We start from the raw sequence: 72,089 nt of genomic DNA, 5'->3' as shown, positions 1-72,089 counted from the left end.
ATTTAATAAAATGCAACAATGTATCTAGTGTCATCCAACAACAGAAGCAGACATGAGGTCAAGTGACAAGGTGCTAATGTTGTGTTATTAGCTCTGGATCATAAATACCCTTCCAACACATCCCAGAGCTGGATTTAAGCAGAAAATGCAGTTTGACTGCTCCACAAACCTTTGGTTTGGTTTTAGGGGGCTAAATCCCTCTAACGAGTACATGCCATTTATCAAGTCGCTTGACATTGGTTATTTTATTTTATTTTATTTTGTTTTATAAACATCTTTTGTACAGCATTTTGTTTCAGCTGTTGGTGTTTTTTAAAGTGCTCTATAAATAAAGTTGAGTTGAGTTGAGTTGACATGCTAGTCTTTGCTGTATGCTGTCCGAATATATCAAATATCAAAGCTTGCAACTCGTCAAATTGTGTCCAGTAATTACAAACATGGTTCTTGTTACAGATACTAAAATTCTGTTGTTGCAATAAAGCATTAGTAAAATAACTGAAAATATTGCACCCCAAAACCCTACAAACAATCAATGTACCTGTGCAATACACTGCATTGCAGACAACTGAAGTAAGAAATTCATAGACGTAATAGTTTCCTGCGCAGGCTTTGACATGGACTGATATGGAACTGTAGTAACAGCAGTTACTTCCTGATTGCCCACAGATCCCAAGAGTGACTATTCCATCACCAATCAGAGGGTGATGACCATTTAGCCACAGAGGAATATCAGTACTACAACTGAGGTCAAGAACACAGCTCTCTGTAATACGGATGTCCATCCCATAATTAAGGAACCGGAACCAGCCATTTCCATTCAGGTTGCTGTCACAGATGTGCGCTCCAGGGGCATTATTGGCTCTCCACGGTTGGTCTAGGGGAGTGTAGTTGTTGCAGGGATCTGCACTAGAAGCCACTTTCAAAAAACAAACAGCCAAAACAATAAAGTCAATAAAACATATATTGCCTGATTTGTTGATTTGTTTGTTAAACTGTGAATTAAACTGGTTTCTTTATTACAGTTTTTCCCAAATTTTTAAACACATTTCAAGAAAAAAGGCTCTATTTATAAAAACTCTAAACACAAACTCAAAAGAGTTTATTACTTTATCAAAAAGCCACAGATCTCAGGCAAACTGACTGACACAGCGCTCAAAATTATGCACTCTCTCTTCAAAACTGATACCTTTCACTAAAACACAACACACAGCTATTAAATGTTTCTCTCTTACAGAGCATCAAATATACCTTCAAATATATATTCCTTACAGTGTTTTAAAAAGACTAATAAAACTTCAGTTGTAATTGGAATTCTGAGAACTTCATACCAAAAGTTATTGAAACTCCTCTGCAATTTTCTGATAGCTACCATTGTATGTAAAATTTTAGGTAGTTTACATGTTAGAAATTACAAATGAAAAAAGTCTCTAGAGAAACTTGGAAATGCAGTTTTTCTTGGGCACCAACAAATTTGCATGCAAATGTAAATGTTTTTTGCTCATAGTCTGATGCTGAAAAAGTAATACAATTTGCAGAATGGCTTTTTGTGGATGGAAAAGAAATAAACACACTTCTGCACAGTACTAAATGATTTAATATGTAAATATATTTTACATTATAAAACAAAAAGTCTGCAGAGTAACAAAGGTTTTGTGTTTTTTTTTATTCTTTCATGTATTAAATGTACATGGGGAATTAAATAATTGTGGTTTCATTTGTTTGGAGCCATTTTCTATACTGTGAATTTACAGCACCAGTCAAAGATTTGGACATAATCTCATTCAGTGTTTTTCTTTTTTTTTTTTTCTCTACACCGTAAAAAAGTGGAAGACATTAAAATTATGAAGGGACACATATGGAATTATGCAGTAAACAGAGAAGCATTAAACAAACTATAATACGTTTTATATTTTAGATTCTTCAAATAGCCCCCTTTTGCTTTGATGACAGCTTTGCACACTCTCTGTGTTCTCTCAGTCAGCATGAGGTAATCACCTGCAATGTTTTTCAGTGTGGCCTTGTCGATAGTAAATTTGAAGAACTGCACCCTTCTTAATGTGTTTGAGACCATAACTTGGGTTGTGCAGAGGTAGGGGCTGGTAAAGTGAACAGCCCTATTTCACCAGTGACTCATGAGAAGATGTAGAAGAACATCTAGAAGTCTCATTTAATTTATTTAGCTCGTTTAGTTATGTAAAATGCTCATGATATAATGAATCAGCTCGTTTAACTATCTGAAAATGTTTTATTAATTTTACCTGTGTTTGAAGAACTGCTGCTTAGCAGGACTCCAATGACCCCTGCAAGAAAGATAAAGGAATTACTCCATGGTCAGACATGTACCTAATGTTTGGCATTTTGTTGTCAAATGTTTTGTTATATTTTTATTTATTTTTTTTTTCTATTGGAAGGTGTTTTTGATATATCAAATTCTCCACAAAATCAAGTTTTTGCTAAACATGACTGAATATAGGTTAGATTCAGCCTCCCATATCAAAAATAAAATCATGAATAAAAATAAAAGCTTTGCACTAAGTAAGCTGCTGGTTCAAACATAAGCTGAGAAATCTCAAAGTTTTCCAGCCCAACTTTGATGAAGTACTGTAAAAACATGACAATTTTATTAAGTGTTGTGTCCTAGGTGCACTTTCCTTTTTGAAAGTAATAAATACAATTACACATTCTTTTAAAAGTTGTGTATATTTGAAATTATTGTTAATTATTGCATATAGAGGCAGGCAAAAGAGCTGGATACCTCTGGCTAAAATTACATGTTTAACTAATATTCTAAGTGTAAATATGAAAAAAAACTACAGATTCCCTGAGGACAGAACAAAAACAATATATATATATTATATATAAAAACAATATATATATATATATATATATATATATATAATGGATGTTAATATATAAGGAAAAAAATACTCACATGTGAAAAGTTCTATTATGTTTCCATTCATATTCAGTATATACCTGTGAGGTTCTTAGGTGCAGACAACAGATCAAAAATATAAACTGTTCCTTTGTCTCTTATGTGCCAATCATTTACATTTTGTTCCATAAGCAAATAATGTGGTTGTTGAATGCCCATGCCATGAGTCATTCTTACCACAGTCATTCTTTCACAAACACAAATACTCTTGAAGAATTGTGTGAAATGAAGAAGAACGATTTCAACTGATCTTATAGGAAGAGAGAATAGTGCAGCTGAGAGTCTTGGAGCATAAACATGAAGTGTTCCTGTGAGATTTATAGGAGGAAGAACATGAAGGGCTTTGAAAGGTGTCCGTGTCTAAATATAATCTGCGTAGCAATGAAAATAAGTTTTCATTCATTAATTCATTTTCTGTAAACGGTTATCCCATTTAGAGTCACGGTGGGTCCAGAGCCCACCCAGAATCACTGGGTGCAAGGAACACACCTGGAGAGGGTGCCAGTCCTTCACAGGGTTACACACATTCACACACACACCAAGGGACACTTTATTTAAGTCGCAAATCCACCTACAACTGTGTGTTTTTGGAACGTCAGAGGAAACTGCAGCACCCAGACAAAACCCTCGCGGACATGGGGAGAACACACCAAACTCCTCACAGACAGTCACCCAGTGCAGGAATTGAACCCACAACTCCAGGATCCTGGAGCTGTGTGACTGCGACACTACCTAGTGCGCCACCATGCTGCTGCAAAGCCATATTTTGAATGATCAAATAAAGGGGTGAGATTTACAAAATAAAAAGAATGGGTCAAAGAAGAGAAAGAGAGAGTTTGTTTCAAACTACACATAAATACTGAGTGCAAGCTAGAAATACTAAATCCTCAAGACCTCAATGACCATGTAATAACTGTTTTGTTTTCAGTATTAATATTGTACCTTGTAAACATTGAGTACATTATATGGAGTACATTTTCAGCATTATGTGATTTACAGACTTGTTTGTGGTTGGCTTAATATGTGAAATTCTTGCAATAAATAAAGAGAATAACCATTTAACTGAGACCACATGTGCTGAGAATGATAATGTTTGCTTACATATAGGCTACTACTCACTTCCTGACAAGAGACATGACAGTAAATATGGGTTCATCAGCACAGCCCAGTGCTGGGGTGCTATATATTCTTCGCCTGGCATTAGGTTCATATTTCTCTACTCCAGAGAATCCAGTTCTATTGTCAGTATTTCTCTACAGGGATCAGAGAGGCAGTGTGTGCACATCTGTGTTAGTAACGGTTGCAACTTAATGTAGAATATATTCATTACAAATCTGTCCTCAAATATTTGTACATATGGTGTATTTCTGAAATAAATTAAACTGAATAAATGAACTATATTAAAACAAATTGATAGCCCTTCGGGCGGCACGGTGGTGCGGCAGGTAGTGTTGCAGTCACACAGCTCCAGGTTGTGGGTTTGAGCCACACTCCATGTTACGGTCTGTGAGGAGTTGAATTAGATAAGCAGTTTCAGACAATGAATGAATGAATGATAGTCCTTCTACAAATTCACATGCACAATCCAGGTAAGAAGAAAGGGAGGCTTTCTGACAGTCTAAGCCAGTGTTATCCAATTCTGATCCTATTCTACCTGTTCAAACAAACTTGATTCAACTAATTTTGTGAGTAGGGTGTTCCAGGACCTGGTTCTGATGCCAAATCAAAGCATATGTGATCATCTGAACGTAAAGAGTGATATATAATACTCTACAAGGACATACTTCTATAAAGAATCATTTAATATATATGGAATTCTGTGAAGCTGCTTTGTGACAACATCAGTTGTGAAAAGCACTATATAAATAAATTTGATTTGATTTGATTTGATTTAAAACCATGCAAAGGAACTAAATGAAGTACAGTGAACTTCTCTGAATGTCTGTTTATATTCTTAATTGAGCCAAATTTCCTGAAAGGTTGCACCACTATCTTGGAATTCATTAAACAATAACTACATTACAGTGAATTTCCATCTTATTAGGTTCACCTAACTTGTAGCTACATGCACTGACTCTATTGTCATATACACCCTCCATGACTGAGTGCTCATGGTAGGTTTGCTGAATATTATGGTTATTTGCAAATTATTAGCACCATTTCTCTCATGTTCATTAATGGAAAGGAGCCGCTTTAAATATTTATTTGAACAGTGGGCCATACGTGTTACTTAAGGGTTTACACATTTAAACTGATTGTAGTCCAATACTGTGCTGAGTACAAAACAAATAATACAGTCCTATAGTTCTTTAATCAAATTAAAATAATGATTGTAGACATGAGAGACCTAATGGATTTCATAAGTTTGCAGATCACCCCATAATCAGATTACCACAAATATATAACTAAAATATCAGGAGTGCTATGTATTTCGTTTTCACTGAAACCTAATATTTTAAACTATAACTAGTAGAGGGTATCTAGTTCTGTTGGAGATAAACTATGCCCTTTCTTCAAATCACAAAGGCTGCTTTTCCTACATTCGCCTTCCCACAAAACATCTAGATCCCCCACTTTCTGGTTTCCGCCCCCTTGCAGGCCTCCGGCCTGCAGAGATATGTACTTGGGAGAGGAGACTTCACTCAAATGTTCATGTAACGTGGTTCCAGAACAGCTTCGGAAGACATCGTTTTCAACAAACCTATATGGACGTGTATACTTTACATACTTTAGTGTGACCAGACGTCCTCTTTTACCCGGACATGTCTTAATTTTTAGACTTAAAAAAACGTCCGGGCGGAATTTCCCAAACGTCCGGGATTTTGTTTTTCTAGAGCTTACATAGAATTTCGAGAAGCGTTTCATTCACAAACTAGTCCCGCCCTCCCCTACTCCGATTGGTTCGCTTGAGTGAGAAGGGGGCGTGGTGAAGTAGCCTAAAATCTTCTGATTGGACGGTCTGACTGTAGAGCTACCGTTATTGGTCGATAAACTTCTCTGTAAACATTTAATTAGTCAGTCTGCACGTCAGCAGTCCTTGTTTAGCCCTCATATGGAGCAGCTATGCCGAAACGTAAATATAAATTCTCGGATGAATTAAAAAAGAAATTCCCATGTTTTCCCATGTGTAGCAAATAAAGGTGTAAAGGACCTAAAAGCACACATAGGTCCAGCTAAGCAGACAACGGCAGCGAGGGGCGAGAGCACATCATCCCCCGAGACGTGTTCTCTTTTTCACCATCTCAGATCTGGTCACCCTAATATAGTTTCATATAAATGTCACCAGAGCCTCAGTTATTTCTTGGCACAGAGAGAACTTGAAGGTAAATGAAATATGCTCATTTTAAAACTCAGTCTCTGGCTATGCGAATCCATATAGGATCATTCAAATGAAAAAAATGGAAAAAAAAAAAAAAAATATATATATATATATATATATATATATAAATGCACCCCTAGTACTGTCCTAATGTTTTCTGATTTGGGGTTGTAATTTTTCACATGCCTCTATATTATACAGTTCTTATATTAACAGGAACAGGAAAAATGTGTCTGTTTGCCTTACCAGGTCCAGGTGCATCACCAACGGACATACAGGAAATACAGACCACACAAATTGCTGAATTGAAACAAGAAATAAACGACGTGAACAACTCCATTGTAAGTTGTCATGGAGGCTAATTACTGTATATGAACATTTTGACTTATGAACCACTCATATGCCTCAGCACTGAAATAAGAAAGTTGTTACATCATTACCAAATTCAAATAATAATAAAAAAAACATATTTAACAGCACGCCCTGTGAAGGACTGGCGTCCCCTCCAGGGTGTATTCCCGCCTTGCGCCCAATGATTCCAAGTAGGATCTGGACCCACCGCTGCCCTGAACTGGATAAGCGCTTATAGATAATGGATGGATGGATGGATGGATTTAACAGCACAGTTATTGCCATCCATTACCTATGACAAAATTATGTTAATGTAAAATATTGCATTCATGTATAAACTGTATCTGTTAAAGTATATTCATCACTGTTATGGCAGAAAAATCACTTGCTTATGTGCTCAAAATTACAAAAAAACTCAGTACAATTATTTATTTGATAAACTCTGTGGCCCCCTCCTGGGTGTATTCCCACCTTGCGCCCAATGATTCCAGGTAGGCTCTGGACCCACCGCGACCCTGAACTGGATAAGCGGTTACAGATAATGAATGAATGAATAAACTCTGTGTCATGGTCACCATTAGGGCTGCAACTATTGATTATTTTGATAATCGATTATCTGTCGATTATTTTTTTGATTAATTGATTATTAATCGGATAAAAAGGAAGAAAAGACAAATTTGGTTTCCTGTCTGTTACTAGCATATTCAGGATACCATCAGTGAGAACAGCTGCTTGCTGTGGTGTGCAGATCATCTTAAAAACATAGTCAGCAATGCTGGGCTGTTTTTATCTAAGGTGAGAGAGAAAGTGTAGATATGAACATACATCTTTTTTAAGTTAAAAATTACTTATCTAAAATGTAGACAAAAATGCAGGCAAATTAAAATTACATAAATGGATATTGGGTGATGCTGCCATGTGCTGAGAATAAAAGGGAAATTCATCTAACACATATGATCAGATATTGTTAAGATATTTAAGATTTTAGAGAATTAATGTTGTAATTGTATAAGGAACACACAACAAAATTAGCATTTACATGAAGAATTAACCCAACTGTTACATTAATTTTATATTTATCAATATTTAACACAGTGTATGTAATGTGATATAATTATAATGTAATATACACTTGGCTGTGATACTCAAACACTAATACGCAATGCCATTTAGAAAAGACCTTGAAAAAGGATTTATATATATAATATTTAAAAAAATGTTTGGATTTATTATTATTTTTTTTTTAACTCTGAATGTAACTGTCGCCACATTTAAGGTGGAACGGAAAACTTGCTAAATACAAGAGGGATATAAATTTACTAAAAATGAGACATCTTGTTTAACTACTCTAGCAGGCTCTAGTGACATTGAGTGAGAGAAAAACTAACGTCGCTAACGTTATCTTGACTAAAACTACGGCCTGTTTTGGAACTGCTGGTCGAGCTGACACATTTAAGGTGGAAGAGAAAGCTCGGGGGGGAATGCTGAGGCTTGTTCGCTAAACGCGAGGGTAATATCAATGTACTAAGAAAAACAAATGTTGTTTAACTACTCTAGCAGGCTCTAGTAACATTGAGTGAGAGAAAAAGTAGAATTAACTTACTATACTTAATCTCTTTCACACATAGCTCCAACAGGCTTCATTTTCAGATGCTCATGCAGTGATGTTGTGCTGCTGTGCCATGCGAGATCAGCTGTGCACATTTTGCACCTAACGCTGTTCCTTGCAGGCGTTAATGTAAAGTGCTCCCATACTTTTGATGACTTGGGTCGTCCTTGGTGCATTTATCAAAGCACTTACATCCCGACTATGCAACTGGTTCTTCCACCAGCAAATCAGACTCCTCAACAATTAGAGATTGGACTAAAGCTAGACACGTCCTGTTAAATACTCAATTTTCCTTTCCTAATTTCCTCTTTTTACATTTCTGTTCCGTCCAACATCATTAACATACTGCAGCTTAATTTATATTACCACCACTGTGGTAATATAAATTAACTGTGACTAATGAAACCTACATTATTTGACTTTCTCTCTCTCTTTCCTAGTATTTATTGTTACTGTACTTGTATTTGTTGCAGGTTTGCACTTGTGCACTTTATGTAGCCTTGTGTCAGTCATCATATGTAGCACCTTTTCCCTGGAAGAATGTTGTTGTACTGTACACACTGTAAATAGCTGAAATGACAATATCCGCTTGGACTAGATCTATGAACATACAAATAGCCCTCCTCCTCTGTTTCCACCACCCATCACTGTTCCCTTCAGCTCAAAAGCTCTTTCTCTAATTTGACAGGATTGGCTCCTTATGAGTGAGGTATGAATCCCTAGCTGTCTAAATCCATGTTTCTGGAATGTGGATTTTTTTTTAAAGCAAAAATGGAACAGACCACTGAATTCTCCTTCTCGCAAAAACCCCACAATGTGTACATTCTAATAAGGATTAACCCTGGACAGAGATTTTAAAGTCATTTTGTTTACTCATTAAAGTACAACAAACAAAACATAAAACTATCGTGTTTGTGTGTTTTATTACTGCAGGGTTGCTTTGTTTTCTACTTTGTTTAGCAGAGGTTCTTTCCGGGCACTATGCGGAAGAGATTGGGGGGTGTGGCTGAAGGGAAGTGCGTGGTGAAATCAAAGCATCTGTTCAGTTCTGGATGCTGGTTCTATTTCGACATCTAGTGGCAGAATATCAGATATATCACCCTGGAAAATGTTTAGACGGAAGCCAGATAGACAGTGTGCTAACTAATTGAATGACCAAGTGTAACTTTATTTACTGGTTTACTTAATTCTAAGCCCATTTATCTCTTTTTTTTAATTGTTATTAAATACTCTGAATATCTCTGGTTTGTGAAGTCCATGATTCGCTGAACATTGGGTTGTCCACAGGAAAATTAATAAATGGAGCACAAATCACAAATATATGTATGATTCTTAATGCTGAATCTAATAGACATCTAGCTTTCTGTATCAGGATTTAGCAATGTTTAATAGAAACTCTCATCTACCCCACCTACGTGGATTGTGCCACTGTTTTCCTGGTACCACTCCACCTAAAATCAAAGCTTACTCCCTTTCCATTCGTGAAACTGAGATACTAACAAAGTCAACACAGAGTTATGCCTGCTCATACACATCACCTGCTGCTGCAGTTGTTTCTCTTGCTTTTTATTTGTGTAGAAAAAGAATGGTGCATTAACCAAGCATACATTATTACAAGAGCTTAACTCAGTCATCATTAAACATCAATAAGCCCTGCCTTTAGTACCCTTACCCACAGGATATTTCCACCAAATTAGACCAATGCAGCAAATACAAATTTGTCAGAATAAAAAAAGGTGATAAATGGAAGAAAACTTTTATTACTAGCACTGAAATACAACCCAGAAAATGTGGCTCTCATCCTATGACTTATGTCTCTGCTTTCACTTTAATATTCCTTTTATGAAAAAAAACATTCTCTGACTTTCAATGTAAATTAAATTCAATGTAAATCTGTCCTGTGCAGTATATTTAAATTATCACTAATTTTGCACTTATTGAACAGTTGCATAAACGTTTGCATTCATACAAATTCTGTAACTGCTTCATCATGATCAGTGTCTCAGTGGATATTAAGCCTACCTGGAATGATTGAATACAGGGAGGGAACATATCATGGACAGGTTATTAGTTCATCACAGGGCATCACTCAATCTATGGACAAATTTGCTCAGCCAACTTACTAATCCACATATTGTTGGACTGTGTCAGAAAGTTGGAGCACCTGGAAGAAACCCATGCAGACATAGGGAGAACATTACAAACACCTCAGACAGTGATCTTAGTGAGGGATTGTTACAGAGTAGGATCGCAGATTGCGGAGGCACACAGTGCGCAAATGTCACCCACGCTTTGCTGACTCAGTAGCTACAGAGATTTAAACCTCCTCCACCATTAACAGCAGGACAAATACTGTGTGGTTTCCTGCATGAAGTTTATATGGTTTAAGTTTAAGTAGCTGCATGCAAGCCTTTCATTACCAAACAAACATTGGATGTAGTAGTGTATAGCACACCACCTGGGGCTATGGGAAAAAAAAACTGTAGGGTGATAAATCCTGTTTCTCTGATAGTCTGAAAAAATGGGTTTGGTGATTGACAGGATAATGTTACCAAATTCAAATTCATTCAATTTGGTGGCAGAGTGATAATGATATGGGGTTGTTTTTTGGGGGCTGACCTAAGCCTTTCAGTTCTTGTGGGGAAGGGAATCAATGCTTCTGCACACCTAGATAATTTGGACAAATATATGCTTCCAGTTTTGAGGAATGTCCTTTTCTTTTCCAGCTTGACTAATGACCTATGCTCCAGTGCACAAAGCAAGATCCATAAAGGCATGGTTGGATTAGTTTGGTTTGTACAACCAGACTGCCCACACACCACCTTGACCTCAACCACAGCCTTGATTTCAAACCCTTTTATGATAAACTAGAACAAAGATTGCAAATCAAAATCAGTGTGTGGCCTCAAAAATGCTCTTCTAGATGATTGGGCAAGAATTCCCAAAGTCATACAAAAATATTGTAGAGGTTCTCACAGAAGCTGAAATCTTTATAGCTGAAAGGTGGACCCTCTCCATATAAATGCCCCTGGGTTTAAAAAGAGAAGTCATAAAAGCTCCTGTAGGTGTGTTTATAGGTATCCAAATACTTTTTTCCATACAGAGTATCTTCACTGACAGTGACAATATATCATTTCAGATATCTTCAATATTGTGAAAGTATGCAAAGTAATTCTGGAGTTTTAGGGGCAGGTGGATCAGTGCTTGATATTTATTATATATAGAAAACTTATAAAAAGGCCAAGCAAGAATAAAATTACAGATCAGTTATATAAAAATATTAAAAAAAACACATGAAAAAAACTGAAAAGAAACATACTCAGATGGATGCCTTTAAATTTCACAAGTGACACATTCATTCATTAATTCATTCATTATCTGTAACCGCTTTTCCAGTTCAGGGTCATGGTTGGTCCAGAGCCTACCTGGAATCATTGGGCACAAGGCAGGACCACACCCTGGACGGGGCGCCAGTCCTTCACAGGGCAACACACACTCACACACTCATACCTACGGACAAGCGACACACTGTACGAAAAATTAGACACATTACATAACAAAAGACAACATAATATTTTTCTGTTATTTCCATCAAAATATATCTAAAGAGCTAAACTATGTGCTTCTTTAACTATGCCACTCTAGATTCCAGTATTTAATTTTCACACAACTGGAGAAAATTTCCCACTGCCAACCCACATACCAACATATGTTTTTGGACTATGTAAGGAAACCACAACACCCACAGAACACACCACACATACAATAACTTAAACCCAAGACCCTGGAGCTGTTTCGAGATGACATTACCAGCAACACAAACACGCCCAAGTTCTGCTCAAATCAATTTTATTCAAAGTAGATCTCAGGTATTTCAGTCATCTCTAGAGTTTTTAAATTCTTTTTCAAGATTTAGTTTACTACACAAGTGTAATAAACATGAACTGTAAACAATGTTGATTACATATTCAAATTAAAAGGACTATATTTTAAACTAATAATAATAATAATAAACACCAAAAATAAAAACTATAGAAATACATATTTCTGTCCTCAGTCTTAGTTGCTGTGTAGTAAAATTACTGAAAAGATCATCGTGGCCTGTTTTCCATTTTCTTTCTGGGCATCTCTGGGGCATTTTTGCCAGAACAGCAAAGATCACAAAGAAAGGTCTTGTAATGCTCCCTTATCTGAAAGCACAAGAGAATTTCAAGATAAACTAACAAAATTACAGTACATTTTTTTTGACATCAACACTTAAAAGTGATTGTTAAAACATTTTTCTATAAAATAGAAAATAGAAGAGTGTAAGCTTGTAACTTCAAATGAAGACTGCTTGTATTATGAGTAAATATAAGTTCCACTGAAAAACACTGGACAAGTGTAGTCTTCCATACTGGCAAATGATCAAGACAAGGCTGTTCACTTTCCCTATATTATTAGAAAGTGCGCTATCTTATATTTTAAATATACATATAGCAGCAAATTACTAATTTCAACATAAAGGTTTAGTGGAGTTAAGGCATAAACAGAGAAAGAAGCCATACACTGCTCTGTTTTGCAGTTCTCAAGCCTTGTCTTCACACTTGGGAAGGCCTGTAGTTCCACCCTTGGGAAACTTGGATCCTCCCCACTTTTGTTTTGCCCTCCACAACAAGACTTACATCACCCAAAGGTTTTCTCTATGGCAGATTCAATAAAAAAAACCACACAACCCTGCCCATATTCTTCTACTGAGAAATAAAGACACACTTCAGCAAAACAGCCTCTAACAAAGACGAGAGAAGGATCAATGCTGGACTAACTTTTTCTGATATGGAGAACAGTAAGTTATGTTGAAAGGCTCCAAGGAGACTCTGAACCCATGGTTATTCTCCTAGAAGGGCTTTCCTGGGTTAGTGACTCCTCTCCCTGCTGATGTGAGGTGATGGGGCATTGGGAAAAACTGCTTTCTCTTCTTTAACTCACTTTATCAGGTAAACTCCTGCTTGACTTGGCACTTTATTTACTTTTCTCAGTGTTATTAATTAAAGCACAATGTACACTGGCACCCATTTATTTGAAATTCAAATGAGATGCAAACTACTGTAAAGAGGGAGAGGCTGAGTTCACTGCCACTCGGTTCACCAAGCCTCATTCTGTTGCAGGTTTTTCCGTGCTCCAGACCTGTAGGAGCCTCCTAGCTGTGGGAGAATGTATGTTTTTATTATCTGTATTATGAACTGTGCTCACATACCCTGTTGCCCTCACTCTACACAGAGAATGACTGTATCCAAACAGTGGGTCCCTTGAAAACATGAACATGAAAATATGATCCTATTCTCCCTGGACTTCTGTATACCATGCTGGGTTGTACATTTTGTGTTGTAGTTTTGTGGACTTCTTTAAGCACTTTGGGTAATGGGAAAAACACCAGGTAAATTAGATTAGTTTATTATATCTGTTTCATGAGTGACTGGCATGATAACATTAACTGTCATTGATACAATAAATTTGTTGTGAATGTTCTAAGCTCGGTTGGCAAGGCAGAAGAAGGGGAGAGGCTGAAGGGAAGTTTACCATTTATGTTTGGCTCTATGAGGCTAGTGCGACCTCTGTTTGCAAGATCTTGTACAAACCGTATTCCAAAAAAGTTGGGACACTAAACAAATTGTGAATAAAAACTGAATGCAATGATGTGGAGATGGCAAATGTCAATATTTTATTCGTAATATAACATAGAAAACAGATCAAAAGTTTAATCTGAGTAAATGTAACATTTTAAAGGAAAAATATGTTGATTCAAAATTTCACAGTGTCAACAAATCCCAAAAAAGTTGGGACAAGTAGCAATAAGTGGCTGGAAAAAGGAAATTGAGCATATAACTTGGAATTTGGTAACATAAAAGCTGGAAGACCAATTAACACTAATTAGGTCAATTGACAACATGATTGGGTATAAAAAGTGCTTCTCAGAGTGTCAGTGTCTCTCTGAAGCCAAGATTGTAAGAGGATCACCAATTCCACCATTGTTGCACAGAAAGATAGTGCAGCAATACCAGAATGGTGTTACCCAGCGTAAAATAGCAAAGACTTTTAAGTTATCATCATCAGCCGTGCATGACATCATCAAAAGATTCAGAGAATCTGGAACAATTGCTGTACGTAAGGGTCAAGGCCGTAAAATTCAACTGGATGCTCGTGATCTCCAGGCCCTAAAATGTCACTGCACCTCAAAGAGGAATGCCACTGTCAAGGAAATAACAGAATGGGCTCAGGAATACTTCCAGAAAGCATTGTCAGTGAACACAATCCACCGTGCCATCCGCCGTTGCCAGCTGAAACTCTACAGTGCAAAGAGGAAGCCATTTCTAAGCAAGCTCCACAAGCTCAGACGTTTGCACTGGGCCAGGGGTCTTTTAAAATGGAGCGTGGCAAAATGGAAGACTGTTCTGTGGTCAGATGAGTCACTATTTGAAGTTCTTTATGGAAAAATGGGACGCCATGTCATCCGGACCAGAGAGGACAAGGATAACCCAAGTTGTTATCAACGCTCCGTTCAGAAGCCTGCATCACTGATGGCATGGGGTTGCATGAGTGCTTGTGGCATGGGCAGCTTTCATGTCTGGGAAGGCACCATTAATGCAGAGAACTATGTTCAGGTTCTAGAACAACATATGCTCCCATCTAGACGTCATCTCTTTCAGGGAAGATCCTGCATTTTTCAACAAGATAATGACCAGACCATATTCTGCAGCAATCACAACATCATGCCTACGTAGGAGAAGGATGCGGGTACTGAAATGGCCAGCCTGCAGTCCAGATCTTTCACCTATAGAGAACATTTGGCGCATCATAAAGAGGAAGGTGCGACAAAGAAGGCCCAAGACGATTGAACAGTTAGAGGCCTGTATTAGACATGAATGGGAGAGCATTCCTATTTCTAAACTTGAGAGACTGGTCTCCTTTGTCCACTGACGTCTGTTGAGTGTTGTATGAAGAAGGGGGGATGCCACACAGTGGTAAACAATGGCCTTGTCCCAACTTTTTGGGGATTTGTTGACGCCATGAAATTTTGAAACAACATATTTTTCCCTTAAAATGATACATTCTCTCAGTTTAAACTTTTGATCTGTGATTTGTGTTCTATTCTGAATATAATATTAGATGTTGGCATCTCCACATCATTGCATTCAGTATTTATTCACAATTTGTTTAATGTCCCAAGTATTTTGGAATCCGGTTTGTATACTGCACCTTTAACTTGCATGTTGAACATGGAGTAACAACAGAATTACATCAAGATATGTAGTTGGTTGTGTGTCATTTTACAATAGAAGTGAAATGTTTGAAAAACTCCCTTGGGAAGGGTTTCCTTTGTTTTGGGTCGTTTTCCATGTTGTGAATATACAGTACCAGTCAAAAGTTTGGACACATTTCATTCAATGGTTTTTCTTTGTTTTTTATTATTTTCTACATTGTAAATGAATGTAGAAAATATTCTACACATATGGAATTATGTAGTTAATAAAAGTGTTAAACAAACCAGAATGTTTTATTCTCGTAAGTAGCCACTTTTGCCATGATGACAGCTTTGCACACTGTCTGCATTCTCTCAGTCAGCTTCATGAGGTCGTCACCTGGAACGGTTTTCAGTGAACAGCTGTGGCCTCGTCAAGTTAATTCTTCATTTGTCTGAGACCAAAACGTGGGTTGTGCAGAGGTAGGGGCTGGTACACAGTTCTATACAGTGAAGAGCCCTATTCCACCAATGACTAATGAGAAGATGTGTCCAAACATTTGACTGGTACTATACATTCTCTGAATAACTGACAGAAAATCAATTGTGATGATGTGTTATCAGTCTTGGAACTGCTGAAGATTGTGGAGGGTACTTGGAAGGCATGAAAAAACAACAAAAAAATATCATTGACCAAACGTAACAAAATGAGTTTGGGACAGTTGAAGATAGGAGGAAGATTGCCTGTAAGAAATAACAAATAACATGTAACAAATAACAGCAAACATTAACCTGCCAATAAAAGACACATTAATACCCAGAACCTCTCCTGAACCAAGTAAGTGTATTCTAACCTTTTGATTGAGGACACAGTGGATAAAGAAGATGAAGGTGCCCTGCTGGGAGTTGAGAACCAAGAAGAGAATGTTCACAGCATCACTGCTCTCAGTGAAGAAGCCCAGGATCCAGGAGCAGCCGATTATAACAAACTGGAGCAGTGTTTTCAACATCACACTTTTAACCAGGCTATTATCTCCACTTTTCTGCTGAACCTGCAGATTACCACTGTTGAGTTTCTTCAGAGTGGCGTACATGAGGATGCAGGTGATAATGAAAAGGATAAAGTTTGACTGAGAAATGAGAGAAAATAGCAGTCACATCCAGTTATTATTATTATTTTACTGGCACCCACCAAATAATGAGTAGATGCTAGGGCTGCTTTTAGTTAGTATTACATTTCATGACAAGTAGTTACATTCTAACCCTACATTCACACTAGGGACAAATCTCTCATGGCACCCAAGGTAGGTCTTTGTTGGTATGTTCAGGGACACTCATGAAAATACAATGTTGATGTTTATAGGGTGGCAAATTCTTACACAACTTGCCTGGTTGTGTGCGGCTTGTCATCCAATCGTGACTACAAATTGCCTGTTCATAGAAAATAACTACACATGTGTTGTATTCTAGTGTGAACAGTTCCTATAGTCATCTGAAAAAACAAATGTCAGCCAGAGATTGGTCTATCTACACTTTTTTTTTAACAGTGACACAATATAAACATACATCTATATGCATAGCAGTGTTGTGGATTGTTTGCTGTTCAGCATTAAAACCACAAAGTGCAGCACTTACTCCAAGGATAAAACAAACAGGACCCAGAAAACTCCAGAAGAAGCCATCATCAGTCTTAAGCCAGCATCTGTGAATATATAAATAGGTACATACTGTACATGAAATTAAATAAAACACAATATAAATACCATATAAATAAATAAAAATAAAATAAAATACCATATACATTAACATACACCTCTAACAGCAGTCTGTTTAACTGAGCTTTCCCATTACACTGTGATTTTTTTTTTTTTACTGAGCCAGGGACATTCTTGTACACAAGTGGTGTTGTTGGCAAGGCTTGAGCCATGGATATTATTGCAGTCATGTAGTTATCTAGACCTGAATCTAGTAATTTCTCAGTGCATTGATTGTGCCAACTGGGCATGACATGGGGCTTTGCATGCCTTCCAGGCTGAAGTGAGTCAAATCTCTATTTATTTGCCTTAATGTGAAACTGATCAGATTTTTCAGGGATTTGTGGCCATGTCAAATCTGATCTATTCAAATCAAATTTGAGGCTTGTTCATGTGTGGTCATAGATTGGTTTCATATCCAGTTTGTGGGAATGTGACATGAATGTAAATAGTCAAATAGGATTTAATGCATCTTTCTGCCTGTACACATGCACTTACAGCTGTCATCATTTGCCAGCACCAGCAGAAACATGCAGTCTTTTTCTCAAACGGTTCTGTGCTTCCTACATAGTGCACAGTGATGATGAAACTACAGTTTGTGGACTAAAATAACACACTGATATTAGAAAAGCTGCTGTGCAGGTGATAGCTAAATATAAATGCATTTGTGTTAGACCTATGGCAAATTGAGCACTATGCAGGGCTTAGGGACCCATTTGGGACAGAGCCACAATAACCTATCAGTATGTCCTTGCATGACAGGGGCAGATTTTTTCACACAACAGACAGATGCAGATCAATGACATTTATGAATGTGAACAGTCAAGATAGTCAAATCCCATTTGAGCCAGTAGTGCCAGATTTGACTGGGTCGGATTAATCTTGGTGGAGTTGACTGGGCCTGAGCCAGGTACATTCTCACTGTGGTTGTTAAGTTAAATGGGCCTGTGGTAGCAATTTTCTCAGCACGTTGATTTATTTGACTGGGCCTTTACTGGGGATATTCTCACTACAGTGGTGGAACTGACTGGGAGTTTGCTGTGAACCTTAATATTGGAGGTGAAAGGGCCCGAGCTGAGGACATTTTCACAGAAGGTAGCAGAGTTGAATTGACAATAAAAATGATTGATTTTGAAATAAAATTAAATTGTTTTGTGCACTCTCTCGTTTTTCACACTCACTCGTCACTGCCGTATCCATCAGGAAAGATTCCAGCAGACACGCCCACCACAAACAGAGGAATAATGTACCCGATTAACATCAGGTATTTCCAATTTAGCACCTCATTCTGCTTTGATCTGATCTTCGTGAGGTTCTTCACATAGATGAAGAGCAACACAGCTTCAATGAACATCCACACAAAAGCAGAGAGAAAGAGGAAGTGTAGAACACCTGCCATCGCTGCACACCACGTCTGAATAGAGAGAGGATGAATCATATGAAAAACATGTTTGTATTCAAATTTGAGAACATTATTTCTCTGTGGTAAATGATACTATTTTGACAAGTTTTCAAAAGGGGATTATGTAAATAAGCTGGCTTACCTTAGACAATATCTCAAGTAAGACTTTCTCTGTGAGAAGATATAGGAGCTGAGCCAGCAAAAGGCTGAGACACAGGTTGATTAGAGCTGTGTTTATCATCGTCATGTCCCGGCGACAAAAGACAAACGTCAGCAAAGCCAAGCTCAGGAACACCAGCCCCAATGATACAGCTATTGTGTTGATGAGATCCAACCAAGGTTTGTACTTTAGTAAAATCAGAGAAAAAAACTTGCCTACTTGTTTAGCCATCACATATAGAGACCACAACACATTGTGAGTGATCTCTTAAAACCTCACGCCTTTATTCAGGAAAATCTGGGATATTCTCAGACTATGCAAAAACAATTCTAGGGAGCTAGACATGGGTCTCTCACCTCTAAAGAGTCACTAGTCTGCATGATGAGAGCGAAGGTTCCTGGGTGAACACAGGAGCATGTAGTGTAATTGGAGCTGGTTGAAGTAGCTTTGCAGAAGCCATCTTCCCATTTTGTGCCTTTCCAGGTAACACAATATAGAGTACTTCCCTGTTCTGGAGGCTAGTCAGGACACAGGGAATCCTTTAATTAACTGATTAATTAATTTTAGTAACTTGGAAAAAATATTATAAATTGTAGTCATACCAAATTCCACATATTACCATGGTCTCTTTTAAGCCATGCCGCTTATTTACAACTTTTAGAATGCCATTGAAGTTCAGCACTTTGAGTAGAACATTAAATGCCCAACTGTGTTAGCAGACATAACAGATACCTAGATGTCAGGGAGTTGGAGAGCATTTACCTATCCCTAAACAGAATTGTTCTGATCTTTTAAACTCTAAATTACAGATCACAGGGGCATCAATGGGGATTAAACACATCTATAGATGATGAGGCCAAAACTTTTGAATATAGGATCAGTTTGTCAAATAAGAATTTTCCAAAGATCACAAACTAACCTCAAACTCAACGAGTGGACTTTAGTACCTCAGCATTACACCAATAACATATTTAAAGGACTTATTGGAGCTCACAGCCATTTCTCTCAGCACCACAGAAGCAATTTGTAATTCTGCAATTACAGGCTGCAGTCTATTTCTTGCTGTGCATACGTGGTTGCTTTCAACCTGTTCTTCAGTGGTCAGTGGATTTGGTGATGGATCATTCTCAGCACTGCAGTGACTCTGACGTGGTGTGTTAGAGTGTGTTGTGCTGGTAGGAGTGGATCAGACACAGCAATGCTGCTGGAGTTTTAAACCACTCAGTGTTACTGCTGGACTGAGAATAGTCCACCAACCACAACTATCCAGCTGACAGCGTCCAGTGTCCACTGATGAAGGACTAGAGGATGAACAACACACACTGTGTAGTGACAGATGAGTTACTGTCTCTAAATTTACATTATCATGTATGCTACATTTACTAAACACACCACCACCACAACGTCAGTGTCACTGCAGCACTGGGAATGATCCACCCAAATCATACCTGCTGTGTGGGGGCCCTGACCATTGAAGAACAGGGTGAAAGGGGGCAAACAAAATATATAGAGCAAGAAATGGACTACAGTATACAATTTTTGATAATTCTTCTAATCTCAATGGAGCTGAGAGAATGTACTGTGAGTCATAAGAGGTGGTCATAATTTATGCTTGATCGATGTAAGTGTTCCAGGTTGCCATTATGTTACATACTGAAACTGATTTCTGTCTGTATCTGTTCCCAAGTATAACAATGATCTACACATGACTGCTAGATTACAGATGTACTACACAAAAATTCTGCAACCCAGAATACACTATTTAAGTAAATTAATATATCATTGGATTTGTGTAACCCAAGCTTAACATGTTCCCGTGCTGTTTTATCACATGTATTTTCTGTTCCATCAGTGCAATTATTAAGAAAAGTTTCAGGGACTAAACATAGGAAACTCACTGTAATATGCTTCAGAGTAATATTAAAATTAGTATACATTGATGTGGTTCTGGACCCTTGTTTGGGCCAGATTTGGTTATTGGTACTGAGCAGTTTGACGGACACTATTGTGGATATCATGATATTCCCCGTGCTGTTAGTTGTGGTGAAGAACGAAGGTTTCAGAAAATCAGACATGTTGCTGTAGCTTATGATATCCACAGAGTTTATTCCTGAAGCACAACACAGCAACATCTGGATCAGTGTGAGCAGAGCAAGTAAAAATAAAATCAAATATCTTTAACATCTGAAGAAGAAAAATAGTATAATACACCATCCAAAGTTACAACTTACCGTTGTTTTGCTTCCAAATCATAACGAGGTCAATCTCCAAGAAAGCATTGCTCGTGTTCAGCCGTGGGATTTTTGTCAAAGAAGAGTTTGAGCAAAGTACAAATACAGCAGCCTCTGACAGATTTAAACACAACAATCTGACTAGTTAATATTCGACTGGATTCAGAAAAGGGTCTTGAAACATGGCCATACTGCTTGAATCAGACTTTATTTATACAGTTCCATCCATCCATTATCTGTAACCGCTTATCCAATTTAGGGTCGCGGGGGGTCCAGAGCCTACCTGGAATCATCGGGCGCAAGGCGGGAATACACCCTGGAGGGGGCGCCAGTCCTTCACAGGGCAACACACACACACACATTCACTCACACGGACACTTTCGAGTCGCCAATCCACCTGCAACGTGTGTTTTTGGACTGTGGAGCACCCGGAGAAAACCCACGCGGACACGGGGAGAACACACCAACTCCTCACAGACAGTCACCCGGAGCGGGAATCGAACCCACAACCTCCAGGTTTCTGGAGCTGTGTGACTGCGACACTACCCGCTGCGCCACCGTGCCGCCCCTTATTTATACAGTTAAAATATGTAAATAAAAAAGGCAGCAAGTGAACAAGGCATTATTTTGGGTTTGATATGTGACAAAATCAGCAGAGACTTCACCTCAGCTGCCCCAACAAAGTATCAGCTTGTACTCCACTGAGCAACATTATTCCATCATGTACCAAGCCCAAATACACAAAAAACCTGAACAGCAAATAACAGCAACACCCTAACCCACAACAGTGAACAGGAATTAAGTTTTTCTTTTTACTTACTCCCTTACCTAATGATGGGAGGTCAATGTTGTCCCAGTAATCAGTGTCTGTTTGCCTCAACAGCGCAGAAACCAGTGTTTCAGTGGCATTGAGTATAGAGTTCCCATAATACAACAGTTGACTTTGGTTAGAAGTGTCATATTCCAAAATCTTTGTGAAATTATTCAGTACTGTATCCAAAGTACTGATGATGGTCTAATGAAGCACAAGACAACATGGGTTTAAAGGCAAACACAGATATTGTCCACATCAAGTGAGAGACTGTACTTACCTCTTTTGGTATTACTAGACCAGTGTTGTTCTGAATCTCAGTTAGGCATATCACTACACACTCCACGGTTGACAAAACCTATAAATAAAATAAATACATTAAAATATTGTTATTCTTTAAAAAATATTTTGATCTGTCTGATAAATTGTCCTTTTTAATATGATTTCAGATTTACCTTACATTTTTCTGCTTGAATTTGTATGAGATCTGCAAATAGAGATATATTGATTCATAGACTGCAAAACACATAAATGCCCCTTAAAAGCTAAACAACAACTGTACAATGACTGACCAGGCCTTATGTTATGGCATCATGCAAGTGTACTGCCCCACTTCCTGAACATCATGCCACACTATACCAATTACCATGTAATACAATGCCATATGGAGAGCCAAGTGGCAATCAAATAACTTTTTAAAAAATAACACATGCAGCTATATGTCCACAGGTTCAAAACTATGTCTTATTATGAAAGGCAAATCTCTGAAGCTGCTTCACTCCAGTTTAAGGTTACCATACCATCAAGTAAAGGTAATCTTGAAGGGCTGCAGAGCAGTGTAAAGAGTTCTCTGGCAATGGAGCTCAATCCAGTACCGTAGAGATCGGTTGGAGTGGTGTTTGATCGTCCATCATCTGTACCCAACTTTATTCTCCATTCTCCCATAGCAGAATTCTATCAAATTCTCACAGCCATGTTAAAATTATCTAGTGTAAAAAGCCTTCCCAGTATGCTGGCTCTAAAGAGCAAAAGCACAAAAGAGAGATGTGCACAAAAATGCAAGTTTTCCCTTTCTTTTTGAACTGTTCAGAGTCTGCCATTTGACTGAACGAGCAAACAAGCATTCACACATGTGCGCCTGATATTCATGCATCTGCATAAAAGTATATGCACAGACATGGTAATTAGTTTTTTTTTCCTGCTATCTGTTTGGAGAAAGGGCAGCACGGTGGTGCCCAGTGATTCCAGGTAGGCTGCGAACCAACCACGACCCTAAATTGGACAAGCGCTTACAGACAATGAATAAATGAATGAATGAATGTTTGGAGAAAACCCGCAACAGGGCACAAGTGGAAATATACTGCTTTAGATGCATGGGCTTTGCTGATTTCCATGTATGACTGCAAGTCAGACAGTGGAGATGAACTATCTTTGGCAATAGAGGATTCTGATTTTATTATTATTTAAAATAAAAAAACTTGCAACCAGTCACTGTCTTTCCTTTTGCACAATCGATATATATTTACAAGCTAAACACTTATGAATTCAACATGTTCCAGCTGTTGTATTAATGATTGTTTTTGTAGGGTTTATGCAATGTTTGTATTTTAGTTGCCATGCAGAGAACAAGTAACAGACAATAAGACAAAAAACAATGTAAACATTATAAAAACAAAATCTAACATATAAAAAAATATTAGCTTCTGATGAGCCCTGCAAACTTCGAATGAGAAATTCTATTTGTGACATTGTCGTTTTTATTTTAGCCTGCTTTCACAATTATGTTTACTCTCATCCAAAGCACACACTGCACAGCCTGTCACTCCCCACCCAATCCCCTGCTTAGCGCACCTACTTAGAAAAGCAATAGACACTAACTACTTCACAGCAGGAATGCAGGGGATATTTAACTTATGAATAAAATCTTGCTTTTTGCCCTTATAATGTTAATTCTTTTTTTGCACTTTTTTATATGTGCTTCTATTTTTGTGTGCATTTTCTTTTTTTGCATACGTTTTTTTTTACACTTTTTTGTGTGCATCACTTTTTTGTATGCTTCAGTATATTTATTTTGTGCATCAGTATTTTTTGTGCACATCAGTATTTGTGTTAATCTCTTTTTTGTACACATCCCTTTATTGCACATTCATATTTGTGTGCATCAGTATTTTTGTGTGCATTTCTGTTTTTTGTGTGCATGTTTTTTTTCCTTATTTGCATATCAGTGATATTTTTTGTGTGCATCTTTTTTGTCCTTCAGGGCCAGCATATCCCAGAAAAGTAGAAGGTCTAACCTTAAAACTTTTTATTATTATTATTATTATTATTATTATTATTATTATTTAACATTAATATTACTACTTTAATATCACCACCTGTGGAAGTATTTTATGTATTAATGACTTAATACATAAGTTAAATTAAGTTAAGGACAAGTACTAGTAAGGACCACAATGCCTCATTTATCAATGGATTCATTACATAGAATAAAACAATCCATTACAACACATCAGATAGCCTTTTGTGAGAATTATATTTATTCATTTATTTATCTTAAATTATATAGCGCCTTTCTAGATACCCATGATGCTTTACAATCAACACAGCTCAGAACGCTATTACATTCAACACTCAGTCCACACACACTGGTCAGAAATGGTAGCCAAATGTGCACAGCATACTCTCGAGCAGGAATGAAAGTCCACCTGGAGGACAGGTTTCAATCCGGATAACAATCCAGGATACGCCAATCCATATCTGGGCATACACAAATTTACTCCCACACATACACACTCATTCTCACCCACACCTGGACAAAGGGAAGCCGATTCACCCAATCTCCATGTTTTTGGGCTGTGGGAGGAAACGAAAGACTCCAGAGGAAACCCCCACAGAGACGGGGAGAACATGGAGAACTTTTTTTTTTTTAATTCCAGTAGCATACTCTCACTCTGACTTTGAAAACATTTAGAAAAAAGCAACCTTCATCTCAAGTGAAAAAAAAAAGACAAAAAATCCTGACTAAGAAATATAAGTATCTAGGAACCTTTAATTAGTAATTCATCACTTCTTGTTTCCCTGGGGTGTAAATGTGGCATATTTCTCATGATTTGCACATGTAAATATGGCGTATTTCAGAGGCATATTTCTCTTACTCACTCTTAAACATGGGAAAGACAAGAGAACACACTATTTAAGTAAGGCAGATGTGTGTCGACCTTCATAAATCAGGCAATGCCTACAAGAAAATAGTCACTCACCTGCAGATGCCCTTATCTACACTCAGAGCAATCATCAAAAAGTTCAAAACATCTGGGACTGTGACAAACAAACCTGGAAGAGGACGCAAGTGTATCTTGCCACCACACACAGTGAGAAGGGTGGTAAGAGAAGTAAAAAGTTCTCCAAAGCTCACTATAAGAGAGTTGAATCAAATGGTAGCATCTTGGGCTTATGTGGTCTCCCAAACCAACAACAGGTGCTATCTACATGCTAACAAGCTGTTTGGGAGGCATGCACGGAGAAAGCCTTTTCTGAGTTATATTTATAAGCGTAAATGTGTGGAGTTTGCTAAGCAGTACTGGGATTTTAACTAGGGTGTGCTTTGGTCAGATGAGACCAAGATGATTGTTAGAAGATCCCACTTTCTGTATATATATATATATATATATATATATGTGTGTGTGTGTGTGTGTGTGTGTGTAAGAACAGTTCTTCCAGACTCCCAGAGAGCAGGTATTATTTGGGTGGTGGATCATTCTCAGCACTGCAGTGACACTGACATGTTTGCCCAGATTCTTGATTATTGTGTTGATTCTTGTTTGTGGCCCTTGTTTATTGTCATTGCTGTCTTCTTTCAGAACTCGCATTTCTACCTCTATGTTGAGTCATGCTTATGCTGCCTTAGTGCCTGCATATGAAAAAGATTGTTATACTGATGTGTATACAGGGTGTGTTCCTACCTTGTGCTCAGAGATTTTGGATAGGCTCCGGACCCATAAGCAGTTAGACAGTGTATGTATAATGTAAGAATAGAACATTATGACCTGTTTGTTTGTGGAGCTTTATCTATCTTTGACTGAGATTTCAAATCATAAAACATCATTGAGCTGGGAAAAGACACCATATAAACAAATGTTTATGATGATAACGATGAAGTACCTGCTGTACTCATAGTAAGAGATGTGTTACTCAATAGTCTTGATTTAATCACTAAGATATCTACAGGACATACGAAGTAAAATATAGTTCTGGAAACCTACTGGGACTAACTGCTGCCGATGGGGTAGTGGCTGAATTGGTGGTGTTCACACCTGGAGGAAAGACAAAGATCAAAAGTAACCAAAAAAATGTTGACATCTCCTCAAATAGATTATAATTCACATTGTGACAAATACTGAGATTATTTATTCTCAATGTTAATGATCACCCCCTCCAGGGTGTATTCCTGCCTTGCACCAAATGATTCCAGGTAGGCTCTGGACCCACCGTGACCCTGAACGGGATAAGCGGGTACAGATAATGAATGGATGGATATTAATGATCATATGCAAACCTTTTTCTGAACACTGATTTATTCCTTCAACGATTGTTTTTGAATTAGCCGCTAAACCCGATTAAAATGTTTGGTTAACCAAGTAGGAGATTATGTATCCAGACAGTGTCCGTTGGTGTTTATTTTGACTGATATTTGCAAGGACAGGAGTAATCAGGAGGGGAAAAAACTGAGGGGTCTGATCAAACATTAGATATTATCACTGGAGAATCAGTAACTATTTTATAAACAAACACATTACCTGCACAATAAGCTGCATAAAAGATGGCTGAACTGACAAACTCATAGACATAATAGCTTCCTGGACAGGCTTTGACTTGAATTGGTGTAGATCTGAAAGAACAGGAGATACTTTCATATGCCCCACAGACCACACGAGTGACTATTCCATCTGCAATCTGGGGGTGGAGGCCATTCAGCCACAGAGTGATATTAGTGCCACATCTGGATTCATTAACACTGGTCTCTGCCATACGGAGATTCATCCCGTAATACCGCAGCCGGTACCAGCCATTGCCGAACTGGTTGTTACAGTTCCATTTTCCAGTCACAATAGTATCTGTCCAGGATAGATCCAGAGAAGTGTAGTTGTTGCAGGGATCATAACTGAGTAGACTGGAAAATGCTGTAATAAAAAGTAGATGGGAAATATAAAACTTTACAACTGTGGTAGTGTAATTTATATTTGTATTATTATTATTAATAATAATAATAATTATTATTTATTTATTTATTTATTTATTTATTTATTTATTTTAATTATACCACAACAGACATGCTTTCACTTTTACTAAGATAATGGTTTGCAGTTTGTTAGGTTTTGTGGTAATTATTCTTATTTACTCCCTTCCAAATAAAAATCACAAAATTTTAATACAAGTGGAAAAGATAAACATTTTTATTTGCAATTATATTAATTTTGTTTGTTATATTTAAACTTATATTTGGATACGTGGACAGCTGGTGTATTTTGGGATTTTAAAGTCAAAACAGATTATAAATTTAGTTTAATGATGTTTGCAAAGTGGAAATGATCTTTAAAATAAAAAAAAATCTTCAAAAAATAAGCACTAAGAGTAAATATATTATTTTCTCTATAACAGGAAAAATGGACACTTAAGGTCCTCAAAATATTAGGCATATTATTAGAAAAGGGATCTAACTCCTAAACTGCTCCCAGGGCACCGAGGTGTTTGGCAGCTCCTTGATCTATATGTGAAAAATTGCTCACTGGTGTGTGTTTTGTGTGTTAGGGACATGCACAGTTTTCCATGGTTTGAGTGTTTAATCTGTCCTCACATAAAGTGTGTTTGGTATGTTGTGATTGTTCTGAAACCCTCCTAACTGGAGGGTTAAAAAATACAATTCGGTCAGGGTCTGCAGACTAGAGTGATCTAGAACAATCTCAGCCTGACTGGAAATCTGTGTTAATATCAAAGCTAAATGTAGTGTAGGGCAAAATGCCATCTCAAATCTCATTCTGTTTACTGCTACTACTTGACTAAATCCTTTACTCTTATATTCAGTAATAGTTTGATCAAATGCCTAAACCTTAATTTAGAGAATCTCCATGTGAACATGAAGTTATGCCACTTATATGTATTAGACTGATATACTTACTTAAATTTGTAGTGCAGTTGTATATGTTGGCAGTAAGCAGGATCAACGGAAACCCTGGTGGAAAGATTAATGGACTGTTGATTAATCACAAAAACACCTCTGTATCATATTCACACTATTAATTCCAGGTACTATATAACATATAACTCGCCTGTAAAACTAAGGCTAATGTTATAAATGAATATTTTACAGATACCTTTATATATTGAGTTCATAGTTGTTTTGCTTGTAAAAATTACCCCTACACCCTCCTGGTTACAGCTTAGCCCCCAATAATTATCCTCTAGTGATGGCCCTCTTATGAATTGCTGTGAGTGTAAGGTTTGCACATTTACTTGCAATTCTCTATTTTAGCAAGAGGTCACCAATTCCTGTTCTCTGTGCAATGTGTTATGTGTATAAACTTGGGTCTTAAAGCTTGCTTAAATTAACACTTGTTTTTACATCTAGTAGTTTTATATAAATCACAGTTTTTGCGTGAAATGCTGCACATGCACATTTCATACCCATATTTTTATGTATGTACCCTTTATAATTGAGGCCCCAGGTTTTGATTTCTCCAGCAAGGCTTTAGTTTGCTAAAGGCATTAAGATCAAAATGACCGTAAGGCTGAGAAGATTATTTATTCACATGAAAACCAGATATTTACACTTGCAAATGTTGCTTATATACATAAAAATGAAATAAAAATACAATCCAATGAATATTGTAAACATAAACAATTAGCAATTTGTGCTTTAAACAAACAGAATAAAAAACACCACCTGGAAGAAGCTTAAAGAAATCCTTGCTCACAACTCTGATATTTAATCAATAATTTAATACCCCACTTCAATACTACTTAAAACACTCAAAAAACAAACTCCATACTCACAGGTATTCTTTATATTTCTACTCATTTTCAGTCATTTGAAGAAACAAAGGGATTCGAAGCCACAAGCAGCAGGCTCAATATGCACTTTCTGGCTGTTCCAGGATCTTACTAAATTTAGTTATTTGCATCATATTCTTCCACTTAAAGCTGGGGATTTTGAGGATCAATATGCAACCGATCATTTGCACCATAAACAAACATGGTTTTGAAAATACATGCATTTCCTGCTGCCTGGTGTACTTTTCTAAAGAGAACATTGTTCTATGGTGAATGTTTTCATCTGTAGATGACTCGGTCAGGCTTGGTTTTAAATGAGCAGGCAAATTGCTCCACAACATGAGCGCTCAGCCCAGCCGACTCCTACTACAACAACAACATTTTCAGGGCAGTTAGACAAGGCAGCTCCTGTACTGAAGAAGTGAATATATTTCACTGTCCCCAGCACCCTCTACAGTGTACCTGGATTAATGATGGTTTGCTTATAAGTTTACTGTCACATGAGCTTTTAAAATGCTACAAAATTCAGTGCAGCCAAAACATTATGACCACTTCCTCCTTTCAACTTTATCCATTTTTTCAACTCCACTGTCCATATAGGAGCACTCTGTAGATATATAATTACAGTCCATCTGTGTACACAAACACTGCATTCAAAAATTATCAGCCCCTTTCACTTTTTTTTATTATTTTATGTTTAGGCCTAAAATAAACAAATATAATAATAAAGCTAAAAATGAAGAAGGTGTGTATTTCATAAAAGTAGAATATATATTTTAGGCAAATATCCTCATTGAATACATTGGAACATTGTAATAGACTTAGAAACTTGCACATGACCCCCAAATCTCCAAATCATAAAATAGCAGCACAGATTTCCATTCATTCATTATCTGTAACCGCTTATCCAGTTCAGGGTCGCGGTGGGTCCAGAGCCTACCTGGAATCATTGGGCGCAAGGCAGGAATACACCCTGGAGGGGACGCCAGTCCTTCACAGGGCAACACACACACACACATTCACTCACACTTTTGAGTTGCCAGTCCACCTCCCAACGTGTGTTTTTGGACTGTGGGAGGAAACCAGAGCACCCAGCGGAAACCCACGCTGACACAGGGAGAACACACCAAACTCCTCACAGACAGTCACCCGGAGCGGGAATCGAACCCACAACCTCCAGGCCCCTGGAGCTGTGTGACTGCAACACTACATGCTGCGCCACCGTGCCGCCCAGCACAGATTTTGTTTTGCATATTATTAGTTTTTTACACATACATGTCAACTATGGATTTAGCTGCAACTATAACTTCCCTCCAAAATGGTTCTGTTTCCACTGAAGACACCCCATCCCATCCTTTTAACATGTGTATATTCAGAAGAAGGTGAAAAAGTATGTTTGAGGGCAGCACGGTGGTGCAGCAGGTAGTGTTGCAGTCACACAGCTCCAGGGACCTGGAGGTTGTGGGTTCGATTCCCACTCCGGGTGACTGTCTTTGAGGAGTTTGGTGTTTCCTCCGGGTGCTCTGGTTTCTTCCCACAGTCCAAAAACACACGTTGGTAGATGGATTGGCGACTCAAAAGTGTCCATAGGTGTGAGTGAATGTGTGTGTGTGTGTTGCCCTGTGAAGGACTGGTGCCCCCTCCAGGGTGTATTTCTGCCTTGCGCCCAATGATTCCAGGTAGGCTCTGGAGCAATCGCAACCCTGAACTGGATAAGCACTTACAGATAATGAATGAATGAAGTATTTTTGAAAAAGAAGAATTTTTTTTATTTAGTGTTTAAAATTACCACAATGACTTAAGCTGTTTATCTTTGTATCCTCATCTCCACTCATGCCTTTTAATGTTCTGAGACCTCTTCACCATCCAAATGACTCCAGATTCTATTCAGCCATGACTGAGTAGAGAGATTAAAATTAGGAACATTGCCTATGAATGCGGATTCTCATCAGCACATGTTCTGTTCCACCCAGACCCCACTCTTACTTCTGGCTGGTGGGCAAAAATCTGTTCACATAATGCATTACCTCTCTGTATGTCTAGAGCAGCTCAAAACAAATACTGATCGCTGTCAGCATTTTCAGTGCGCTTTTTAGGGTTTGCAGCCACCCCTCTTTGTCTGGTCAGTGAAACACTCCTTCTGAAGATAAATGGGCAAGAAAACTAAACAAACTTGGCAGGGTGCTCAATCTTGAAATTGAAAACAGAATATCCAAGTTGACGAACATCAAAAAAACATCCTTATCTTTGGCCAGAATATCTGGCTTTCAACCCATGATTTGCACATGTAATGTCACTGTTCTGTAGACATCTCTACTGACCTTGCACCGGTTAACCTAGCAGCTAATTAGCTAGAGGTGCATGTCCAGTATCACTGATCCTTGACTTTCTATGTAAATTAACTGAAGCTTGTCTCTTACTCTGGTCACATCTCTCAGCCCATCAGTGACACCACTCGTGGTACAGGATGAATGAGCTTACATGGCCAAGGCCTTGCTCCACTAAAGATGGTGTGTGGTTGTGGTGTAAGTTCCATTAGAATCATCTGGATACACTTGCTACTAGGCTTTGTGTTTTTTACATTGTTATGTATATTCAATTTTACTACAATCCTGAGCATTACATCTCTCTGATTTTTGTGATATCTGTTTTATAGTCTTTGCATGTGTGATATTGGAAATGTGTTTGCTTTTGGTAACTGATTTGGTAACTTCTGATTCTACCAATTACCATCAGAATGGAAATGTCCTAATGTGCACTACTGTGTCTCTCAGCACTTATTGATGTTTGGTTGTGTACAATTTTTCATTCATTCAAATTCTATAACTGCTTCATCTTATTTAAGCCTGCCTGGAGTTATTGGGGCAGGAACACATCATAGGCAAGGCATTAGTTAATCACTGGACACCCACAAAATTACTGACCCCAATGAAAGTTTTGCACAAGCCAATCTGCCTATAAGTTTTTTTTTTTTGAACTGTGGCAGGACATTTGAGCACTTGAGCCAAAGTTTTTCCAACCATCGCCACAGGTGCATAAAACTAAGCAATTAGGAACCACAGGAACTCAGCCACGAACTGGCAGACAACATAAACTTACATAGCATTTTTGCCAAGTGCAGAGGCACACAGTGAAAATGATGTGTGCAATGAGTACATTTTGCCAATTTAATAACAGCAAAATTTCCTCTGGCATTAACATTAGCATAAACTCTGTGCTGGGATTTTCAAGTCATTAAAGTTCCATGTCAGAACAGCTGCATGCATCCCCATTACAATTACAAGCATTAGTTGTATAATCAAGACTAAAATATGTACAAATATTTAAAGTAAAATATACTGGTTTTTACTTAATTACATTATGCAAAATGTTTGCTCCTTTTGTCTTAAGTGTGCATTAAACTCTAAAATATCTGTACAGAATTAGACACAGAGTGGTGGAATTTCCAGTTCCACATTAAATGCTGAAGCAATTACATTCTTGCTTGTGGCTACTGCAGCATTTATATGAAAATGCCATTTGAGATATCTTCACTATTGAAAATATGTACAAAGTAATTTTGGAGACAGGTAGATCAAAGCTTGATATTTATTATATGTAGAAAACATGTGAACAGTATAAAGAAGAACAAAAAGTATCACATTCCTAATATAATATTACAGCTCAGATTTTCTGCAGTATAAAATATCAAATACATGAGAAAAAAATAAAAGTGAAACAGTCAAGTGGATTCCATTAAATTTCCCAATAAGACTGTAAAAGTGCTCACATAAAAATAAATAGCATTATATTATGAAACAAAAAATAATATATTACTGTTCTTATTTTATTAAACTATCTTAGAGGAAAATTGCTGCAGGCTAAAGTGATTCAATTGCTATGCCACTTTTTTTTGACGCAACAAGCCAGTCACACAATGTGAAAAAAAGGACAATCCACCTACCAACGTCTTTCAGGACTGTGTGAGGGAACCAGAACACCCAGAGCAAACACACCACACACTTCACAGACAGTAACTTGAAGAGAAATTTGAACCCAGGCCCTCAACACCCTGGAGCTGTTTTGAGGTGACACTACCCACAGCACATCATGCTTCTTTGAGTTCTAAAATCAGTTTTATTCAAAGTAGATTGAGGGAATTCTTTGCATCACTAGATTTTAACTTTTTTCAAGATGAATACATGTTTCATATATATGTCTATACTAATATCATATATTTTAAATAAAAGGATAAAACGACAGTAACAAACTACAGATTAAACAGAACCGTGTTTGTCTGCACCCATTTTAAGGTGCTGTTTGACAAAATTACTGCAACCACATATTAATGGTTAGAGCCTTGTTGCGTATCTTCTGTTGTCTTTCCAGACATCTTTGGAACATTTTTTCTAGAGCGGCAAAAACCACACAGAAAAGCCTTGTACTGTTCCCCAATCTAAAAGAAGAGGAAAATGTCAAGATAGACAAATATTAAATATAATATTACTATATTTAATATGCTTGGAAGTAATTGTTAAAACATTTAACATCTGATAAATCAGTGTACTCATTTGATGAAACATTATTCTATGAAGTAGAAAACAGAATAGGAAGGAAAGCTTGTAACTTCAAAGGAAGACAGTAATTGATATTTACTTGAGCCAAAGCCTTTTACAAACATTAGTACATTATCAAGACAAAGCTGCTCACTATCCTTATACTATTTAACATATATGCTGAACATGTGATAACAACAACAGATGTGGAATAATTACAGGCATTCCAGATTGTGGTATTCACTGAGATATCAGAAAATGATTTATATGTTTGCAATTTGGGGGTCTTTGAATGCAATCCTGTGTAAAATTTCATGCAATCTGTATGACAAAACAGCACAGAAATACGGTTGAGACATTGCATTAAACTATGGACTCTGTCCTATCCATTTCATCTCAACATCACATCCTATATCACTCAGATCCAGATATATTTGGCTATAAATATAGATTGAGATATGCAAGATACCTCTGAGAATGGTAAAAGAAATCACAATAAAATGGATATATGCATGAGACCCACAGCAACCTGCTAATAAAGAAGCATAAAAACCCAAAACATCTAGAAGTGCATTCTAACCTTTTGGTTGAAGACACAGTGAATAAAGAAGATGAAGGTGCCCTGCTGGGAGTTGAGAACCAAGAAGAGAATGTTCACAGCATCACTGCCCTCTATGAAGAAGCCCAGGATCCAGGAGCAGCCGATTATAACAAACTGGAGCAGTGTTTTCAACATCACACTTCTAATCACACTATGATCTCGACTTTTCTGCTGAACCTGCAGATTACCTCTGTTGAGTTTCTTCAGAGTGGAGTACATGAGGATGCAAGTGATGATGAAAAGGATTACATTTGACTGAGAAATAAGAAAAAATAGCAGTCACACCCAGTTATTATTATTTGCACCCACCATATGTGGAATCACACATGACACATGTCAGGTTACAGTGTTGGTTTTAGGCCAAAATCAGGATGGCATATGGTTATTAAATTTCATTCCAAATAGTCCCATTTTAACCCTACATTTACAATAGTGATGACAAAGCTCTTGTGGCACCCGACATTGGTCTCTTGTTGGTCTGTTTATGACCCCTCGTGACATCCCATATTGATATGTTCAAAATGCTGATGTGTAGAAAATGTTTCTTTAACTGAAAATTGTCAGAGGAATTTGTAGGTTCCAATCATTTTATTTAGACACTTCATAACTTTGTGGGATAGACCAGAGTAAACCTAGACTTGCCACTTACAAATCCCAAAAAACAAATGGCCTGCTCACAGCAAATAACTAGACAGTTTGTTGCGTTCTAGTATGAACAAGAGTATCTTTTTTCTATAGTCACCTGAGAAACAACTGCAAGGCAGAGATTTATGGAGAGAGATTAGTCTCTACTTTACAAATGCATAAATGTTAATACACAAATTAAACACACACAATTAAAGTCACAAATATGTTTCACTATTCACAAATTAATTCATCCCAATCTGTGTCTCATGGTCTGAAATTTGTACAAATACAATTACATTCATAAATACATGTTTTTGGACTTTTATAGATATATCAAGATTGTATGCGAAAATAAAAACATTTGTTTAAATTTACATTGCAAATATTTGTAAAGTCGAAGTTTTGAAATTAAAATGTATTAGTAAATTAAAATCTGCGTTTGTGTTTTCCAAAAAGCCCCCAAGCCGCTGAATTCAGCTTCATATCACACAGAGTTAGGAGGGGGATCACTGGGGAACACTTTTAAAGGTGCCCTAAATTTAACGACGTTAAAATCCAGCGGAACTTCCCTAATTTCGCTGCAGACTAGGGTTGTGAAATAAAATACTTTAAAATCATCCCGTATTTGGACTAAAGCCGTTTTGCTTATTGGACTGATATGTTTCGTAATTTTGAGATTGGATTGTTAAAACGGGTGATTTGTTTCAAACAGATGCTCTCCCTCAGCCGGAGGGAGGGGCAGATACCCCACGGCTCCGAAACAGAATATGCGCTTCTCATTGGTCATCACTTTTATTTAGCCAATCAGCAGCCAGAGTTAGCTGTCTATCATTTACTGCTGCAACCAATGGAGTCATAGTCCTGCCTACAGGGGGTTGTTTTCCTGCTGCCATGAGAGCAACAGGTCAGTCCTGAGACACTGGGGGAAACAAAAGTGACACCTAGCTGTAGGTTGTTCGCCTGCTGGCCGCATTTGTGAATCAGGCTGCATTTGTAGTTGGATCGGATGAAATGCGAGAGGAAAGTCTCAAAATCCAAAAACCTGCGAGAGGAAATAAACAAATGCACGTCACGGAAAACACGTGACATGATCCACAAACGCAGATTCTACATTTTACAAATACATTTTAAATTCGAGACTTCAACTTTACAAATATTTGTATCCAGATGATTCTACATATTTTATATGTAAATTTAAACAAATTTATTATTTTTTTTCGCATAAAATTTTGATATATCTATGTAATCCAAAAACATTTATTTATGAATGTAACTGTATTTGTACAAATTGCAGACTGTGAGGCACTAATTTATGAATAGTTAACATTTTTGTGATTTGTGTTTTGTGTATTAACATTTACGCATTTGTAAAGTATTAGACTAATCTCTCTCCATAGAGATTGGTCTGTCTCAACATGTTTTCACAAATTTTTGCTTTACAAACATATTCCCATTTGTATTACAGTGTGGTGGAATGTTTGGTGTTTAGCATTAAAAGCATTATGTGCAATACTTACGCCAAGGATAAAACAAACAGGACCCAGAAAACTCCAGAAGAATCCAGCATTAGTCTTAAGCCAGCATCTGGTAAGATATAAATATGTGTATATGTTACATATATAATTTGATAAAACATCATATACTTGATTTGTGACAAATTCTAAGAGCAGTGTGTTTAATTTAATTTTCCCATTGCATTATAATAATACAGTTTTATTTGAAAGCGCCTTTCAAGTGACCCAAGGACACTGTACAATAGATAATAAAAATAAAAAATAAAAATAAAAAGTTAAAAAAGTCAATAAAAGGTAAATGCTTTTTTAAAAAAAAACAAAGAGTACGCACTGGAGAGTATGGTTGACGTAAACTACTTGGGTAAGAAGGGGCAAGGTCATGCAAGGATTTAAACACCAACACAAGCAATTTGTACTGTATACGAAAGTTCACTGGAAGCAAATGAAGACGACTTAGGACTGGAGTAATATGCTCCCAAGATCTTGTATGGGTCAGCACCCTAGCAGCAGAATTCTGCACATACTGCAACCTGCTCAAAGCCCGAGCAGGGAGGCCACACAACAGAGCATTGCAGTAGTCAAGTCTGGAAATTACAAATGCATGGACTATGGTCTCAGCAGCAGTGAAAGAAAGAAAAGTGTGAATCCTAGAGATATTTTTAAGATGGTAGAAGGCTGTCCTACATGTGTTGTTAATATGTGAGTCAAACGATAATGTAGAATCAACAATTACTCCAAGATTTCTCACTAGTGTTGAGGTAGAGACAACAAAACCAGGGATTATGATGTGTATTTGACTGGGCAATGGACATTCCCCTACCACAGTGATTTGAGTTGACTGGGCTTGAACCAGGTAATTCATTCTACCACTATTGTGAAGTGGACTGGTCTTGATACAGGGACTTCCTCATTACAATAGCAAGGGTGTACAGGGGAACGTTTCAGAGACATATTTGGCTGAAAATGTATTGGCCAGGGATTTTCTCACAACGATAAGGGAGTTGATCATTTACACCAGACAATGGTTGTGAACTGTCAAAATTTTATTGGAGCAAAACATCAGCATTGATTGACTCAATGCAATCATTAAGGGACTTTTAAATTGTGGATTTAAAATATAATGAGATGTTTTATCCTCTCTTCACACTTACTGATCACTGCCATATCCATCAGGAAAGATTCCAGCAGACACGCCCACTACAACCAGAGGAATAATGTACCCAGTTAGCATCAGATATTTCCAACCTAGCACATCTTCCTGCTTTGATCTGATCATCATGAGGTTCTTCACACGGAGAAAGAGCAGCACAGCTTCAATGAACATCCACACAAAAGCAGAGAGAAAGAGGAAATGTAGAACGCCTGCCATCACTGCACACAACATCTGTAGAGAAAGAGAGAGAGAGCGAATCATATGCAAAGCACATACACGTGTATTGTATCCCTGCCACATCTACATGGTCATAGTTTGTTCCTGTGTAAAAATAACAAGCTATATATTGCCAGTAATTCCAAATAGAACAAAGTCAGCATCATCCTAATCATCTCGCTTGACCAGATATAATCTGTAAGCAGTATGATGTATAGGCTAGCAGAAATTATCCAAAAAATGTTTGTAAAATAAAAACATTTTTCTCTGTTGTAAAGTTGCCATTTTCGAGATACAAGTCTTTGCAAGGGATAGTATTAGTAAGCTGATTCACCTTAGACAATATATCAAGTAGGAATTTCTGTGTGAGCAAAAATAGGAGCTGAGCCAGGAACAGGCTGAGACACAGGTTGATTAGAGCTGTGTTTATCATCGTCATGTCCCGGCGACAAAAGACAAACGTCAGCAAAGCCAAGCTCAGGAACACCAGCCCCACTGATACGGCTATTGTGTTGATGAGATCCAACCATGATTCGTACTTAAAAACAAACACACACACACACACACAAACACTTTATTACACACAAGAACTAGAACTGGGGTTCTAGTTCTCAACTCCTAGAGACAACACAAGGGCATGCATCACTTATCACAGCTCATTGTGAACAATTTATTATTATTTAATTCCCTTATCTATGATAGAGCATAGTCTAAGCCATCATACTGATGAGAATTCTAGGCAAATAGATATGAGCTTCTCACCACTAATGACATGTCGGTCTGCATAATGAGAGCGAAGGTTCCTGGGCGTAAAGAGGAGCATGTAGCATAACTGGTGTTGATTGTAGTAACTTCGCAGAGGCCATGTACCCATTCAGTCTCTTTCCATGTCATACAGTGTAGAGTATTTCCCTGTTCCCAAGGCTAGTTAGAAAACAAAAAAGTAAAAAAAAAAATACTTACATTTGAAAATGCAATGAAATGTGCAATTATTTGTCATTGTACAAGAAACAATGAAACATGTCTTCTGCATTTAACCCATTTGTGGCAGGGATCACATACAAATTAGTGCACTAGGGGCTGTGAACACACACCCAGAGCGGCTGATAGCCATCCCTGACGCCTGGGGAGCAATTGTTTTTTCACTGCCTTGCTCAAGAGCAGCTCAGCTGTAGATTGAGGGAGGAGGACAGTGCTCAGAGAATTTCACTCACCATCATCTCATTTTTGCCTAGATACAGATGGCTGGGGAATCACTGTGGATTAAGCTCATAGTCTTCTGATGACAAGGCCAAATCTTAGGGAATCTAAATATAACCCCACAATCTAAATATTTTAATATAATGATTGTGATAATTTGTCCAAAGATCACAAACTGCCCTCAAAACCAATGATCTGACATTACAAAATGTTCCTGGTATTCATATTAATATAATATACAAACAAATCAGACATGCATAATTTGTGTTCCAGGTTGTCTTTATGTTTAGGCACTGAATGGCATCTGCACTCTCTTCCTAAGTATAAAAATGACTGATACTTGACCAATATACAGCAAATGTACACAAAATATGTCAACCAAGAAACATATACACAATTAAAGTATATGATTATATCAGTGGATTTGTGTAACCAAAATTTTATGAACGCTTCTATGCTGTTTCATCACATGATGTTTATTTTCCATCAGTACAAAAATACAATAAAAACAAGATGTTCTATAAAAATTACATTCAGACATATTTTCAGGAAAGTTTCAGGGACATAAAAATAAGAAACTCACTGCTGTATATTCCAGAGTAATGGTAAAATATTGTTTATCATTATTGGTTGATGGGTCAGTTATAGTGTTATGTGCTGGCCTGGACGTTTTGTTGGGCACTGATTGATCACGGGTACTGAGCAATTTCACGGTAACTATCATGGACATCATGATATTCCCCTTGCTGTTAGTTGTGCTGGAAAATGTAGGTTTCAGAAAGCCAGACAGGTTGCTGTAACTTATGAAAGCCACAGAGTCCGTTTCTACAACACAACAAATCAATGTCTAGATCAGCATCGGCACAGCAAGGGAAAAAAAATCTGTCATTCCTGAAGTACAAAAACTCTATGTTGAGGGAAAGGCATAAAATAATACAGTTCACCATTGGATGTTACTCCTCACCCTTGTTTTCCTTCCAAACCTTAATGAGGTCAATCTCCAAGAAAGAGGTGCTTGTGTTCAGCCGTGGGATATTTTTCAAGGAAGAGTTTGAGCAAAGGACAAATACAGCCGCCTCTGGCAGATTAAAACAACAATACAACTAGTTAATACTTTAGGGAATTCAGAGAAGGGTTTTGACACATAGCAATATTGCTTGAAGTAGACTTTATTTACACCCCTAAAATGATGTAGGGAAAAAAGGCAGCAATTGAACAAGCATTATTTTGGCTTGATGTGTGACAAGATTCACAGAGAGTCCATCCCAGCTGCCCAAACAAAGCCTCTGGGTGAACTCCACTGAGCAACATAATCCCATCATTTACCAAGCCCAAACGCAAAAAACCTTAACATCAATAACAACTCCTTACATACAAAACTCAACATTATAACACTATGCTGCCAAATTAACACCAAAACAGTAAACAAGCGGAAACAATGGTGTGTTCCATGAGATACCCATGAGCCCACAGCCCCAACATTATATAAATATAACAAATATAAACATTACAGTTAAAAGCTGCTTCCGCTTTTTATTTACTCCCTTACCTATAGATGTGAGAGTGATGTTGTCCCAGTAATCAGTATCTGTCTTCCTGATTAGTGCAGACACCAGTGTTTCAGTAGCATTGAGTATAGAGTTCCCATAATACACCAGTTGACTTTGGTTTGAAGCGGCATCTTCTAAAATCTTTGTTGAATTCAGTACTGTATCCAAAGTATTGATGATGATCTAACAAAGCATGATGGAACATGTGTTAACAGGCAAACTCATTATCCACATTAATGGAGAGCCTCTACTCACCTCTTTTGGTATTGCTGGAGTTGTGTTCTGAATCTGAGTGAGTATCATCTCCACACACTGAACCGTGAACTGAACCTACAATAAAAACATCCCTTTTCAATGAACTTGTGATATGTTTGTGTTCACTATTCTCAGTTAATGAAACTCTTTGTACCTACCTTACATTCATCTACTTGCATTAGTAATCGATCTACAACAGAGATACATTGATACACAAATACTGTTTAAAATGCTATGCAACTGCTGTTAGTTGACTCATCAGACCTGGCATCAGGGCATAATGTAAAGGGTGCCAAATGAACACGCAATACCTACTAATCAACATGTTTAGATGTATGCTGACAGAGAGAGTCAAGTAACAATCAAAATCAAATTAATTTGGCACAGAACAGGTACAATAAATTGGTTACTGCCTACTAAGTGTGAGAAATGTTTCAATATAAAGATGTTACATGTGGCTGAGTGAGCTGCCTAGGTGTGTCAGATTAGACTGTCAGTAGCATTATGTTTATAGGGGGGACTGTTCTGCTCCATTTCTCTTCATTTTTTACACATGATATTTACATCTTTTTACACCTGACCCTGTATCCTTTTGAGATCTGCCACCTGTAAATGTTCTCACTGATATTGGGTGTATTACTGAGGGGAAGGAAAAGGAATACAGGAGCTTGGTATGCTGGTGCTGTCGTCCCGCCGCTTCTCGCGATCACTCAGGTTTGTTGACGGTGGAGCGGAGGGATGCCAGTGTTTCAGGATGCTCCCGTGTCTGTGTGTCCTCCTGGTTCTCTCCTTTTAGTTAATGCTGTCATAGTCAGATCTGCCGGAGTCATTAGCCACACTCTGGAAATTTTCATATTTTCTACTTTACAAACACAAAACAGTTCAAAACTAATTCCATCCCTTTACATCTTTCCGAGTAAACGACTGCCCACCTGTCTGTCTGGACACTGATGGATGACTGTCGAGATCCTCCTCCACGCTTCAGACCAGCTGCCCACGCTCCAGCAACCACCAAGTGCCTTGAAGCTGTCCCTACACTGAAGTTCTCATGGACTACTAACTATCATCACCAGTAGATTGACCAGAGGAGGATGGGTCACCCCTTGTGAGCCTTGGTTCCTCCCAAGGTTTCTTCCTCAGCTGGGGGAGTTTTTCCTTGCCACTGTCGCCCCTGGCTTGCTCACTTGAGGGTTTTACATTTGTCTTTACATTTCATGTCAAATCTTGTCTTACTGGAATTCTGTGAAGCTGCTTTGTGACAACATCAGTTGTGAAAAGCGCTATATAAATAAATTTGATTTGATTTGATTTGATTTGATTTGGTATACAATTTTGTGGACTAGTGCCCGAATGACAATTGCCAACATAATGCCAGTAGAGGGTTTCAGGTAAGAAAGTCTCATCCAGCTCCATTTATCTTCCTGGGTGACAACATTGAGGGAGTCAATACCTGCAAGTATCTGGGTGTTCACCTGTGTAACAAATTAGGATGGTAGGTGAGTGTGGACAGCATATACATAAAGGGCCAAAGCCAAATTTACTTCCTGAAGAGGTTGAGGCCAGCTGTTAAGAACATGTGCTGATGCAACTGTAATGTAAAAGACACCAACAAACTCAAGAAGAATATACCAGAGGTCAGCTCATTCATGAGGGTGAAACGGGACCTAGTGGAGATGTTGGGACTTAGACAAATGCTGGTAAATGTGTTAGAAAGTCTCGAAGAAACTCTCCCATGGAATGTGTAGAAACCTACAATGAAAGACTTGTTTGAAGTTTACAGCTGTATTTTGGACCTTATCTATATTGGATTTTGCAATTCCATTTTTTTTTCAATACCTCATTCAGTTGCATTTTCCTCTCTGTGAGCAGGATCCACATAAAGGCAACCCTGTCATTTACTGGAACTAACTCCAGCTGTTCAGCCACAGCCGGGCACCTGTATTGTTGACTGTGGAGCTTATTTCATTGACTGAGTTTTGTAATGATATGACATTTTTGAGCATGGTAAAGGCGGTATATAAATTAAAGTGATGTTGATAATGAAACATCTGCAGTATCTGTAGTACCTCTTGTACCCTCCAGAACCTCCATAGGGTTGGTGTAATTTGTTTAAATGTTAAAATGTCCTTTTAAAATCTTACATGAAGTTGTAGTAGTGGCTGAAGTGGTGGTGTCCACATCTGAAGAGAAGACAAAAGCAATGTAAATTTAGATTTCTACTCTTTCTGAAATTGAACATTACCCCATTATTCTAAATACTCATTGTATCTATTCTCAATGTCAAATTCATATTTTATTCTGAACACTGATTTATACCTTCACCTATTGTGTTGATGACAGTGAGAATTTATTTAATATTAAATGTTGAAGAACCTATCCCACCCTTTCTATGAAACAATATATAGTCAGAGGAGTACTCCGAGCACCAGTGTAAGTCCAAGTCGAGTCTCAACTCTTTTATGGTTGAAATGCATGTCATCTGGTCTATTTTTTATAAGTTTAATTATGTTAAAAAATGACAGTTTAATTAGACGCTACTGGCTAGTAGACATTATTGTATGGTTCAGTTTACAGCTATATTTTGCTATATTAAGTCTATATTCAGCACTACAGATATACAGTTTTTAATATTAAGTTAATTTTAAATGTTTAGTCCCTCTGGAAACTGTTTGGGCTTGGGCTCAGTGTAGCCTAAATAGCACAGTCTTGCTAGATAGTGAGAGTGTGTTCCTGAATAAGCAACTTAAGTTTATTGTCCAGACAGAGCCAGTTGATGTTGGGTATTTTAAACTGAACGGGCACATGCAAAATAGGAGAAATTAGAAAGGGGTCAAACACTCAGGGGCATAAGTAAATAAATAAAAAAAATCACTGGTAAATCAATTTATATTTATAAAAACAACCACAGTACCTGTACAGTAAGCTGCATAGCAGTAGATTGGTCTGACAAACTCATAGACGTAATAGTTTCCTGGACAGGCTTTGACACGAACTGGTCTGGATCTGTAAAAACAGCAGCTACTTCCTGAATTCCCACAGACCCCACGAGTGACTATTCCATCTGTGATCTGAGGGTGTGTTCCATTCAACCACAGAGCGATATCAGTGCCACATCTGGATCTATTAACACAGCTCTCTGGCATCCGGGCACTCATCGCATTATAAAAGAGCCGGTACCAGCCGTTCCTACTGAAGTAGGTGTCACAGTTTTTTCCTCCAGTCTCATTAATGCCTCTCCATGACTGGTTCAGAGATGTGTAATTTTCACAGGGATCATAACTGGGCACACTGAAATTCACTGTCACAAAAAGGTGTAAATATAAAATTAATGATTTGAACATATTAATGTTAAATGATTGGTTTTAGCTTCTGCTGAAAATGAGACTGTTTACTTTAAATGGGAGCTACAGAATGCTGAGTGCAAGAAGCAAAAATGTTGGCTTTTGTAGTGACTATTGCTTTGCTCTTTCTACTCCTTTCTGGTTTTCTCTCCTTATACTCAGTGCTTTTTAGTGCACCCCCCATGTCTTTAGTTTAGACAGATCACAAAATGTACTTTTTTGTTTTACTGCACAGTTTGAGGGATGGTGAGAGCTCCAGATCTCCAAACTGATGTGCTAATGCACATAAAAAATAGCTGGTGTTCTCTGTGTGGGGTGGCATGGTGGTTCATCCAGTTTCCTCCAGGTGCTCAGGTTTCCTCCCACAGTCCAAAAACACAAGTTGGTATGTGGATTGGTGACTCAGAAGTGTCTGTAGGTGCAAGAGTGCGAGTGAATGTGTGAGTGTGTGTCACTCTGTGAAGGATTGGTGTGCCCTCTAGAGTGTGTTTCTGCTTTGCGCACAGTGATTCTGGGTAGGCTCCGGACTCACCATGACCCTGAACTGGATAAGGGTTACCGAAAATGAATGAATGAACTTATTACGTTGAAATGAATGGAGATGATTATAGGCTATTATGACCATTTTCTTTGGTAATTGACTAAATAGTTAGATATTATGGTCATTAATATAGGTGCATAGTTTTAGAGATTTTCAATGTCCTCCTATCCTCAAACAAATACAAAGACACACTTAACAAACATTTTTAAACCAAAATATGTTCACCCTAACTAACAATAATATTTATTTTTAAAGGTTGAACTATTTAGGTAATAGAGATCAGAAAATCTGTGTCATTTGTTCCCTCTGTTCAAGTGAGAGAAACTTACAGCAAAAAAAACATCAGCCAAGTCAGAGCTAATCTAACAGCACAGAAGGCTACCAGCAACTCCTCTGACTCTATTCATGTGTCTAAATCTAATTCAGTGATTCACTAACTTTTACTATGTGTCTGTTATTATTAGCCTAAGCTCATATTGCAAAACTGGTCTGAGAGTTTATCAGAAGCCCAGTATACAGAGCAGAAGAGAAAAAGCAGCTCTGATACTGAATTTCTTCATTTGGTGAGGTGCATTAAAGAAAATAGTTCTCAACAGCAGCAAATGATCAGACATGTTAAATGGATGTTAACATTTCATATCCTCAACATCAGATAGATCATCACAGAAAAACAAAACAGCAGTTTTACCTGCACAGTACGTTGGCATTGGGATTGATAAAGCTGGTTTGACGAGTCTGTAGACGTAGTAATTTCCTGGACAGGCTTTGACTTGGATTGGGTTTGATCTTAGTGAACCACACTGTGAGGGATCAGTCGAATAGCCATAGGACCCATAGATTTCTCTGGTGACGATGCCGTCCTGTGGCAGTGGATGAGTTCCTCCGAGAAAAAGTGGTGTGTAGCCCCCACAGGTCATGTAACTCGAACACCAAGCAGATTCAGCGATCTGAGCACTGCTTCCCTGAACATACAGTCGATACCAGCCACTCCATTCAACAAGAGTGTCATCATGACCACGATTCCAGCGGTATCGTGATCTCCAGTACTTATACTCAAACCTGTACCTGATGTACTGGGTGCGGGGGTCTTTTTCTCCATTTCTCCATTCATCTCTGAGAACAGTGTAGACACTGCATGGGTCAGAGGCGATGTTTGCTGTGGCAACAAATATTTCTGTGAGTAATCAACTGCTACAGGCCCAGATTAATACAATAGTTAAAAATGAACATCAGAAAATAAATGGGCAGGTTTGCAAATATTAATTATATAAAAAAAAACGGATTAACCATATATATATTGCTTCACTAATATGTGTTTATATTTTATGACTGTTTTACTTCAGTAAAGTTTCATACACAATATATAAATAATATTATGACATTAAAAAGATACTTTATTGAAGGTGTTTAGACATAGTTATTTATTAATTAATAAATTAATTTATTTATTATTTTATGACTATTCAGTAACCTAAGAAGGACGTAGGGACCAAGCGTATGTGGCGAAGATATTTGGGCTTGGTATGTAGCAAGATGAAGGGCCAGAACATGCCAGCAGGTGCCGATATTGGACAAGAAGGCCTGGTTCAGTCTCTGCTCTAATTCATCTCAAAGGTGTTCTATATGGTTAAGGTCAGGACCCTGTGCAAGCCAGTCAATGTCTTCCACATCAAACTTCCACATCCATGTCTGCATGAACCTTGCTTTGTGCACTGGTGCACAGTAATTTTGGAACAAATAGGGGACGTCCCAAAACTGTTCCCACAAATTTGGGAGCATGAAATTGTCTCAAACTTCTTGATATGCTGAAGCAGTAAATGTTCCTTTCAGTGGAACTAAGGGCCAAGCTCAACTCCTCCACCAAATTTACGCTTGGCACACTGCAGTCAAACAAGTACATTTCTTCTGGCAACTGCAAATAAACACTCCATTGGATTGCCAGCTGGAGAAGCATGATTCGTTACTCTGGAGAACATATCTCCATTGCTCTAGCTTCACACCACTGAATTCAATAGTTTGCATTGCACTTAAGCACTTTTCTTGAGTTAATCTGAAGGCCACATGAAGTTTGCAGCAATTGAAGGTCTGCAGCGATTGACTCTGTAGAAATTTGATGACCTCTACAAAGTGTAAGCCTCAGCATACACTGACCCCTCGCTGTTAATTTATGTGATCTACCACTTCAGGCTGAGTTGCTCCTGTACCCAGTTGTTTCAACTTTCTTATAATATCACTGACAGTTGACTGTGGAATATTTATTAGTGAGGAAATGTTATGACTGGACTTGTTTCACAGGTGGCATCATGGTACCATGCTGGAAATGGTAAGGCTAAACAGAGTAGACACACCCATTAAACAGCCACACAAGAACTGACCACACTCCACACTGAAGATTAGAGTGAAGGAGTCTGTTATGGTCAGGCTGACTGGGGGAAGATGAAGTGCAAGATGTTTGGCTCCAAGTCATGGAGATGGAGTTATTTCCCAGGGGAAGTATATCCCTGCTGGCAGGGAAGCATAGCCAGAGTATGGAGATCAGTTTTATGCACTTTCTATTTGGCTATTACTGATAATATGGTAACCTACCAGTGTCTGTAGTTGAGACAGTTTTGTTGGCAGTGTCTGGAGTGATGGTGTTCACATCTGGAGAACATGTTAAGCTTATTATTAATAATCTTTAGACTCTTCTCTTTGAAAACACAGACCAAAGTTTAGAAAACATATAGTACCTGCACAATAAGCGGAATCATAGTAGGTTGGCTTGACAAACTCATAGACATAATAGTTTCCTGGACAGGCTTTGATTTGAATGGGTGTGGATCTGTAAGAACAGCAGCTACTTCCTGAATTCCCACAGACCCCAAGAATGACGATTCCATCTATGATTTTAGGGTGAGAGCCATTCAACCATAGAGGGATATTAGTGTCACACCTGGAGTTATTAACACAGCTCTCTGGCATACGGACACTCATCCCATAATACAGTAGCCGGTACCAGCCAGTCCAAGTGAAGTATTTATCATCGATGTAGAGTCCAGTCACATTTGTGCCTCTCCAGGGCTGATCCAAAGAAGTGTAATTGTTGCAGGGATCATAACTGTGAGTATAAGAAACTGTCACAAATATAAATGAAAATGTGATATTTTAAACAGTTGGGGATGCAAGTTTTATTACAGGAAATGTTACAATTTGTTCTTTAGTTTGAACCTTTTCAAAGTATTCCACACCAAAATATATATCTCTGTAAAAATAAACATTCTGAGCTGTGAAATAACAAAGCCCACATGTCCCCGTGTTCAATAGCAGTGTTTCGATTTAACGGGCTGTGGATGTGCAGGATGTTTTTCAGGATTCTCTAAGTCAACAACACAGATGTGGGCAGATTTGTCCATGTAAAAAATAGTATATTTCTATTTACATATAGAATATAATATGTAATGGTGGGTGGATAGTATGGAGGCAGATGCAAATGCAAAGAATTTATTTAAAACAGAAAACCAAACAAGACAGAGGAACCAAAAGAGACCAAAGCAAACAGTACAAGAGAAACAAAACTCACTTAAAAAGGACAATACACAAACAGGCTAAACCCTTCTAAACACAGAACAAAGAGGCTAAACACAAAAAAGACCAAACACTAAGCACATTTTAAACACTAACATAAGTAACAAGACAAGGGCTAAACACAGAACTAGGACAGAGCTAAGGCTAACAGAGCTAGGACTAAAGAAACAGAATATATACAAAGAACTGGGAACAGGAGGACAAAGCATCAAGAACAGACTGAAAAGAGACAAACAGAATACATACTGAAACTACTACAAACACACAGCATAACCAGCCAGCTTAGAGTTCAGGGGGCTTATAAACAAGTAGCACAGACAAGGAACACCTGGGAAGGAAAATGAGAGGGCAAGGCAACATAAACAAAACCAGAAAACTAGAATCAGGGCAAGGAGGTACATTTCAAGCATAATATTGTTTTTGTGCTAAATATAAGTTCAAAGAAATATATACTACAAAGCTAATAAGTACAAATAAATATTTTACCTCAGTAGTATTTCAGTGTCCTTAATATAAGTACAGTAATGTGCACTAATATTTAAATTTATTAATATAAATGTTCTTTTTTCTACATATAGCAGCATATTATTTTTCAGTGTGCTTTGAAAATAATGTACATTTTACTAAAAAACAGGGTGTAGGTAGCAGGTAGTGTCACTGTCACCTGGAATGGGGCTCAAGCCCACAACCCCAGGACCCTGGAGTTGTGTGACATAGACACTACCTGCTGTGCCACAGTACAGGCCTAATACAGGCCTCTAACTGTTCAATCGTCTTGGGCCTTCTTTGTCGCACCTTCCTCTTTATGATGCGCCAAATGTTCTCTATAGGTGAAAGATCTGGACTGCAGGCTGGCCATTTCAGTACCCGGATCCTTCCCCTACGTAGCCATGATTTTGTGATTGCTGCAGAATGTGGTCTGGCATTATCTTGTTGAAAAATGCAGGGTCTTCCCTGAAAGAGATGACGTCTAGATGGGAGCATATGTTGTTCTAGAACCTGAACATGGTTCTCTGCATTAATGGTGCCTTTCCAGACATGCAAGCTGCCCATGCCACAAGCACTCATGCAACCCCATACCATCAGTGATGCAGGCTTCTGAACAGAGCGTTGATAACAACTTGCATTATCCTTGTCCTCTCTGGTCCGGATGACATGACGTCCCAGTGTTCCTTCAAATCGTGACTCATCTGACCACAGAACAGTCTTCCATTTTGCCACACTCCATTTTAAAAGACCACTGGCCCAGTGCAAAAGTCTGAGCTTGTGGAGCTTGCTTAGAAATGGCTTCCTCTTTGCACTGTAGAGTTTCAGCTGGCAACAGCGGATGGCACAGTGGATTGTGTTCACTGACAATGCTTTCTGGAAGCATTCCTGAGCCCATTCTGTTATTTCCTTGACAGTGGCATTCCTGTTTGAGGTGCAGTGACGTTTAAGGGCCCGGAGATCACAAGCATCCAGTAGAGTTTTATGGCATTGACCCTTACACAGAGCAATTGTTCCAGATTCTCTGATGATGATGATAACTTAAAAGTCTTTGGTATTTTATGCTGGGTAACACCATTCTGGTATTGCTGCACTATCTTTCTGAGCAACAATGGTGGAATTGGTGATCCTCTTACAATCTTGGCTTCAGAGAGACTCTGACACTCTGAGAAGCTCTTTTTATACACAATCATGTTGTCAATTGACCTAATTAGTGTTAATTGGTCTTCCAGCTGTTCATAATATGCTCAATTTCCTTTTTCCAGCCACTTATTGCTACTTGTCCCAACTTTTTTGAATCCGGTTTGTATATATATTAGCATTCATTCTATATATATATATCAAAGTTCATTAAATATTTCCTGTTTGGCTTGCCATTGTATATATATATATATATATATATATATATATATATATATATATATATATATATATTATATATATATTATATATATATTTATATATATATATATTTATATTTATATATTTATATATATATTATATATATATATTTATATATATATATATTTATATATATATATTTATATATATATATAAACAGAGCAGATATCCACTCAGTAAAAAACCACACAGGATCTGACCACACTTCACAGTTAACATGAAGCCAGTTTCAGCCTTAGACACTCCACCCTCAAGTTTACGGAGAGTCTGATACCTTCAGTGCACTAATATGGCCTCACTGTCACTGACTCTGGTACTGACATGAATAATTATGACTGCCCCCTACTACCTGTCGTGCCAAAAGAGCAGATTGGTCCTTTTGTGTCAGTCAAATTTCCTTTCCTGCAGTAGTACATGTTTCTTGGCCTCATCTACCGTGAGGCTGACTGGAGAATATGAATTGCAGGGGGCATGAAACTATATTAACTTTGTAATGAAAATGGAGGGAAGAACTGCCAGAGGACAGAGGTCTGTGGTCTTCCAGTAAAACAGGCCTTACTTTTGTCCTTCCAAACTATTATGGATAACATTAATTTATTTACATACATTTGTGTTATAGTATCACACACAGTGTGATATAGCATAGTGTCCCTTCACAAAGAAATTTAAAGCCAGAAATATTTATAATGAGAGGAAAATTGCTGAACATGTCATTGTTAACTTACTGTTGTTTGTAGATAAGTTAGTGCTCTTGGCAGTGTTTGGAGTGATGTAGAGTCCAGTAGCATTGGTGCCTCTCCAGGGCTGATCCAGAGAAGTGTAATTGTTGCAGGGATCAGCTTTTTGTGGAAAAAAAAAATTAAATCCACAACTGGTAGAGACATACATCTTTACTGTACTAGTGTTTCCACAATGTGAACTGCACAGGATCTCTGTTACTAAACCATAGGGTTATGTCATTTTGTCAAGGAATGAAGCACAATTGCTGTACAATATAAACTACTGAGATCTAACTATGTTTACTGCTATTTCTGAAATAAAAACTTTACACTGGTATTTAATAACGGTTTTATCAAATACTCATAAAGTATATTTGAATATAAAGTTCTTTACATCACATACATTTATTAGTCTGCTTTAGGCTTTACTTACTTAAACCTGTAGTGCTGATGCTTGTACTGGTAGTTAACAGGAAAAGAGGAGCCCCTGGTGGAAAGATTATAGTACTGCTGAATAACCACAAATACATTTGTGTGTAACATATTCACTCCATTGATTCCACTTAAAATATAATACAAAACTGTCTGGTGAAACTGACCCCCACACCAAATTTCTTCAGTCATATGTGTATGAAAATTTGAGTGGAATAATTTTTAGCTTGACTCTCCAACTATTAAATGAATTTATCAGGATTCATCAAACTGGCCTTAATCACTGCATTTAGAGCCTAAAGGGAACTTATTTTCCTTTTATTGTCACAGCTAATTCACTAATTACACTGGAGAACTGGACAGTCACCACTATTAAGCAATAAAGAACAAAGAAGTTTCTTATAGTCTAATAATTATATAATGTCACAAAGTCCTACATATAAAAGTGATAAAAAGTACAACCAGTATTGTGTTGTGATAAAAACACAAATAAAACAAAGCATACTCACAGGTCCAGATACGTATTATATTTCTATACATTTTCAAAAATAATCTGAGGAAATAAAGTATTCATATCTTCAGGCAGCTGGCTGAATATGTACCTTCTGACTGGTCCAGGTTCCTATTAATTTAAATTATTTGCATAATATTCTTCCTCTTGAAGCTGGGAATTTTGTACTTAACAATAAACCAATCATGTGCACCATAACAAACAACATGGTTATGAAAAATATAGTAATTTCCTGCTGCTAGGGGAAACTTTGCTACTGAGGACACTGTTCTATGATTAATGTTTTCATCTGCAGTTGAGACAGTCAGGCTTGCTGTCAAATTGGCAGGCAAATAGGCTCTTAACATGTGTGTGTATACCAGCTATACACTCCAACCACATTGAAAAAACTTTCCTACAGACAGGCAAATCTTTTCCTGAAGAACAGTTACAGAATGTGCTTCACTGTCACACTGCTCCCTTTACAACTTACCTAGATTAATGAGAAAGTGTTTATATGCTGATATGTTTACTTCCGTCCCCTGTTACAAGCCTGCCTTAAAATGCTTAGTGCAGCTATAACATTATGACTACCTCATTTTTTGTACCCTCAGTACCCATTTCCCAGACTCTCAACTCCACTGCCCATATTGGAGCACCCTTTAATTACATTTATCCAGAAGAACATTTGTAAGATCATACACTGATATTGGACAAAAGGGCCTGGTTTGCATGATTCATTCTTGTTCATCCCAAAGGTGTTTGATGGGATTGAGGTCAAGATTGTGTGAAAAAAAAAAAAAAAAAAAAAATACAAATGTTAAAATATTTAAGATCATTACAGCTGTGAATATGCAAATCATCGTTGTTTCAGCTCTCTGAAATGAGCACTCCTACAAAAATGTTATTTTAAACCATTTTATTTTAGCTAATTCTACATTAATTACTTTATTCCATCTATTTTACATGTGTATTTATGTTTTATATATTGGGTACTTGTTTTGTTTTTTTACTTTGTTTCAATAGCTTTTACAGTATGTTAACTGTTTCAGGTGTAAAGACATTAAAAAATCTAAATATTTAAATAAGCAATTATTATTATTGTTGTATTTGTGATTTATTTTATCAGTGCTATTATTATTAATAATAAGACATATATTAATCCTATTACCACAATGGGAAGAATGCCTGGGAAGCAGCAATGCCACAATGTAACAGTTTGTGCTGCGTGCCGGTCCCATGACCACAGACAGATGAAAATAGAAAAAAAAAGTTTTGTTTTTTTTCCTAGAAACACTAAAGCAATGATTTTTACTTAATTAGGAGTATGAAATACACAGGCCTAAATTTGCTTAAAGAACAATGCAAAAGCACTGGTATATTTTTTATTAAGTATTAATTTTTATTAACTTTTTAGGAAAAAAAAAACACACACAAACAAAAAACAACTCATTCAACAAGCTGTGTTGTGTTAGTTCTTTTAGTAAGGCCATGGTTGCAGGTTTTTGTCAGTTGCACCACTGCCATTAAACACTGGCTCGATGCTGTTGCTGTTTTGTTCACAGAGATTTTGTGGCTGAATTTTTTTCCCCTGTTTCCTGTAGGTTCTCAGGTAAAAATATGCAGAGGCACTGTCCACACTCTGAACCTCAGTGCCTCCATAACAAGTCAAATTATGATATTTCTGCACCATGCCACACAACCATTTGTGCTGTTCTAAAAAAAGTGTTCAACTACATAACTGTTGGAGTACAAATTGTGATATAAAAGGAGCAATCTGTCATGCATTTACTGTAATCAATCATAAATTACCAGAGTTTCTACACTGAAGCACTGGCATCATTGAGATTATTGCTGAAGCCAGTATATTTCTGTTTGAGAAGTGACTGTTTTGGAATTTCAGCCTGAGATCCTGTGTTCTGTCCATTCACAGTACAGTCCAAACCCACCAGGTTGCCAGTACACAAAATAGCAGACACCTTGAAAGATGTAAGGACACTGATAACTGATAATTCAGCATCCCCTGTCCTTTACACACCACTGTGAGATTAAAACATGTATTAAAACCAAACAAAGCATAGAGGAAGGTTTCTGGACTTGTGTGTACTCTTTGTGGGGCTATTAACAACAGATTAATCTGTTTAATAATTAATGAAGTAAAAAACACTTGGAAATTGGAAAAGGGACACAGACAAAAGAATCCCATTTAATTTACAGAGGGGAAAAATCTTCATTTACAAAACAAAGTCATTACATTATGAAAGAAAAAAATATATTTCTGTTTATTTTTTCAGTCCTGTAACTGATGTCTAAATTGCAGACAGCTTAAGCATTTTATTTGCTATGGCTTGCTGTAGATGGTTGGTGGCATTAGCTTTTCAGATGACAGCACTGATCACACATCGTCCTGTTCAGGGTTACAGAGCCATACGAACAATCATTTTGCACAAGTCTGGAACATGCACTGGACGAAGCATCAGTTCATCACAAACCACCAACCAGCACATATTTTTGGACTATGGGAGGAAACCAGAGCAAGAGGAAACCCATGCTGACCCAGTGAGAACACACCATACTTCTCACAGCTCACAGACAGTGACTTCAAAAGTAAAAATTGAATTGATTCCACCTAATCACATAACCAGATCCAACCAAAATTTCAAATGAACAAAAAATCTCATCGTCTCAGCTTAAACAGTAATTATGTGACATAGCCCTATTCAATATGTTGTTTTGTTTTCTAAAGACCCTTGGCTACTCAAATATGTGATCACTTGAGGTTTACATGCTGATTGATATTTAATATTTTCTTGAAACTGGTCATGTTTTGACAAAAATTTTGCAGAGCGCCTGTTGTTTTTTTTTGCATATTTCTTAATGTACAGCCTTCAAAACATATTCCCACCTCAGATATCTTTACACAGATTGTTAGTCTGGGGTGTCTGTTAGATGAAAACATAAGCATTTTCTGAAGCTAATTTATTAAATGGAATATTTACAGCTCTGGGATGTATGACTGATAAAGCTCTGACAGTCACAGCAGGCCCAGGCTTTTAGGAATTTAGTTCAGGGCCAATATGGGCAATATCCCAACAAATAAAAATAATTTTGGTACATTGGCAGTTTTCTCAGCTGCTTATAATAGTAACAATTATTATTATTATATTTTAAAAATATGATGAAATAATACTTGTTTATTTATGACACTGATCAGGGAGATCACTTATGATTAGATTAGAATCCTTTATGAAAGCAAAATAAAACAGATTTTGATGGAGCACCTTGATTTTTTAGGTGGTTTTTCAAACTGGATTACTCCCAGAGGCTTCATTGCACCGTGATGACACCACTATTTTTAGAAACGGTTTCTAATGGTATGCGGAGCACACAGATACTTTCAGGCATTCATGAGTTATAAAGCTGAGAAGCTAAGTTATGCTTTTAAGTTATATAAGCTATGCAAGGGGTTAATTATTAAATAATAATAATAATAATAATAATAATAATAATAATAATAATAATAATAATAAATAATAATAATGGACCATAATGGTAAACATCCTGCATATGCACATCCTTTGGACATTTGACACTACACATAGTCTATTACATTTCATAGCATAATTGAATTTAAAGTTTATATTTATTCAGTGTGGATGTTGATCATTTCCTCCTCACTGGATTTTGCCTCTTGTTGTAGTGATGAATATGCAGCAGGAGCAGCACACACTAACACATTTCTTGTAGCATTTTCTGTACCACATCCTCACCTGGAAGAAATACATTTCAGTGACAGTTAACAAATATGTGAGAGAAAGAGAATGAGTCAGTATGTATATACCCATAAAGTGAAATTCCTAAACATGATACAGTGTGACTGAGAGTATGATTGCATGATATAATATGTGAGATAAGGAGCATGTGAGCAGGTGTGAATGAGTGAATGAGTTAGTATATGAGTGAGTGAACAAGTTTGCGAGTATGTTTAAGTGAAGCAGTCTACATGAGCCAGCATGTGTGTGAGAGAGAATGAATATATGTGTGAGTGATCAGTATGTATTGATTAATATTTGAGTCAGCCAGTATGTACTGTGAGTATGTGAATGTGACATTTAGTTACATGCCACTTCCCCAATATGATATGTATCTGAAAACATAATGCAAAATTAAAAGAATGTGTGGAGATATGATTTTGTAGGACAGTTATGCCCCAGACTCCCAACCATGGATTGGCTGTGGATAGTGAGTTTAGTGAATATACAGACTTAAAATAACTGTTAAGGACATTTTGATGAAGCATATATCTGTTAACATATTCACACATATTCATTTACATTAATATTCAATATGTAAATAACATTAATGATACCTTTTGACATTCAGAATCATGCTATAACTGAGATTTGAACTGAGGAATCCAGGCTTCTATTCAGGAGTCCTACAGGATAAGTTACTGTATACTAGAGAATAACCTAACTAGAGCCAGCTTAACTCACTTTCCCAGACCTACATCACACAAGGTTTCAGATGAAATCAAGATATGATGTGTGGGTACCCAGGAGCATTCCCCTGGATGGTAACTCTCCCAGTCCCAAAAGTCCCAGTCCATCACAAGGCATCACACATACAAACATTCACTCACACACACACCTGTGAACATTTATGCACAGCCAATCCATTTACCACCAGTTTTTTGGAATGTGGGAGAAAACCAGAGCACCTAGAGAAAACCCAGATAGACATGGGGAAAAAACATCATACTCTTCACACCATCACACTCACCTGTGTTACAACAACATTATCTTTTGTGCAAAACTAATCCCTGATGCTATGTACTATGGGTGTAAGTTGGCTGGTAAACTTGTCTTAAAGAAGGTGAGTCTGACCTCTTGATTGAGCACACAGTGGACCAGGAAGATGAAGGTGCCCTGCTGGGAGTTGAGACACAGGAAGATGATTTCCAGAACTTCATTTCTTTGTATGAAGAAACCCAGAATCCAGGAGCAGCCAAGGATAATCAGTTGGAGGAAGGTTTTGAAGATGAGAATTCTGGAAAGAGATCACCAATGTCAGTCCACTACATTATCATCTACCCAGACAAAGTGATTTCTAGATAGAATAAATAAATTGGTTACTTGGTCTCTCTGAACTTGGCAACATCTTTGTTCAGGTTTCGCAGAGTACATCTGAGCAAAATGGTCATCACACCAAAGAGGACAAGGTTAGACTGCATAGACAAAAGACATATTTCCAATGTTATGGACTTTTTACCACTGTAACCTACTTAGGAATCCATTGAAACAATTCTGCTCCCCTGTGGTTCCAGAAAAGTTGTTGAATATGTTAATTCAGCTACTTCATGCTTCATCCACTGGGGACAGGAATATACAGTATAATCTTCATAGACTAACATTAAATGAAATGGGACACTCAGGAACATGTACACATGAGCCTAAAATCATCATGTTCAGTGTCAAGTCTAGTCTTTAGGTGCAGAATGTCCCCAAACATCAAGCTGTGTGTCAGTGGAACTGTGTTCTCTGGAGTGATGGAAATGCATACAATATCTTTGGGATGATTTTGAGTGGTGTCTATAACATCACTATTTCAAATCAAATTCTCATCAATTTTGCTGTTTTAAAAGTATCCTAAACACTATAATTACAGCAACAAGAAGCAGAATGGTAAATGGTACCCTTAACAGACAAGTAGCTTTTCTGTGGTCACATGGTGTAACATGGTTAAATAACTCAATGACAATTTACCTTAAAGGTCCACTATAGAGGTGTGCACTTCCTAACCACAGGATCATTATTGTCTAAATATTATTTGGAGTTTTGAAGTATTTTTAATTTACATGGAATTAATATGCACATGGTTTTTATGCATATAACATCCTCCAGGTGGCGCAAGAATTAGAACTTACTGTAAGGATGGTACAAACAGGGCCCAGGAAACTCCAGGTAAAGCCCTTGTCTTTCTTAATCCAGCACCTGTAAACAAGTGATCACACACAGCATTTAGAGGAATTTAATTAAGGACAAGCTAAATCTGACATTCATGGACAATCTCCCAAACATGATCCATGGCTAGACTTGAAGGAACCCTCAGTGTTAATGTTTTCGGAGAATTGTCCACCAACCAAAACCAATAGCATCATGTGGGCAGTGTCCTGTGTCCTGGACAAGATGATGTCCAATAAAAACTGTGCAGCAACAGATGCGGTACTGTCTCTGGTTTTACTTCTATAAGCTGGACCCAAAAGACAGGTGTGTCTAATATAGTTGGCACAGAGTTTAAAAACAACAGCTGCACTGCTGTGTCTGTTTTGCTAATACCAGTGCTACGCAAACTAACACACCACCACCACGGCAGTGTCACTGCAGTGTTGAGCATGATCAACCACCAGTCATACCTGCCCTGTGGAGGTCCTGTCTGGATATTACCATTGAATAACAGGGTGAAAAGTATGAAAAATGGATGATGAACGCAGAAACAAAAATGTTGTGGATGACTGGTGTATGAAATATTGTGTATGCCATATACATTTCTGAAAAAACTGCATTCTTAGAAAGTGTTATCATTATTCTTTACTCTCTGACTAGACTTAGTCCAGAAAACTGATCCACACTCCATACAAACTTACTCTTCACTGCCATATGCATCAGGAAACAGTCCAACAGTCACACCCACCACAACCAGAGGAATGATGTATCCAATCACAATGAGATATTTCCAGCTTAGTATCTCTCCCTTGTTTATTCTAATCTTTGTGAGGTTCCTCACATAGATAAAGAGCAACACAGCTTCAATAAACATCCACACAAAAGCAGAGAGGAAGAGGAAATGTAGAACACCTGCCATAGCTGCACACAGCTGGAGAGAGAGAGAGAGAGAGAGAGATTAGTAACTTATTATTTTCTTTCATAGAGAAGTACATGAGCCCAGTGCAGTCTTATAATTATTATTATTATTAGTAGTAGTAGTAGTAGTTCAGGGTTTAATTCTACCACAATTCAAGGAATATTTATCCATTTTATGTTGACATTTACAGAATTAAACTTTTATTAAAGAAGACATGATCTCCAAAATTAGTACATAAACAAGGAAAATAGAAGCCCACATATTCCTAATGTTTCCAAATTCTAATTAGTTATAATACATGTTTTTTTTTATGATCACAAACACTATGATCACTCAAACACTATGTTCCTGAATATGATTCACAGAAAGATTGCTGTAAACATTTGTGGGAGAAATTGACAGAGGTGACAGACCTCAGAGCAGGCTAGGTAAAGTTTAGGTCTAACACTAAGGTTAAGGCTTAGTGCCAGGGCTAGTGTAAGGTGTTCGAATGAAGTGTAGATGTTCAAAGTGGTGAAATATGTTTGTTTTGTTTTCACTGGATATGGACTGATAGCATTTTCCTGGTCTAGTCCTAACTCGTGTAAATGATGGTTCTCAGCTGATGTTGTTATACACATACCTTATTTATTTTTATGTATTTTAGATGTTCTTGTGTGAGCAGAAAGAGGAGGTGGGCCAGCAGCAGACTTAAACAGAGGTTGATCAGGGTCACGTTGGTGACTCTTGAGTCCCGCTGGGCAAAGGCAAAGGTCAACAGAGCCAAGCTCAGAAACACCAGGCCTATGGATACTGCAACCATGTTGAGCAGCTTCAAGAGAGGATCACTTATTAAATATTGATCAGGAATTCAGGCACTGATAGTAAACATGCTCAATGATTCAGTATCTAAATATAAAGAAATCATTTTGATGATAAGATCATGTGAACCAGCAGTGGGAGCATTCAAAATCATCTCTATGATAAGATATTTTCTGGAATCTCAGCACAGAACCATTTACCAAAAATTATACATTAAAACAAAAATTTTGTATTTTTGAGGTTTGAACTGATGTACAATAGACTTGCTAATCTACACCCATACAGACATGAAGAGAACTAAATAAATTACTCCCAGATTAGTTGGCAAAGACTGAATCCAGGACAATAGGATCCTGGGGCTGTGTGGCAGCAAATCTACCTGTAGTTCCACCACGCCACTCCCATTAGGAGGGGCCACAGTAAATAACTGGGATGCACATATAAGACTTAGCACAGGTTTTACACCTGATGCCCTTCCTTGAGGAACTCTCTGACTCATCTGAACTTGAGACCAGTACTACAAGTACAACAACATGTCTACCTCCATAAATGTTAGCACATGGAGGAAACCCATGCAAACACTGGGAGAACACACTGAATTGAGCATTGTTTGCTTTAATTTCCATTTTCTTATGTACCTCACCAACAAATCATCCCCAGCCTCTTACTTTATGTGCTGGGCTTTCGTCCTGAGCTGGCACCTGGCCAGTTTGCATGATGAGAGCAAAGGTGGACAGGTGGACACAGGAGCATGTAGTATAGCTACAGTTAGTGTAGGATACTTCACAGCCATCTACATCCCACACACTTTTGTTCCAGTATACACAGGAGAGGTTGCCTCCAGGCACCAGACTCTAAAAAAAAGAGGAGGGATTAAGAACTGCTCCACATGCGTGCCATTTCTTACATATTCACTCACATTTAGAAAATCCACCTGAAGGGATTCAGTGTTGAGCATCAAAAATCTGTGGTGTCTTATCAACAAAATTTCCAGTCTTATTTTGGACAGTAAATTTTACTTTGTTCTATGATATGATCTAGAGCAGCCTTTCTCAACCGGGCTGCCTTCAAAAATATTCTGACCTTACTGACATAAAAATGAAAACGATAGGTACAAAAGTTCAAATGAAAATGTAGCTTATTAGCTCACCTTAATTTGTCTGTCATGCAGGCTCAACACATGGGTATGTGAAGTATGATGTTAATAGCCTGCAAAGTATGTATGTGTGTGGTGTCTCACGCTCTCTCCCATTATCGCGCAGTGAATTACGAGAGTTGCGTGAAGCACACAAACTAGCATGGAGCGTTTCTTGAAAAGAACAGCTCCAGAACCAGATAACTGGCTTCAGATCTAAGCTCACAGTCTGGTGCTTATTTGTGGAACAGGGCAGGTTTGAGATATTTCCCTTGTGCAGTGAACATTCAAACAGCAGCACACTTTCTGACCTCTCAGCATCTGAAAATTCTTGACAAAAAATTTAGTGACTATATTCAATCTGTGTCTTTTGTGCAGTTTGGCTGGGTCCATGACCTGTGGAGTTCATATGCACTGGAAAGCTCAAAAGATTTGCCATTGCTGGTACAGAAGCAACTGGCCGAGGTCAGGGAAGATCAGACTTTAAAAATTAAATTTCAAGGCATGGCTTTGGATAGGTTTTGGATATCTTTGCAGAATGAGTACCCAGTAGTTTCAAGTTGTGCCGCTGAAATTCTTCTAACCTTCTGTACAACATATTTGGGTGAGCTGAGATTTTCGAGCCTTACATCAAGAATACGTACAGAGGGCGACTAAAAGATGTGGACCAGGAGCTTTGTGTCTGCCTCTCATCCATTACTGCCAGAATAGAGAGGTTGTGTACATCGTCCCTAGCTCAGATTTCCCATTGTTTGTAAGTCACATTTACCCCCTTAACCACATTTACCCCTTATGGTGTCAATAGTCACTTATGGTGTGTGTAGGCTGTCAGACGAATACAGGAAGCATGTTTCTAAATACATTTTAGATTGTGGTGACTTGAAATTTTGCATACTGTTAAAGGGTGCCATGACTGAAAAAAAGGTTGAGAAACGCTGATCTAGAGCCATGAACTCTCATGGATTTACTGGAATAATTTACTATTTACTAGTGAAATTGTAGTTTTGTCTGGTAGAACCTGATTTAAATGATTGGATTTAGAACACTTTAATTCTAAAATGATTATATATACAGTATCATCAAAAATAATTTCACTATTAACACAAGGCACAACACCTCTTTTCAGTACCACATTTAACCATTTTTAAAAGGAACTCTTCTTCAAGCCACAATAACTGACCGTAACATGTTTCAGGGTGAAGTTGACCGGTGTGGTGAGCTGTGTGTTGTTGGTTGTGGGCAGTGTGGCCGACACCACAGTGGACATCATGGTTTTTATCGTCTTGTCATTTGTGTTGAAGAAGGTAGGTTTCAGGAAACTTGACAAATATTTGTAACTTACAAAAGCCACAGCAGCTGATCCTAAGGTTCAAATAATAAACGTAAGGTCAATAATTTCCGTAACTTAAGAAGTGTGCAAGTGTGTAAATATTATTAATTCTACAGTACCATTGTTATTCTTTGAGATTCCAATAAGATCAATGTCCATGTAAGCACTGCTTGTGTTGAGTTGAGGGGTCTCCTTCAAAGAGGCATTAGGTCCAATCACAAACACATGAACATCTGGGAACAAGACAGAACCCAACACCCTAATATTCATTATTTGTGTTTTGTTTTACTCTCTTAAAATTTACATCCGGCTACAATGATATCAGTAAAAAAAAAGGTATAAGCAATTAGAGAGTTGCTGCTAAAGGATTCATTTCTAAGCCATGTACATACCTAAACCTGGAAGGCTGATGCTTTCACCATAGGAGGTATTGGTTGTCTTCACGAGTGTATACACAAGCTTCTCTACAGCATTCAGTATGTCATTCCCATAAGATATCAGTAGATTTGTGTCAGTTGATGTATTCAGAAGTTTCATACAATCCAGGACCTTGTTTAAATATTTGATGACACTCTAAACAAGGGCCAGATAAATAAATATGTTAACTGATCCAAGAGTCACATACATTCACACTTTGGTAATGTAGTGTATATTATAGATCTCACCTCCCTTGGTAAACTCTTAACGGATATATTCTGAATGACACTCAATAACTCCTCTGCGCATTCTGCTGTGAAATTAACCTAAAAAATATCAATTTATAGTAATGAATATATAACACTGTATTTTGTATGACCAATGATATCTAACAATGTTGTGACAACTGATGTATTCACTGTGACATCACTGTCATATCATAACACAAGCAAAAGCTTAGCCAGTTAATTCCAGAAAGCGAGAGGACAGCATGGTCAGTTCGCTAGAGAGAGTCAGATGGACGTGAATGGGTGGAAAGGGTGGGCAGTTCACTAGGGAGTGGGAGAAAGTGACGTGTGTCAGAACAGTGTGATCAGTTCACTAGTGAGAGCAAGAGGGACATGAGCAATAAGGAGGGCAATAAGTAAATGCAAAAATAAAAGTGATTAACATACCTGACAGCTATCTTTCAACTGGAGAACAAGTTCTGGAAATAGAAAGTTATTAGTATTTTATTTTATCCCTTTTCTCATAAATAATTAGTTACATACAGCTACTTTTATGTTCAAACATTTGCACACACCTCTTCTAATTTGTGTATTCACACACTGTTGGTAAATATGACTAAATCAAATGCAAAAAATCTAAATATATAAAAAAGCAAATGGATACACAATTTCAACCCATACCACTAATACCCATACTAATACCCATAAAGATATGTTGGATGTGAAGATGTCCACAAATGTTTGGGCATACATCAAACACTGCTCTTGTGTAATTATGTTTGTGTCTATTCTATAAAATTTACTGTTTTTTTTTTTTTTTGATGAAAAATTATTTTGACCTGAACACCCGTAAAAGTCTCCAGTGGGCAGGAAGTCTTGTTGGATGAATACTCCAGGTTCACACTGACAGCTGCCATTAGGACCGCACACAGCATATTCTCCACATGACCAGGGATCACAAAAAGAATGAACTACAAGCGCAAAGGAGAACATATGAAATGTACAGCATTTACCAAGTACTTTTCGGTATTAAGCATGAAACAAGCATTTACTCCAGTGTTATGTTATATAATTAGACACAACAACAGCTTAAACCTATTGTTTAAGAAAAATCCCTCTTTGCTGCTGCTCTAAGCTGCAAAAGAAGCCCATATTTGAACATGTCTGCCAGTAGTTTGCCTTGACAATTTAAATAAAGCAGCATCAGAAGGTTATCTGTTGTGGTAACTGAGAAGCTAGACTGTTTAGCCTGGGTTTTGAGGGCCCTGCAGCATATGAAAATTGATAGGCAGCTGGTAACTATTCTGCAATCTATGATCTTTATACCACACACTGTTCCCCCATGGCATTGTGCTGAGGACACTTGTACATTGGCCCAGAAGAAGCCTATTAGTGGTGGGCAGTAATAGATCCTGCTGGTAGCTTCTAAAGGCTTGAATGTTGCCCTAGTTGTGTTGCCTTAGTGTTTACAATGCAGTCCAGTAGCAGGAATTGTATCACTGAGGATATTTTACACTATAACTGTCCTGCTGAGAATCTTGTCCACTCCCAGGACATTATAGGCTGAATGCCCTAAAGGCTGTGTCTGTATTGAGTGTAAGTAATTGAGTGGACATTTGCTTTAACAGCCCAATGCATGATTTTACTCACATATGGCATAAAATCCATTGATTGGGATAAGGTAGTACAGGACCAGTCCTCCACCACAGTCTACATGACTTGGATGTGTAATATCACAAGTGTTCAAGTCAAGAGCATTGACTCCATCAGGGTTTTCACTTCCGTAGTTGAGCAGAAGAATGTTATCTTTGAGAAGGAGGCTTAAACAGTAAGCGTCCAAACGATCTCCTCCAATACCCCGGAACTCATACCATCCCTCCTGCAAATTAGAATCATTCCTTGGCCCTCCAGAGAACGAGGAAGCATTAAACCCAATGTTCCGCCAAGGGTCAGACAGTATTTCATGAGTCTGGCAAACATCTAAGAGGAGGATGAAATAAAATTCACACCTTTAATATTCTCCATCTGACACACATGTAACAACAGTGTAATTCCAAATGCTGTCATCATTGAGATTGATGAATTGAATAAGCACAGGCAATTTAAATACAATAGTTTATCTTCATAGTTAGTAGGGCAATATTTCTCCAAGGTAAATTTACACAATCCAGTGATGTGCTTGCATGAACTAAACATGTCTAAATGTAACATATATACTTGTAGTTGCAAAGTTCAGTATGTGAAATCCATAATATGATTATTTTTTTAGTTGAAAACCTGCAGTAAGTGGTGTCCAAAATTGCTACCCTCCTGAAATCATTTCCATATAATAATGCACTATTTAGTGAGAAAATATTGAGCTGGGTCCATTTAAACACAGCTACAAGTAACAAACTTTAACAACCCCCACAGACAGCTGCAGAAAGAAAATTCTTGTCTATTTACGATCAGAGGAGCAGGTCCAGCCAGCTCTGAAGTTCACTGCAAGTAACAAAATGTTTATATAAGTAGTGTACAATGTAACTGGGTTCTGCTAAATGCTGTCTCGGTCTCTTCACATGCTGAGGAAAATGTGAAGCAGAATCTAAATATTCTTGGTTGATGTTTTTTTGTTTGTTTGTTTACATCAGGATTGCGTGGGAAATCACATGACCAAAAGTATAGCCTTCACATACTCCATCCACTTTCACAGTTATGTTGAGTTGAGTAATGTGTTCAGGTACTGAAACAGGGCCCAATATAAATGGTAAAATAATGAAAACATTAAAAAAAAGTATATCAGACAACATTACAACAGACAACTCCCCATAATCTGTCTCAGTAATAGTTATCAGTCGAGCTGCGCCACCATGTGTAGTTCCTCCACCAGAGGCAGTAAAAGAATGGAAATACACATGGAGCCCCTGCAGCATTGTCATTTACTGAGAACCCATCTAGAGCATAAAATTACTAACATTCTTAGGTCTAGACATGGAAGAAAGTATGATAACTTTTTACAGCACTCTCATGTAAAACTGATGACAGAGTTTCTTTAAAATAGTTTAAAAAAAACTGAGCATAATCTCCTACAGTGAATACAGTAAGTAATTTGCTGTGCAAATTGTTTGAGAAAGTGTATTTACTAAATCTACAAATACAAAATGTAAAATCCTAAACATGTCTAAAACTGTCATGTTCAGTGTCTCTGCTACCACTGTAGCAGTGGACATTGAACATCAGTGTCAGTGGCTACCACTCTGTCTCATAGCCACATCCTAAACCTGTGAGCCCTGAGTGCTCACAGGTGTTTCTTATCTGTGTCCCTTTGTTCTCATGTCAGTTGTTCATTGTCATGCTGTCATTTGTGAGGGATACAGTTGCATTGTTAGTGTTTGTTTTGTGTAAAATAAAAGTCCCATCTCAGTGTATACTCCCACCTCTGCAATTCGTTTGCTAACTTGTATTATAGAAGCCCAGTATAATTAAAAAAATTTATGCAAATATTCAGAAAACAACTTTCTTTAGAACAAGATATTCCACAGGAATTTTAATTGTATTTTTGTTTGCTTGTCATCTAAATGAATGTAATAATTGTTTTAAAGGCTCAAAGATGCCAACTGCCAAACAAAATCTTACAAAACTAGTATAACAAGTGAGCTCCCAAACACTAGTGGTGCTGGTTCTCTAAATTTACCAAATCTGTGTTTTATGAACCTGAAAAATAATCACAGAACCTGTTCCTGAGAGAAAGATATTTTAATTTGGTCGGGGAAAACAATACTGCTACTTCTAACATTTAGTGGGTTAGCATTTAGGGTTAAAAACATATTTAGTCTTAGGGCCCATGCTGGCCACATGTCACAAAGAAACCTGTACACACAAACAGCTATATAGTAAACATTGTACAGTTCCTGCAAGTGGATTTTAGTCAAATATCTACAATGTAATCTAGAGACCAGGCCACACTGCTGTAATAGTCTGTTTAAAACCAAGTCCTTAAAACATTTGCACAGTTCTGAACATGCTGTGCAAAATTAACAGTACAATAAAATGGGATAAAAAATAAATTAAAAAAAAAAAAACAGAAATGAAAGGATAAATTGTGACTACGGTGGAGGAACAAGATTTTATTAGTTTTATTAGTTTATTAGAAACTTTACGAGTTAAGTTTCATTTTTTTCTTTTCAGGAAATACGAATATAAATGTATTACTGAAGCAGGAGATGGTGAGGTTGTACTCACTGTAAAATGCAGTTCCATTGTAAGAGAACACAGTCGGCAGAACTAGAGCCAAAACTGTGACTCCTGCTGGAAAAAATGAGACAGAGGATATTTATCCCTACAGAGCATTTAATATACAAATGCAATTCATTAATCATTATCATCATCTTTTACACATGTCCATTTCAGGGTTGCAGTGAATTCATTAAACATTAATATTAATAAAAGGAAAATTAAAAATACATATTTTAAGCAAACAATTAAGGTTCCCAAGTGAATATATTAAAAACAAGACAGGATTTTATTCTAGACTTCTTATCAACAACAACTATAAAAATACATTTTAAATTACTGACATCATCATCAAAAACAACAATAATAAACACATTATTAATACATCCCCTTAATACACTTTGATTCTGAAAGGCACTTGAGGACAGAAATATCCTTTCTTAATTTGATCGTAGTTTTTAGCTAATCATTTCCTGTTCTTTAGCAAAGAGTTTTTTATTTTGTTTTTCATCTTGAAGTCAATTTAGAAAGATGTTTTAATCAATGGATTTCTTATTCAGAAAATTATATATATATATATATATATATATATATATATATATATATATATATATATATATATATATATATATATATATATAATGATTTACAAATTAGAATTCTGTATACATTTGTGGCAAATTCAAAAATCAAACAATAAAAGAAAAAATATATATATATATATTTTCTTTTATTGTTTGATCTTTGAATTTGCTACAAATATATAAATCCCTATATAATAAATAAATATTTTATAATTCTCTTAGTAATCAGCACTCACCTGGAAGAAAGGAGCTCATCATTTCAGTGTCAGCAGGAGGAACAAAGCAACAGTGAAGAACAGCCCAGTTCAGAGCAGTAGGACACTTTCCATGACATCCACATACCAACCAATGAGGAGCAGGTCGGGGTATTTATTAACCATCTTCTGTTTACATAAAAGGTCAATATTGGTCAGTGTATTATCAAAGTTATGTTATGGTTAATATATTATAATCTGTGCTTTGCCAGATAACTCCATCATTGTTGGTGTTGGGACACTGATGGATTTTAAACACAAGCAGTAATCAGGTTAGATGCTGATGTTGGCTGATAAGCCCTGGATCACAAACACCAATCCATCTTGGTGTTTGTGTCTTGATCCAAAAGGTAAAAGAGCACTATCTCTCAAGAAAATTCAGTTTCACTGCTCCACAGCCTAGTGTTGGAGTTGCAGATGGTGTAGGGTTGGGGTTAAAGTTATTTGTCATCTGTCCATGCTTAACATGGAGCAGGGTGTCTTTAGTTTCATGTCCAGGTGCTCCAGAGTGATCGACTCTAATGGTCATTAATGGAATCGAACATCTGTCTTGGGGTGAAGCTTAAAGCAGCCGGGTTCATTGTTTTTTATTAATGCATCAGAGTATCTCTGTACAAATACTACATTCATAGACTACACATGTCTAATCTGCATAAACAAAGGTTTTGTTTATTCTCTGTATAACTTCCTGGAAAGAGGATTCAAAGTTCGCAGTCAAATATTGTGGTTTTGATTGCAAACTGTCCAAGCCTTTACTCCGAGTAGAATTTAATTAAAATGGTGGTCACAAATTTCCTTTACGTCTGTCCTACAAAAACACATTACAGCTTAGATTTGATCAGGGATCTTTACACCATCAGAGACTGAACCTGAGAATCAGAATATGCAAACCAGCTGAGTAGCTTTTTTCTGGCTAGAAGTTGGGTGGCTGCTGGAAGTAGGCCTGCCACAATAATTACATTGTCTTATTATACAATGTATAGACATTATAGACACAATTTTAGCTGACATCAATATTGCCCATTGTGTTTAGTTGCATGTTTGTTTAAATAAGAATGAATTTCACCACTATTTTAACTAGTAGTGCTGATCTGTTCTCATGTTTTATCCTGCCTTTATAATCTGGAGGCATTATGCTAATTTCTTTGTAAACAGTGGTTTCATTTTATATGTTTTATTTATTTAGGATATTTAAACATTTTATATCCCAATTCCAATATCTGAGCATTCTTATATTTTGCTAATATTTAATTGCTCTTTAAAGATGTGAAATTGCATTATTATGCTATTATATTTTCATTCAATCCGTGGCATTAAATGGTCTTAAGATTAAAATAATATTGAATATTGTGATTTTCATTACGCAATTATGCAAAATGAATCGTGATCTGATTTCTGATTTGAAAACAAAGATTGAGAAAATAAAACTCTAAGGAAAATATGTGAAGAGTTTATATATATATATATATATATATATATATATATATATATATATATATATATATATATATATATGGGGTCTGTGGGTCTGGAGCCTACTTGGAATCACTGGGCCGGAACACACCCTGGAGGGGGCGCCAGTCCTTCTCAGCACAACAAACACTCGCACATTCACACCTATGGACACTTTTGAGTCGCTAATCCACTTACCAATGTGTGTTCTTGATCTGTGGGAGGAAACTGGAGCACCCGGAGGAAACCCACGCGGACATAGAGAGAACACAGTAAACTCCTCACAAGCAGTCACCTGGAGCGGGACTCGAAGCCACAACCTCCAGGATCCTGGAGCTGTGAGACCGAGAAACTTCCTGAAGCACCACTATGTCGCCAATATAAATAATACCATATAATAATATCACACCTAAAATAATGATCTGGATTTATTCTCCATCTGATATTTCGAGCTCAGTGCTAATTCTCTCAGTATTAGTCACGCCGTGTGCTCTGGTGCTGGTGTTGTGGTGTTCCTGCTCTTTTACCACAAACAGATTTTCAAACAAAATATCCAGCTCTGACCTTTGTGCTCCATGGTTTTAGTGCGTGCTCTCTGAGTTTTGCGAGCAGTTTTGGCACAAAGCTCTCGCGTGGGCGGGACTTCTCAGTGGTGCCTTCCTATTGGCTAATGAGTTTTTGAGTGACAACTCAGTGCCCTGAACTAGTGATGGGAATTTCGGCTCTTTTTGGGGAGCCGGCTCTTTTGGCTCGGCTCTTCATAAAGAGCCGGCTCTTTCGGCTCCTAAATGGCTCTTTGTTTTACCACATATTTTCACTGGTACAGAACAATATTACCTACATTTTACATGACTATATGGACAAAATATTATTGTTCAATATTAAAAATAATAAATAGTGTTGCAATGGCCAATTGTTTTTATGGCTGTCTTGTAATAACTCACTGATTGCACTCACACATTCAATTGTATAAATAACTGGATTTTTATTTAAACACCTTAATAAAAAAATCGCTTGTAAACTCTGAAATATAGCCAATGGAACCCAAAAGGTAGGTATTACAAAAAAGCTTATTAAATTAAATAATCATCCATTTCTGGGAAATAAAATAAACAAATAGTCTGCAAAGTGCAAAACAGCAGCATTCAACTTTAGTGATTAAAAAAAACCACAACTGTCAACAAACATTTAACTGATTTAACATTTTCTTCAACTATTTTTTGGAAGGTAGATTGGCATTCATGAAAACCAAGTGTCGGAGGGGTTGATCCGGTTTCTTCTCTCTGTCCTTATCTGCCCAGTTTTTGAAAATACTGCTTCTTTTCCTTTCGGTCATTTTTCTCCCTTCGGCTCTCCCTCTTCACTTTCCTCCTGTTTGACACCCACCCCTCCCCTCGCTGCTTGGGGGTATAACCCTTCGCTGATTGGTACCTTTGCTTGTTGTTCTCTGATTGGTTGAATGACTATGGAATCAGATTTGTGCCAAAAAGAATCGCACAAAAAAATTCATCTCAAACGTAAAACTTATCATTTTCAAACAAAATATCCAGCTCTGACCTTTGTGCTCCATGGTTTTAGTGCGTGAGCTCTGAGTTTCGTGCGCCTGATCCCTGAGTAGGCGGGAAATCTCATTGATTTTCTGTTCAGAAACCTATCCTGTACTAACATAGAGGGTCTTCCCTTTCCCGTAATCACTGTCAGACGGTTTAAATGCTCAAATTTATTTTGAAGATCACAGTTAATCTGTTTTTAACAAATGCCTTATGTGCATTTTGTTACAGGAGGTCTCAGAGAAAAGAGAGACATCACATACAAGAGTGTGTGTGTGTAATGCGTTACATTCTGCAAAAGCGGAATCCCAAAGCCGAATACACACGCTTCCTGCACTCAGTAGTGATGTGTCGGTCGCGAACGAACCGGTTCAAAGAGCCGGCTCTTGTAAGTGAACGATGAGAGCCGGTTCCCGACTAAGACCGAGCCATTTTTTTCTAAGGCTTATCATTCAACCAATCAGAGAACAACAAGCAAGCTCCAGCCCTCCAACCCTCCGAGCTGAGACACTTGGTTTTCCTGAATGCCAATCTGCCTTCCAAAAAATAGTTGAAGAAAATGTTAAATCAGTTAAATGTTTGTTGACAGTTGTGGTTGTTTTAATCACTACCATTGAATGCTGCTGTTTTGCACTTTGCAGAGTATTTGTTTATTTTATTTCCCAGAAATGGATGATTGTTTAATTTAATAAGCTATTTTGTAATACCTACCTTTTGGGTTCCATTGGCTGTATTTCAGAGTTTACAAGTGAGTTTTTATTAAGGTGTTTAAATAAAAATCCAGTTATTTATACAATTGAATGTGTGAGTGCAATCAGTGAGTTATTACAAGACAGCCATAAAAACAATTGGCCATTGCAACACTATTTATTATTTTTAATATTGAACAATAATCTTTTGTCCATATAGTCATGTAAAATGTAGGTAATATTGTTCTGTAAGTGGTAAAACAAAGAGCCATTTAGGAGCCGAAAGAGCCGGCTCTTCATGAAGAGCCGAGCCAAAAGAGCCGGCTCCCCAAAATGAGCCGAAATTCTCATCACTAGCACTCAGAGTCGTGAACAACGTTCAGTTTTGAGTTGTCACTCAAAAACTCATTAGCCAATGGGAAGGCACCACTGAGAAGTCCCGCCCACGCGAGAGCGTTGTGCCAAAACTGCTCGCAAAACTCAGGGATCAGGCGCAGAACTCAGAGAGAATGCGCACGAAACTCGTGCAGCTGGCGCACAAACCTCAGAGAGCACGTGCAGAACTCAGAGCTCACGCACTAAAACCATGGAGCACAAAGGTCAGAGCTGGATATTTTGTTTGAAAATGATAAGTTTTACGTTTGAGATGATTTTTTTTGTGCGATTCTTTTTGGCACAAATCTGATTCCATAATATGACAAGCCTTAGAAAAAATGGCTCGGTCTTAGACGGGAACCGGCTCTCATCATTCACTTACAAGAACCGGCTCTTTGAACCGGTTCGTTCGCGACCGACACATCACTACCCTGAACGTTGTTCACGACTCTGAGTGCAGGAAGCGTGTGTATTCGGCTTTGAGACTCCGCTTTTGCAGAATGTAACGCATTTACGCGCTGAATAGCTCTGATATAATTTCCTCTTTCATAATATTTAAACAGATAGTTCTTTTGCTTGAACTGTATAGTGTTAGAACATTTTGACATTTGATTGTTATTATTAATAATTCATTATAGTTAATAATGATTAATGATTTATTAATTAGGTCACACAGCTCCAGGGGCCTGGAGGTTGTGGGTTCGATTCCCGCTCCGGGTGACTGTCTGTGAGGAGT

The 72,089-nt window shown here is 37.5% G+C and overlaps 4 protein-coding genes across 6 annotated transcripts; all 4 read right to left on the bottom strand.

The window, feature by feature from the left end:
* Nucleotides 1–12,202: 12,202 nt before the first annotated feature.
* On the bottom strand, nucleotides 12,203–28,476 carry LOC136677550 (adhesion G protein-coupled receptor E3-like). The gene is made up of 15 exons (XM_066655135.1): nucleotides 28,473–28,476; nucleotides 26,588–26,971; nucleotides 26,054–26,104; nucleotides 25,052–25,205; nucleotides 22,761–22,809; nucleotides 22,072–22,149; nucleotides 21,809–21,995; nucleotides 20,685–20,859; nucleotides 19,369–19,456; nucleotides 19,106–19,267; nucleotides 18,732–18,935; nucleotides 18,369–18,601; nucleotides 17,069–17,135; nucleotides 16,288–16,563; nucleotides 12,203–12,404 (listed from the first exon to the last, which is right to left on the bottom strand). Exons 1-15 carry the CDS (start codon nucleotides 28,474–28,476, stop codon nucleotides 12,306–12,308), a joined length of 2,211 nt encoding a protein of 736 aa, XP_066511232.1. The 3' UTR covers nucleotides 12,203–12,305.
* A 4,008-nt stretch (nucleotides 28,477–32,484) lies between these two features.
* LOC136686683 (adhesion G protein-coupled receptor E1-like) lies at nucleotides 32,485–41,356 on the bottom strand. Of its 3 annotated transcripts, none has more exons than XM_066660609.1 (11): nucleotides 40,648–41,356; nucleotides 40,490–40,564; nucleotides 40,234–40,417; nucleotides 39,649–39,762; nucleotides 39,268–39,509; nucleotides 38,247–38,408; nucleotides 37,819–38,022; nucleotides 37,267–37,499; nucleotides 36,119–36,185; nucleotides 33,954–34,229; nucleotides 32,485–33,273 (listed from the first exon to the last, which is right to left on the bottom strand). In XM_066660609.1, the coding sequence occupies exons 1-11, from the start codon at nucleotides 40,666–40,668 to the stop codon at nucleotides 33,163–33,165; spliced, it is 1,689 nt and encodes a 562-aa protein (XP_066516706.1). In that variant the 5' UTR covers nucleotides 40,669–41,356; the 3' UTR covers nucleotides 32,485–33,162. The 3 variants fall into 3 exon arrangements, 2 of the variants coding, with proteins under 2 accessions (XP_066516706.1, XP_066516707.1); XR_010800350.1 differs by lacking the exon at nucleotides 32,485–33,273 and adding an exon at nucleotides 35,543–35,643 and having other exon boundaries at nucleotides 34,125–34,229; XM_066660610.1 differs by lacking the exons at nucleotides 32,485–33,273; nucleotides 33,954–34,229 and adding an exon at nucleotides 35,042–35,643.
* Nucleotides 41,357–42,532: 1,176 nt separating this feature from the next.
* LOC136677542 (uncharacterized) lies at nucleotides 42,533–52,112 on the bottom strand. Its single transcript, XM_066655125.1, has 6 exons — nucleotides 52,081–52,112; nucleotides 47,101–47,468; nucleotides 46,958–47,014; nucleotides 45,060–45,527; nucleotides 43,401–43,787; nucleotides 42,533–42,669 (listed from the first exon to the last, which is right to left on the bottom strand). Exons 1-6 carry the CDS (start codon nucleotides 52,110–52,112, stop codon nucleotides 42,599–42,601), a joined length of 1,383 nt encoding a protein of 460 aa, XP_066511222.1. The 3' UTR covers nucleotides 42,533–42,598.
* An 821-nt stretch (nucleotides 52,113–52,933) lies between these two features.
* LOC136686682 (adhesion G protein-coupled receptor E3-like) lies at nucleotides 52,934–67,290 on the bottom strand. Its single transcript, XM_066660608.1, has 17 exons — nucleotides 67,270–67,290; nucleotides 66,459–66,524; nucleotides 64,683–64,718; nucleotides 63,888–64,217; nucleotides 63,077–63,208; nucleotides 62,685–62,716; nucleotides 62,259–62,336; nucleotides 61,986–62,166; nucleotides 61,713–61,826; nucleotides 61,444–61,625; nucleotides 59,797–59,982; nucleotides 58,950–59,138; nucleotides 58,110–58,339; nucleotides 57,390–57,456; nucleotides 56,599–56,690; nucleotides 56,350–56,512; nucleotides 52,934–55,233 (listed from the first exon to the last, which is right to left on the bottom strand). The coding sequence occupies exons 1-17, from the start codon at nucleotides 67,286–67,288 to the stop codon at nucleotides 55,138–55,140; spliced, it is 2,193 nt and encodes a 730-aa protein (XP_066516705.1). The 5' UTR covers nucleotides 67,289–67,290; the 3' UTR covers nucleotides 52,934–55,137.
* Nucleotides 67,291–72,089: the final 4,799 nt, after the last annotated feature.

This window comes from Hoplias malabaricus, chromosome 2 (genome assembly GCF_029633855.1).
Source record: "Hoplias malabaricus isolate fHopMal1 chromosome 2, fHopMal1.hap1, whole genome shotgun sequence".
Taxonomy (NCBI): domain Eukaryota; kingdom Metazoa; phylum Chordata; class Actinopteri; order Characiformes; family Erythrinidae; genus Hoplias; species Hoplias malabaricus.
This window is presented reverse-complemented; position numbering and strand designations above follow the sequence as displayed.

Bases quoted from the DNA above. Each gene is read 5' to 3' on its own strand.
- LOC136677550 (XM_066655135.1), bottom strand. The intron at 26,105-26,587 runs GTAATGTGTTTG...TCTTTCCTCCAG, and splicing joins TTATGCAGCTTATTGTGCAG to GTGTGAACACCACCAATTCA. The intron at 19,457-20,684 runs GTATACTAATTT...CTGCTAACACAG, and splicing joins GGGTCCAGAACCACATCAAT to TTGGGCATTTAATGTTCTAC.
- LOC136686683 (XM_066660609.1), bottom strand. From the start codon at position 40,668: ATGCAAGTAGATGAATGTAAG. The intron at 40,565-40,647 runs GTAGGTACAAAG...TTTTTATTGTAG, and splicing joins TGCAAGTAGATGAATGTAAG to GTTCAGTTCACGGTTCAGTG. The intron at 34,230-36,118 runs GTAAGTATTGCA...CTTATTTCTCAG, and splicing joins CTGTTTGTTTTATCCTTGGC to TCAAATGTAATCCTTTTCAT.
- LOC136677542 (XM_066655125.1), bottom strand. From the start codon at position 52,112: ATGGGCAGTGGAGTTGAGAGTCTGGGAAATGG. The intron at 47,469-52,080 runs GTACTGAGGGTA...TTATACTCACAG, and splicing joins GTTGAGAGTCTGGGAAATGG to TTATGATCCCTGCAACAATT. The intron at 42,670-43,400 runs GTACTGTGGTTG...TCTTCTCTTCAG, and splicing joins CTATGCAGCTTACTGTACAG to ATGTGGACACCACCACTTCA.
- LOC136686682 (XM_066660608.1), bottom strand. The intron at 62,717-63,076 runs GTCAAAATAATT...TTCTATTTCCAG, and splicing joins AGACTTTTACGGGTGTTCAG to AACTTGTTCTCCAGTTGAAA. The intron at 56,691-57,389 runs GTAAGTTCTAAT...TTGTCTATGCAG, and splicing joins CTGTTTGTACCATCCTTACA to TCTAACCTTGTCCTCTTTGG.